Raw genomic sequence first — 62,500 nt, forward strand, 5'->3', positions numbered from 1 at the left:
GAATTTAAAAATGAATGCCTGTCTATTCAGTCTAATTACAACTGCATATTATCTGTCTGGATGTACCAGTCCATATCATTGTTACCAAATACAATATATTGTATTCACCTTTCATTTTTAACTTAAGGCTGATAAACCACAATTTGGGCGTAACTGAATTTAAAAAAAAAAAAACACAACACACACACAGAAGAAGGAAAAAAAAAAATCCGACTGAACACCTGAGGTAGATTGTTTAGTAAATGATGCTGAAGTATTTCATAGATAAGGCAACACACGATCGCTCTCCAACTACGTTATTTTCGGTGTTGTATCAGAACCATGCATATACATACACTCTTACTTGACAATGCAACACTTCAGGCATCTTAATACTTGATCTACTAGCAGCACCTTGTAAATAGGGCTGTATTAAAATTTGACAATCTGTATTTGGATTCGCTAGGAAACGGTCATGACATTGGATTAAAATATGGATTATTACACCGTTAGAACTACCAGTGCCAAGGTTTGTTCAGAAAGATAACATGTAAGGTTACTTTACGTCCTGGCAAATTATTTCTTTTCATTCACTCCCTACCACCATACGTTTCTACATCAGCGTGCACGTAGCACACTTAAAAATTTCCCCCACGCATCACCCTGAAGGTGATCTTTTCTATACACTTTGCACTAATCCTGGAAACAGGGCTGACAAAAAGGACCCGCTCTAATCCTGCTAACTCACCCTAGCTTCACTGCATTTCCCATAACCCTGCAGCAGTCACAATTCATTCTAATCACTTTACAAAACAATCTTTAGTAAAAAGAGGAAAAATGCAGACTTGTAAGCCAATTTAAGAAATAACTGCTGATACATCAGTTATTGACTATTTCACTCCTGCTCATGATAGTGCTCAAGGCAAAACCGAGAACAAAATGACAACATCAACTGCACGCAATAAACTGTGGCCCAGGAGAGCACTGAAGCCCTAATTGACAGCTGTCAAGCTAATGGGAGAAATGGCAGCTGATTCTGGAAAATTCTGTTTTCCAGACGGATATTCAGGGGAATCTATCAGGCCTTTTTATATTTATGCCCCTTTTTCTTTTTTTGCATTGTTCCTCACACTTTGCCGAAAAAAAAAAGCAGAGGACAGCCATAACTAATCATTTTGTCAGCTTGCTGCTAGGAAGAATCTCTGTCCAACAGAGAAATATGTGGCAGGTTTGGAGGCAAATAACATACCAAGGGCTGACACTGCAAGTACCTTTATAGGTAGTCCACTTTATCGCTACATTTACTTTTGGGGTATGTATGTAGTTGCAAGCAATTCCCATAAATTAAAGCAAGCATTCAACTTCCTGAAGTGGGAGCTGCCTGGAAATCCGGCCGCACAACCCGCGTGCCATCTTGCATCTGGAGGCCTGTGGCGCACCCCCGCCTCGCTCCGGAGGGGCTGGTAAGGAGCAAGGGCACCGAAGTCCCCGGGAAGTGGAAGTGCTCCGCACCTCTGAAAAATCTGTTTCGTGTATTTCAGTATTCACTCAGGCCATGTGCACCGTTGGAGTGTCAGCACTGAAGTTGTGAAGAGTCCAAAAAGTATGCAGCTATCTCTAGGGTGTAAACCATACTACAGAGAGGGGGGGAAAAAAAAAAATACCACGGGCCCAAGTTGGTTTGGTTTTTTTCCAGAGGGTTGAAAACTCAGTGTGGTTGTCTGGGTCTAAAAAACAGTAATTGTTTTATTCAAAAAAAAAAAAAAAAGTAAATTAGTTTCCAACAAATCATTGGTTCCCAATCCCTCCTCAGAAGAGCTTTATATGTATACAAAATATGTATTAAGTCGTTTCTGTCAGTAGGAAGTACATTTTCTTGATCTTTTAAATAGGTTTCTAAAAAAGCAGCGAGTGAAAGCTATAATTTAAGGACAGATAATTACTGTTTGCATGAACAAGACTGGCCTCTATTAATACAGTATCTTAGCTTTCCTAGACAGTAGCCTCTAACCAGTAAATACCTTCTTCCTTCTGACTTAAATGACAGAAGTCGTCGGAGCAGCAGTTCTGACCATCTTCTTGCTTTAACAGGTGAGGAATAAAACTGCAATCCCTGACTCTTCCTCCCAAATTTATCTATGATATTCACCTGACTCCCAAAGCAAACAAACCCGAATTATCATTTTTCCAGATTCTTGATTCTCAGAGACAGCTTTAGTCTTCCACAGTGTGGTGTTAACACTTGGGCTAGACATAAAGAATTTGTGCACCTGTCTGTTATGTCTGCGAGCTCTGTGCTGCTGAGAGTTCTTTGTTGTTGTTATTCTACTCCAGACCATTAAAAGGGCCCTAATTCCTATGACATGATTATCCAGGTACCAAAGCCCATTTGTCACCTGCAGCAGAAAATTGAGTTAATGCACAACTAAAGGCAACCAGGACTGTGTAATATCAACTTGATTACATCAAACTAGCTGCAAACCTAATTCTGCTGGATGACACTGCGTGGAGCTTGTCATCTCCAATCATTAAAGCTGTCAGGAATCCATCAGGTTTACAGCTAATTAGGTGAACACTAATGAAGCTGGCAAAACAACTTTTCTTTTTTTATGGCTGAGCGGACCTTTCAGTTTGGAGAAAAAAAATTCTCGAGTATTCTCAAGGTTGCTGGGGACTGGATTTCCTGAGTTACCAATCAGCAGACATCTTTAATTCTCCCCCCACCACCACCTTTTTTTCTCTCTCAGTACCAAGCAATCAATTTGTCATCACTCTCAGTATGCCACAAAAGCAGTCATGAACCTTATAACTCGCAGCTCTGAAGCCAAAAAGAAGGGGAAAAAAAAAGTAAGTTTCTTCTGTCTTAAAATAAAACGCCTCATACAGCTCACTTATTTATCTTCATGCACTTATCAACAGCATAAATGTTCTTGTTTTTTCACTCTTCTCAAATAAGTAGCCCTTCAGTCATTCTACATCCCCCATATCCATTAGGCAGAGGCATTTTGATAAAGTAAAGCCAAAGCTAGTGTATGGGAAAGAATGAAAGCACTCACTCTGCCAACTTCTGATTGACCATTAAGCTATTGATGAATGTGCCTGTCAGGAGAGAGACAATTAAATCAAATATGAAACAAAGTCGTTTTGACGGGTCATTTTGATAGAGCAAAACCATTCTTCCATCTCCTATTAGTCCTGCAGTCAAGTTTTTGTAATGAATATTTCTTAACTAACCTGTTATTTCTTAGCTGTTTTTTAAGGTGTTAAAAAAAAAAGTCTTTGCTTTTACTGCTATTAGAAAAAGTAACATTTCCAATGTGACCAATAAAAGAGCATTTCAGTGGGAAGCAATTATACACAATACTAAATTTTTAATGTGGCTATCAAAAACCTAAAAGTTTAAAGAGATTACACTTCTAAATATGAAAGACAGATCACACATCATGGATGATTCACTCGAGAAAGGAGGGAGAGATGGAGAGTGGTAGAGAGAGAGAGAGAAAGATACCTCAGAATGTATGTTTAGTGCAGAAACATTTTCCTCCAGCCTACGGAAAGCCCAACATACAGCACAGTTGAATATGTCAAATACTTGGAAGAGCTAGATTTTGCAGGACTAAATAAATGTTACAAGACAGAATTTCCCGAGTATTAGGAAAAGTTCACCTTTTTAATTTATTTGAAAAGTGCTATTTGATGGCACGGGCCAGAAATGCAAAATATTATCGTGAAGTATTTGGCTACGGTATTGTTTGCTAGATCGTACCCCTACTGTACTGCAAAACTTTCCAAACTTTCTAGCTGTTAGTATATGGAGTCAGACTGCTAGAAAGTCTGTTTCTCCATTTCAAAAGTACTAGATGAATGCATGTATATGTCAAAGAAGAAAAGAAAGGAAATGTGGACATAGTTATTTACAATTTGTATTACTCCCTGAATCCCTTGCTGTTGACTAAATTCAAACCACGCCACTCCGAGGAGTTGTCAGACAGTGAGAGCGCACTGCCACATTTCTGATCGCCCGTTTTCTAACAACGCCCCACAAGCTGCAGGACTACCTGCTTCAAGTTGTTAGGAGCACAACTACAAACGCACCGCCAACAATGCTGCCGGAGCCTCTGGAAAACTTCTACAGCCGGCCTCCCGGTACAGAGCCTTCCTCTGTGGAAGGCGAACGACGGTGCCACATGCCGGTCCCCCAAATCTGTCCCTGACCGAACCCGATCCTCCTCCTCCACCTAAGCCAGCCCCGAGCCTCGGGAAGCCCTCGTCCATGTGGCTATGTGGCACATCTAGCCAGGAGCCCCTGAAGTTGCGCTGACAGAGAGTTGACAGGCCACGTGTGACGTCACCGAGTCTGGCGTTACCATGGCAAGTGATTTATTGATGTTTATCGGGAATGAATAGATCAAAGGCAGCCAGATGACAGGCGATCAATCAGCCATCAAATCAAGGATGGCAACAGGCCAAGGAAACCTTTTCCAGCCCACATATCCCCAACTAAGGATTACTGTAAAATTATGTGGGGCTTTTTTTTTACTGTTTTCTTTTCAATTTGGCTTTTCAAAAAAATACTGCTTAAGTTTAACAGGAGTTGACGTTTCTGGCATAAGGAAAACAAAACAAACAAACAAAAAACCTCACCAGGACAAAGCCTCGAAAAGTATTTCTAAAAAGAAAAAAAAAATGGAGGAAATTGTAAAGGCACTATCAGAAACATTCGCCAGTCATTTGACAATACACAGACCCTTTTTTTTTTTTTCTTTGGTTTCCTTTGCAGCTTCTCATCTGGACTCATAAATAAGAAATCAATGGGATTAACAGAAGAGGCTGCCAAAGAAAGTGACCAACTAGGTGGGTCTGTCTGTCCGGCAGAGACACCTCCAGTGCGGTACAAGGGGAAGAGAAAAAAAGATAAAAGTTGAGCAAAGGAGCCAGTTCTGGGCTTGGATCTTCAAGTAACACTGCGGACCCTCCAAATCACTGTGTCCCTACCACTTCATTCACAGCGTGCCATGTATTTACAGATATCCTATCTCTTTTTACAGAAAAAATAATTTTAAACCAAGAATATTTTCACTGGCTTTCACAAACCATTTGCACGTGAGGGAAGGGGATGGAGAAGAACGAAGACTACAAGGGAGAGAAGCAAAGTAGGTGCCAAAGTACGGGCTGGAAATGAACAAAATTCGCCTCCTTCCCCCACGCCTGGAGTCACACCGATCATACGTGTCCACGTCGCGTGTGCCTGCACGCACCCGCCTGGCTTTCACAGTGTTGCCCCCAGAACCCAGTCGGGCGACGGCGGAGTTAGGAATAAATCGAAGTGGGTACCAAAGTAGGGAAAGGGCTTTCATGCGCCCCCAGCCCCGGCCACCCCAAGGAAAAAAACCAAAATAAAATAAAATCCCCCCACGCCACAGCGTTGTGCCTCCAGACCAAGAGTTGCTCTGCAAAATCCTCGGCATGCAGCTGGCGGCCGCGGGGAGCGGGGCAGGGAGGGAGCCCGGTGCAGACCGACGGGCTCAGCCCGCTGGAAAGCGGTTATGAAAGAGACGGAGGAAAGCGAGAGGAGAAACAAACGGCCGGGGAAGGCGGCTCTCGTACCTGCTGCGCGCCGGGGCGCTTGCTGCTTCCTCCTCGGCATGCTGAGCTGCTGCGGCCGCCGGCGCCGGCGGGGGGGGGCTGCCTGGGCGCGGGGGTGGGAAGAGTTGCTTTAGCCCCAGAGATCCGGTGAGCTGCTCCAGTCTCGGCTCGAGGGCTGGGTTGGGGATATATTTTTTGTTGCTGTGCATACACGATGCCGAGGAGGAGGAGGAGGCGGCGGCGGCGGAGGAGGCGGCACAGAGGAGAGGACAGCCCTGCTGCTGCTGCTGCTGCTGCTGCTGGCAGAAGAGGGGGGAAGTTTGACAAATCGCCCCGGAGGAAGGAGGAGGGGAAGCCCCCCGAAGAGGTGTGCGGGCGGGAGGGCTGGGGAGAGCCCGCAGTCCCCCCCACCCCACCCTGCGCCCCCGGTGCCTGGCCGGGCTGGGAGATCACGGCATAAAGACGGGGGATTTCTTGGCAGGAGTCGGCGGAGCCTCAGCCTGCGCTCTCCACTCCCCGGCTCCCGGCTCGGCGCTGGAGCGGCGGCGGCGGCGGCAACAGGCGAAGCTTGAAGGGAAACGAGATGATCGCAGTGTCACTCAAACTAGTCCGCAAAGAGGGAGCGGGGCACCGCGCTCCCACCGCCTCCCGCCCCGGACGGCACCTTAACTCTTTGCGCATCGCGCCGCCGGACCGCCCGCCGCCGGCCGGGCACGGCCACGGCGCCGGCGAAGGGTCCGCCCGGGGCGGCCGCGGCGGCGGGGCGCCCCCCCCTCGCCGCGCCCCCTCCGCCGCCCAACTTCGCCCGCCGCCGCCGCCGCCGCTCTCCTAGGCAGCCCGCAGCGGCGGAGGGGCTCGGCCCGCCCGACGCCCCCGGGCAGGGCAGGGCAGGGCAGCCCGCTCCGCTCCGCTCCCCGCCGGCAGCCCTTCCCTTTCCGCCCCCGCGCACACCCGTTCCCCGCCGAGCCCCCCCTCGGCCATCGGCTCCCCGCCGCGCGGGGGCACGGGACCCTCCCGACCCCCCCCCCGGCCCCCGCCCCGCCGCCTCTGCCCCCTCCGCGCCCCCCCTCGGCGAGGAGGGCCCGGCCCCCGCCCCCGGCGCTTGAGCCCCGTCCCCGCGGAGCCCGCCCGCCCCGCGAGGTGACAGCGGCGGCGGCGGCAGCCCGGGCCCCCGCCTCGCCCCGCACCTCGCGCCGCCGCCCGCCCCGGCCCCACTCACCGGCGCGCCGGGCAGCTGGCCGCCCGCCGGCACACATCCAGCCCTCCGGCTCCCACCTGGCTGGCGCCACAGCCGCCCGGGCTCCGCTTCGCGCCGGCGGGCGGGCGGGCGGGCGGGGTGTCGGGGGCCGCGGGGCCGCTCCGGCCGGCGGCCGTTTACGGCGGCGTCTCCGCCGGCTGCGCCGCTGCGCCCTGCCCCGCCGTGCCGCCGGCCGGCCGGGGAGCGGGCAGCGCCCGCGCACTCCCGCGCCCCGCGCGCGCCCGGCTCTTCGGGGAAGATGACTTTTCCCTCGCTTTCCCTCTTTTGGGGCTTTTTTTTTTGTCTCTGGTTTTTTTTTTTTTTTTTTGGTCCAAGTTCACTGGCGAGCCGCCGCGCTCAGTTCAGCGAGCGCCGGCGGATCGATGTGCTGCGGGTTTGATTGTGCATCCCTGGGCGGCGGGGCCGCGCAGCAGCGGGGAGGGCCGGGGCGCGGGGGGCGCGCGGGGGCCCATGCCGGCCTCCCGCCTCCGCCGCGCTGCGCGCCCGGGCACGGCGGCCCCGCACCGCGCCGCACCCGCACCGGCACCGCCGGCGGCCGGCTGTGCCTGGGAGAAGTGAAGGAAAAAAAAAAAAAGACAACAAAAAAAACCGTAGCGATTTTTTTTCTTTTTTTTTTTTTTAAAGTTCACGGGAAGGAATAAAAAAAAAGGATGATCTCACTTTTACGGTAAGATCAAAAAACTCTCCACTCGCCCCCATTCTTCGAGATTTGGGATAATTCCAAATACCTGACTAAGTGCAGATGTTGTTGCGTCTTCACATCTTATAAAGCCGCCGTGCCGCTCTTTTTTGCTCTTGCTTTCCTTTTCAAGTTGCAGGAAATTCAAACACTTTACATGAAGGGTGGAGAAGGTTTGGGATTTTTTTTTTGATTGTTATTGTTATGAGTTGATTATTTTTTTCTAAGCTGCTCTTTAGGATGAAAAAAAAAATCGCAGTCGCCTAAAGTCCCCGGGAAATTTCTACTGTTGGGGGACAACGAAACATTTCTTGCAAACAAGAAAATGGTGAGTTGTCAGTTGCCGCTTCTGCTGCCAAATTCGCTCAGTTCCATCTCACTGATACTCGCTGGTTGCTCCTCGCAGTTACAGTATCTGCTCACAGAAGGAGCGATCAGATCTACTTAAGAGACGACACTGAGACGTTCCCCCCCTCCCCAAAAACCCCTCTGTGTGTGTGTGTGTGAGTGTGCGCTTGCACCAGGACGGGGCGCGGGGCTGCGGCGCGGCTGGCAGCCCTGTGCGGGCGGGCTCCGGCGCTGTGGCGGTGCATGCCGCTAGATCCGCCCTAACATCTGTCCGTCTCACCATTGGCGCATCCATCAGTGTCACCCTGGCTGCACATTGCAACGACAACACATCAGACACAACACAGACCGGGATTCGGTACAAATAACCAACATACTAAACAACTTAACCAGGAAGGAGGGGACCAGCCACAGCATAAGTATTTACAAATGTTAGACAGCCTTGCAAAACAGAGAGGGCTAGGCTGCGATTAATAACTCGTTCTTCCTCGCTCCCTCCTCCCCCTTTAAGCAGGATTAGGAAATAGAACACCTAAATAATTTATGGCCCCCGAAAGATGCGGCCGGCCGGGGGCAGGGGCAGGGGCTCCGGCTCCGCCCGGCTGCGCTCCCGGCTCCGCGGGGCGATGGCTGCATCGGGACCGGATTAAACGGGGAGCCTGGGAGATAGGTGAACTCCGGGTTTAGGAGGCTGCTGGCCGAGCCGGCGGGCGCTGCGCAACATGGAGCGTTTCTCCGAGCTCTGGAGCGGGAGAGGCTGAAACAAACTTTGGGAGACTCCGCTCAGAGTGCGCGGGGCCGGGAGCCCGGCTCGGCTTTGTTCCTGCCCGGCCGCGCAGAGCACGGGAAGGTCAGCCTGCCGCCTGCGCGGATGGAACGCCCGGGGAACTACAGCAAAATAAAAGTGATAAAGCCTGTTTAGTCATTTCAGTCCTGTAAAGGCTACTCTTAAATGTGCGGGAGTCCTCTCCAAAGCCAGGAATTGTTCTGATCTTCCATGCGTTGGCTGCAGAGCATCCTGAGGAAAACGCTGCAGCGGCCGGTCACTAATTTTGGGGGGTTTGCAAGTTGCAAGAACTTCTCTCCTTCCACCTGCCTCCCTCTAAATCCGCTCATCTTTCACCAGCCTTGTGTTACACGCAGCCCGCGGGACGCACTGGAACCCCCGCCCGGCGCCCAGCGCCGCTGGCCGCCGCAGCCCCCCGAGCGGGGCCGGGGCTCTGCACGGCGGCTCGGCGGGGTGCGCTCCCCCCCGCGTTCGTCTGCCAGTCAGACTCGGCTTAGCTTCAGGGTGTGCAGCCCTCCTCTCGCCGTTACATTCAGCTACATGCATGTATTTATGAATTTAGTGGCATGTGTATTTTAACAGATTCTCTAGCAGAGCTCTCCCTCTCGCAGAAGTACAGCCTGCGTGGAAGATGCTGGCAGGTTGCAACCTCAGCAGCTGAGCGGTGTCACTAAAACAAACATTTGTGAGAAAATCACCAGCCCTGCTGTATGGTGAGGTTTCTCTCACAACACTTACCTTGCTTTTCAAAGGGCGGGCCACAAGCCCTGGCAGTGGACGGTCACGGGCTTGTAACAGCGCACCCATTTGGGATTGGGGGGTTGAATGAAAAAAGTTAAACTTTCCGTAAACAGTAACTGGAGGAACTTTCTCAGTTCAATCAGAAATAATAAGTCTCGTGTGTGTGTGAGACAGAAAGAGACGGCAGATATACGTGCACGCAGACACATGCACTGCACTTACACATTCACAACTCCCAATGCCAAAACGCTCAGGAAGTTGAGGAATAATTTGGTTGTTAACTATATCCAGTTTTTTTAAGGAAGAAAAAAAAATCTGTTGAACTTTCTCTCAGACGAATTACAGAGGGAAATGCAGATTCCTTCATGTGCATCAGCTTCTTTGGGGGTCACAGTCTATTTCAGAGAGCCAGAACCCGTAATTTTATTAAGTGTAACATTTACAAACATAATGCATAAAATCGATGACTGTACAGACTCCATCTACAAAGACTCAGCACATGAGACTCAGCTCTAAGCTCGCTCTTCCCGGCAGTTTTAAACCAAGGTAGCAATTATTTATAAGTCCCATAATTAGATAACCATCGCTCCTGAACTTTCCATCAGCTAAGAATGTTTTATATTTCAACAGTGTATACCGTTTACTGCTCTTCTTTGTCGTGTATTTTCGCTGCTCATTTCATTCCCTGCATGGAAACTCCAGCATTTCCCAGGAAACCCCTCTCCCGCCACCCAGGTCCGGGCTGAGCTGCTGGAAGGACCATTGAAATTAACTGTTAGTTATGGGAATAGCCAGAGAGGATCAGTAAGGAAGTTTATTAAACTTGGCACAGCTGCCTCTTAGAAACCGGCGTGTTACGGGCTTTAACCTTTCTCTCTCCCGAGCAGCGTGTGCCTGTTTCGCCACTTGTTCATTGCAAACAAGGAAGGGAGAAGCGTGCGTCGAGGTCCCCATGTGCGTGTGTAGCTGCTCGCCGAGACTCATTTGTTAGCACCGCTTGATTGCTTTTCAGGGGGGTCAAACCCGGTGCGCGAACTGCTCCGTCCCCGGCCGCTCGCCCCGAGCAGCAGCCCGGCTCTGCGGGCCGCTCCACAGCTTCCAGCGGAGCAGAGCAGCCGGCGGGGACCCCGCGGGTCCTCACCGCCCGCGCGTCCCCCGGACACGCGGGAAGGGCTGGGCACCGGCGAGCTGCGGCCTTTCGCGGCGCCGGCTGCGAGGCGGCGGGTGCCCCGCCGACCTGGGAGCCGGCTGCGGAGGGCGGGGGCTGCGCGCCCGGGGCCGGGCGGCGGGGCCGGGCTCCCGGCCGCGGGGGGGGGCCGAGCCCCGCCGAAGGCGCGGGGCAGGGCGGCGGGGGCGCCTCACCTGCCAGCCGTGCCTCCCGGGCAGACCCGGCCCCGCACCGGCGGAGGCGTGGGCTCGGAGCCCCGCGCAGGCACCGCCCGGCACCGGGCGCGGCAGCCCGCAGCCGCGCCGGGCACCCGGTGCCTGGCCGGGCGTCCAGGCAGCCGCTGCCTTCGGTCCCAGGGAAGAACCTCTCCTCCCTCCTCTCGCCTCGGTGGCACTCCATCGAAATGCAGAAAGTGTGCGAGAAGTACTCCGCTTTCTCCCGGCGAAGGACAAAGAAGAAACAGTTTTCATTAGGGCTGGACTAGATGAATATGGATCTGACAAGTTTGTTTAGAAACACCACTGCCCACGACCGAAAACGGTACTCCACTTTTGTAAAATACAAAGTGTTGTCAATAACCATTATAACAGCAATAATAATCTCAGAAGAGAACAAAGACATTTTGTAATATCTACATAACTTTATTAGAGCAAAATTATTTTAAAATGCCTATGAATTCCCAAACCTCCTGCATACAAATGAATAAAAGTTTTTCTTCGGGCTAAAATCTTTGCTTGAATGTAAATTGTTTGGGCAAGTGAATTTACACAGCAGCAAAGTTTGTTTGTCTAAGTCCAGTAGCTTTGCTTTAACGAACCAGATGTTTTGTCTGTAAATTGTCTAGAGGACTTTTACAGTTCTGACATGTAATAAGCCCCAGAAAATCAGAACTGGGATAGCAGTGTCCTTGCGACCAGGACCAGGCATTTCGGAAAGACCACGGGGAAAATAGATAGGAAAGTGTAAGCGCGCCCAGTGTCTTAATATTTTGAAGCATTCCTTTTAAGCTGTAGGTAATCTTGTCCGAACCGATTCGCTTCCGTCTGGAGCTAAAAGTAATTCGCCGCCTAACCCCAGTATCAAAAATGTATCCCCCCCAAAAAAAAAAACCCACGGTGGCGGGGGGAAACTTTGGCTCAGGAAGCCGCGGGGCGCTACGGGGAAACTCCCGGAACGGGTCGGCCCCGTGCGGCCGCCCCCGCCGCTGCAGCCGCCGGGCGGAGCGGGGCAGCGCGACCCGCACCGCACCCGCAGCCCTCCGCGGCCCGCCGCGCAGCTGGCCGCGCCGGGAGGTGCCCGCGGCGGGCGCTCCGTCTGCCCCTCCCCGCGGCGCCGGGCGGCAGCGGCGCTCTGCGGCCGGGGCCGCGGCGGCTCCTCTCCGGCGGGGCCCCTGCGGAGGCGAAGCCCCCCGCCCCACGGCGGCTGGAGAGCAGCCCGCGCCCCCCCGCCCGGTGCCAACAAGTTCGCCAATTAAACTTGGGCGGCGAGAGCGGCTCCCCGGTCGCGGCTCTGCCGGGATGCTGCTGCTGCTGCTGCTCTCCCCGGGGACAGCCGGGGCCCGGCCGCGTCCCCGGGGGGGGGGGAGGGGGGCAGAGGCTCCGTCGCGTTTTGCCGGGGAAGGGCTGCGGCCCCCGAGCTGCCCGGGCTCCCACTCGCCCCCGCCGGGCTTCCTCCGGGCAGAGCCCGGGGGCGGCGAGCCCCGCTCGGCCCAGCCAGCGCCCGCCCTGCCCGCCCCGAGCCTCCCCCGCCCGCTCCCTCGGCACTTGCCGCGCTCCCAGGGGCGGCACTTTTTGGAGGTGATGCGTGCTAAAATAAGATCTATCGTCGCAATTCAGTCCTGCTGCATTATCACTTTTTTTCCCCCCCTTGAAAGGACTTAGGGTCTCTGAAGAAACAATCGGCCGCTGCTTTGAAGGAAATAAGCAGTACCATTCAGAGCTACTGTAGCGTAATGTATTCACTTGGGCAGTAAGAAAATCTTTTATGAAAAATAGTTACAGATCCTGGAACTCCACCATATGTGACAACAAAAGCTATTGTGTTAGCAGAAGGGGTTTAGCTAATTTTACCTATACAAAGTTTTACTAGCTGCAGGCTTTGGGAACGCCTTTGTGGAGACTGGCAGTGATCCTCAGAGCTGGTTAATTTGAAAGGCATTTGGAGGATCTAGGAGAAGGGATTCCCCTCTTATTTCTCGCATCACCTGAAAGTTCTCATTGCACAGCTAACACAGCTGTTCCTCTGCTGACCGCCTGTGATTTAACGCAGTAAAATTTTGTTGTGCACAGACACACTTTTTTGAAAACACAGGAAAAAATGTATGAAGTGGGAAGTTGATAAAGCCGAACCCCGAGCAAAATCCTTCTTTTTTTTTTTCACAGAAACTTATTTCCCAGACGGTTTTTTTTTAGTAATTTGCACATTGTGCTTGCACCGAGATATGCATGTTTCTCTTAAAAAAAAGTTATCCATCTGCCCATCACGCACCTTTATCCGTCTGCGGGCACACTCCAAGCCCCACTGCTTAATTACTCTACCGCCAAGGGAAGAGAAGCGCCACGATCGTCCCGCCCGCCCCACAGAGCGCTGGCTGCGCGGCGAGGAGCTCGGTGCCCCGAGGGGACGCGCACCGGGCCGAGGAGAGCAACCGGCTCCCGGCGGCGCGGCCCGTCCCGCAGCCCCCGCCCCGGCTGCGCCCCGCGGCCCCGGCCCGCCTCGCTGCGCGGCGGTGCGGGCCTCCCGCCCGGCCCGGCCGCCGCCTCCGCGCCTCGACGGGCCTCTTTGATCTCGGGAATGAAACTGTGCAGGCCGGTAGGCCACGGCGTGGCACGCGGCCAACGGGCATTTAAAAAAGACATAGAGGGGCTGCCGGCTCGTAAATCCTCGCTCCCCAGCATGCCCAGCAACTACTGTTTAGAAGGGCTTTATTAAATTTATTACGTACGACGAGCACAGGACCCGGATGACGCAGACCCCGTGCAGGAGTTCGGGCTACGCTCCTCCTGCCGCCCGCCGGGCTCCGCACACGCGGCCCGGCCGCGGGGGGACGCGGCGGCCGGCGCGCACCGCTGGGCTCGGCCTTGCCGCGGCGGGACCCGGCCGGCGCCCAGCATCCTCCCCGCTCCAAGAAAAATTAACAGCAATTAATAAAAACTCGCTGCTGGGGCGCAGCCGCCCCGACAAGGCAGCGAGCAGGCCCCGCGCCCCCCGTGGAGGCCGAGCGCCAGAGGCGGGCGGCCGCTGCGGCGGCCCTCGGCGGGCGGCCGTCGGGGCTGCGCCGGCCTTCCGCGCCCCCGGAGCGGTTTCAGCCGCGCCGCGCACCGGGCGGTCCAGCGGCAGCGCTTGCCCCCGCCCGGGCCGTTGGCTTGCGAGCAGGGGCCGCGGCCCCGCGAGGGCGGGCAGGTCCCTGCCGTAGGCCGGGTCTGTGCCCCCGGGGCGAGCGGGAGCGCGGAGGCGGGAGCCGTAGCTCCTCTCTCTCTCACTAGTGACTGGAGTTTGCACCATCCAGGTCGGATGAAACGTGGAAACTGAGAAAATCTGACACCATCGATTCCCTCTCTTTGTTCTCATGTCATCTGTACACAATGGAGAGAAAGAAATGTGACTTTAAAACTGCAATTAACCAGCTTTAGAGCAGATTTCTTTCATTGGGTATTTATTCCTATCAAATCTCATTTCTTCTCTGAAAAAGCACTTCTAATTTTAAAATAAAACAGACGATGTAAAATACCTTCTATCCTTCTGTAATAAGAGTTGCTTAAATTATGACTGGATGTGCCTAAACAGTCATCTTATGGTTTCCCACTGATTTTGGTCAGGTCTTGAAAGAATGGCAATTTTTTTCTAATGTTTTAAAAGTATTAACTTCCTTTCAAACATTCTTTAACCTTTAATGTTTTGTAACTTGATGAAAAGGTCACTGTTCAGAGTGGATGCATCTGCTCCATAATTGTTCTAATATCAGGCAGAGCTCCATCCTAACGCTAAACTCTTTTATGAGGATTTTTTTTTTCCTTAATATACTATTGTTAAGGTTACCATGAGTAATTGTTTTAAAGGCAAAGAGCTATAGACCAAAGGATGCTCGCACTTTATTTAATTTCACCAACTTCAGATGTTTAGAGCTGTATTCAGCAGATGATATTAGCTGAGCTCTGAGAAGAATAACCTGAATGGTTTCATCTCTTCCCACTTGTAGGGGCCTGAGGTAGAACAGGAACAGAATAAATAGCTGAATTTATAGACTGAGCTGCATAACAAAATAGCACAAAATACTGATTAATACTACTTTGAACTGGCAGCAAGTTTGATCTGACTATCTCAAAGTACTTTACAAAGGGCTGTGTCAGAAAGCTGAGACACGGATGGGTTAAGAACAGAGCGATGCCAGAGATCCAGAGACCTTTGGACATCGGTGTCTCAAGAATCAGACTCGAAAAGCAATATGGTGGTAAAAACGTTACTAATCTAATTATATTTTAGACTACTTGCTGTGAAGGCAGCAGAAGCTTTTCAGCATGTGTAAATCAATATTTATTATTAGGAGCAATAATATTTTGAATCTGTGTATTTAGCCAGTTTTGGTATAGAGAACCTATGTTTGTTCCCATGTGAAAGACTCGGAGAGGAATACACTCAATGCCACCCACGGGCTGAGAAGGCCCCTCCGAGGGGCAGCTGGTGTCCCCAGCTATGTGGGCAAACATCTCATTCACAACTGTAGCTGCTTTGCAAAAGGAGTGGTGATACCTGCCTGCAAATCAGAGATTAGGGCGAGAACCTTAAATTGATGCAATTAATCTCGCTAAAAGACAACAGGATTTTCTAATTCTTACACAATTCAAACATCCAGAGAATATGCTTAATTAAAACTTGGCTATACTTTTTTTTTTTTAAGATTTTCTAAAAAACCAAAGCAATGAGCTAATTATATTGCTTAGTATTCTAATATGGCACCTTTTTTTTTTTTTTTTTTTTAAATAACACACTTTTCTAGCCAGGCCAGTCCCTTGAGGGCCGGTTCTTCATTTATAAGAAGGTCCCCAATGGGAGTTAAAAAGAGGCTATTTTATAAGAAGAAAATATATTCTGAAAGAGGAGCCACACAAAGATAACCCCGCATCACATATATCAGTATGGAGGCTGGAATATGTATTCCAATGATGCAAATCTTCCCCTGCAATAATTTGCTCGTTAGTGTTAACGAAAGCCCAGATACTGATGTCTATGTATTTGTTCTTGTATTTTTCATCACACTAATGCTTCTAACTAAAATTATTTTTTAAAATTTGCTTTATTTAATGAATTTAAAGGTCAATCCTCTTCCTTTCCATATGCAAATCTCATTAATAGTAGAGGTTTGATATTAATGGGAGTTAATAGAGTAGATACCCCTTCACACAGAAACCCCACAAGAGAACAAAATAATCTCAAGATAATTTCAGTAAATTCATTGCTTCTTTTTCCCCTTTGAGTAACCAAATATCAGGGCAACAGTACCTTGGAAATAGGAGTGACAGCCAGAGGAGGGATGAGACGTGGAAGGGCACACGGGGCCTCCCCAGCTTCCAAATGCAAGCCCCTGGGGAAAGGACACAACCCCACAGCAGCTGGACCCCACTGCCTCCTCTTCCTCCTCCTCTTCCTCCTCACCAGCTGCTCACGCCTGCAGAAGCCAGGCAGGACGCAAGGTGCCATCACCAAGGGACCCTTCCCCATCCTCCTACAGAGGGAACAGGCAACGTCTGCTCCCTTCAGAGGCCAATAGTCTCCACCTGGGAGACCACAGCAGCTACTCAGAGAAAAACAGGGGCTGCTGGAGTTGATAAAGGAGTAAGTGAAGTTACTGCCTCTCCATGTTTCTGCTAGTTTTGGAGTTAACTGTTTTGTCACTGTCTTTCTATCTATATTTGCTGTAACAGGACGCGCAGAGTTTTTGATAGGATTTTTTTTTTTAAACTACAGATGTTGGTATTAAAATAACAACACTTACATGCCTATGGACGGGGAGGTGGGGAAAGAGAGGAATAAACTCATTGCTTTCATCTGCAGTCCCTGTAGGAAAATGCTCCCTGTGCTAATGAGGGAGGAACAACCCTGTCTAGTCTAATTTATGCAATAAAACTATCTGCAGTGTTTTTAAGCAGATGAATCCGGATATCAAACAGCAAAGCATCACTAGTCCAGAGCAGCTTCTTCCTTGGTGCGGAATAAAGACTACCTGGTGCAGCCCCGGCAGGGCCAGCCCAAGCACGGCTCCTGCAGATCGGCCTCTACTTCATGAAGGGGAAGCCGAAGTAATGTGATTAAAAGAGGTGGAGAAAGGGATGAGTCACGGACCACAGAGTGATGTTAATTTACCTCTTATCGAAGGGCACTAACCCGCTCCCTCTGAACACCAGGGAATCTTGCAAGGAAACCCATCTTCACTGCAGCCTCGCTCCTGCTTGTCACTCCAAAGCTAAAAAAGTTTTCCCAAGTACCTTTTTTCGGCCTGCATAGAGCAGGTGCCGTCAGTCTGCTATGCTCCCAAACAGTGCAAGGCCTTTCACAGTCACATTTTACAACATCTGAATGCCCCTCCCAAAACTCGTAACGCCTTAGTTTTTTTAGGGAAACCATTTTTTGTTTCCTTAAATTGAATTTACTTTTCCACTGTTTATACCAAAGGGATTTTTTTTTTCCTTAATTCCTGAACCTGGAAGCTGGTTTTATCCTTTGGAAAAGGTTGTGTATAAAAACTATAACTCGTCCCTGGGAGCCGTGGACAGAGCTCTGCAATGCTCTTGGTCTGCCCAACCTCTGAGGTGCAGAGAGAGGAGCGGCAGCCAGGACCGGCAGGCCCGTGCCCCTGACGCACACAGAGTTGCTGCTTCGGTGGGTGGATAGGTTGACCAAATCCTTTTTGCTCTGCTTGGCTGGTGGGATGTTGGAAAGTCCCTCTGAAACAGTGACTGCGGGCAGCGACAGTCCTTGTGGTACACACAGCAGCTTCCATCTCTCAGGATACTGTTTCTGGCTCTTTGCAGACTAAAGCAGACAGTATCGTGTCATACCGTGGCTTACATTAAGGTCACCTTTTCTTTCACAGCCTTGATGTGGCTGTAGATTTGGCAAGGGAAGGGCTGGAGGGTAGGAAGCACGCTGAGATAAAAGGCATCCCGTTTCTGAGGAAGCCAGGGCCCTGTTCACAGGCCTGTAGTTCGGATTATAGCCTGATAGACACTCAAAACTCCCGTTGGCTTCTATGCAAATAGGAAAGCATAGAATTAGGTCTGATATGTGAAGTGCATGACAAAATAAGACTTACACTGCTTATGTTTTGGGGAGGTGAGTGCTGATTGCTACACGCATTCTGTCTCCAGCCAAACAGCAAAGCTCTGTAATTGTCCAGGTACGTCACAGGCTTGAAGAGTTTGCATTTTTACAAAACGTTAGGTATAAATTACTTCCACAAACAGGAGCCTGGACTCAATGGAACAACGCAGTTGTCTGTTACAGCAAATCTGGTGTTCCTGGATTCAAATCTGCTACAGGCATTCTGGATTTTAATTAATATATTGTTTCATATGTATGAGTATTTCATGGTTTTTTTGATTTCACACACTGCATTTTTAGCTTAAACAAAGCGTATTCTCTGTATTATTCTCCAAAGCAATTGAAAAATATCACAGACTTTATAGATCTGGTAGCCTTTCCAGTGAACAACACAGCAGTCATGCTTCACAGAAAAGGGATAACATCCTAGAGTGCAGCTGATAAGAGCAACAATTCACAAAGCAAGAGATCTGTTATGCAGTGAAAGCTTTATTACCATGACTTGATGTTACATCTACAACACATAAGGGTTAATCATTGCAGCAGTTTGCAGCTGGTTTGTGCTCTCAGGGGAGTCATAGCAATAGACTTCTGCGTGTAAGACAAGGTCAGCGTTGCTCTCCCGGGGTCAGCAGGCCACGTGATAACGCAACTCCGAAACTTCGGCTCCGAGGAGACACAGGTGCCAAACCCATTTTGTGGTCTGTTGTAGAGCGCTTCTTGTGGTTTTTATTCTCCTCAATAAAAACACATACATAGCTCTGTGGTATATAATTGGATGGCGAGTTTTCAGAGCTACCCGTCAGTGTGAGTTTTATGTGGCAGCAGCGGGTTCATGAGTTTGCCGGGTACATGTAACATTTCACGGGAGACTTACTCTTAGTGGACTGAGAAAACAGAGCAGTCAACGCTGAGTTTAAGGGCCAAATCCTGCATAATTTGTTCCGTCTCATGGTATAAAATGCTCGCGTGAGTAAAGTGAGCAGAATTGGACTTTAACATTTTATTAATATTTATCTTCTACTGCTACAAGACACAACAATAATCAAATAAGGAAAACTTTAATCCTCAAATGCAGCTTTAATCTTCAAATTGGTTAGCTTATCAGAGGGGTAACATTTATTTTCAAAGACAGGCTGCTCGGAATGATCAGCTGAAATAGAAACCTATAAGCGAAAGGATGTAAGTTTATTGGGCAGTGTTGTCTATATTTATAGTTTCTGCTCAACCCATATTTCTGTTTTTATATGCGTGTGTCAAAAATTAATATACGGCAAACTTCACCAACAGTTTTAAGAGATCCTAAAATATAATAAAATCAATAAATGATGTTCTGGCATAAATGTTTCTGTAGCTGAGGGTGGTCAGGTTCAAAGGGCAACATCTGACCATTTCTCTTTCCCACCCTGCTGCGGAGTAAGACCCTCCCCTCAACTTCAAATCACTGGGGAGAGGGTAATTTAAGCTATACTTGATGTACCCTATACATCACTGTCTTCAGGACCAGGTTTAAAATTAAACTCTGATGTACAAAGTTAAACAAAAATGAGATAAAAATTGGCAGGGGTTGAAGAGGGTCAAAGTAGTCAAAACACAAGGTAGACTATTGCTTCTTTTGATTTATGTTATTCTGTGCACTAAAAAAAATAAAATTATAGCTCTCGTGGAGACTTTTTTCATTGAGAATAACGCATTCCTAATTTGTTTTCTATAGACTTACAGGGCATTTGCTCTGGGAGATGGAAGCATGTATTTATTTATTTATTTATTTAGGGGCAGAATATCACCAGCTGTTGGCAGAATATTCAAATTATCATTAGATGCAACCTTTGTCACTCAACAGTAAGTGAAAGAGAATAGTATTTCACCTTCCGTTAGTGGTTATCTCACAATGCACACATCTATAACCTTATACGCGTTACAGAGTTTTTCTTTCAGGCAACTCTTTTTAAACACAAACAATGTGCTATAGTTACATTTGGTAGCAGAAAGAAAGAGTTCAGTGAATGTTTCCTTTTGCATGTTATACAAGCACATAATGCAGTTACCCTCCAGAAATTCAGTACAGGAAAGATGCCAAACAGCAGATTCTTTTGAAATCAATTCAAGAAAATCCTTGCAAGGAAGTTAATTTTTTATGATGTAGTCAACTTTTCCACATATTGCCATTTACATGGTTAGTGTGTGGACTGCAGGCAAAATAATTTGGAATTGTAATCTTTATTTTCTATAATATGATAATGAAATCAACTACTATCCACTGGAATCAAATGAATTTCTCTGTGCTACTCCAGTGGGAAGAATAAAAGGGTTCTACTGGCTAAACTGCCAGGCTAACGGGAAAATGAAGAAAAACCAAGTCCTTGGATGGCTAGCAAATGAAAAATGCTTATTTTAAACATAATGGTGAACATATAAAGATCTTGAAATCTTTTAAAGACTGATTAAGCAAGCTTCTTCCAAAGGTTTTTAATTTTCGTATGAGAAAGTCCTATTGACTTCATATGGATTACAGCCGGCTGAAGTTGGGCATGTTTTGGGGCTGTACGAGGGCATTAGACAGCAGAGGCATCTAAACTGTGAAAATGTCTGAACTTGATTTTAAATCTAACAGGAGAAAAACTTACGCTGTCCAGACAACTAAAAAAAAAAAGGTTTTATAGCTCTGTTTCATTAATATTGACAATGATGATTCTTTGTTGTTAATTTAGTGAGAACCTGTTTGCCATTTAATATGCAGATTTTAGTCTTTCACCAAAAGTCTTAAGTGATGCATTGTGTAAAATGCACTTTATATGTGTGATTTTACAGGATTGACCTGCATAAATGCCTTTAATATACATAATTTGGCAAAAGATTTATGTACTAATTAATAAATGCAATTCTTCACAAACACCTGGTTGGAAAGCTGGAAGTGCAGTGGGTATATAAACAGCGGGTTGTTTTAACAGATACAGCAAGCAAAGATAAGGATCAGATGTTACCACGGGTCCACTACTTGTGATCTAGTGTGCCACGCCCTCTGGATCTAACAGCTGGGCAATGTTTTTTGTTCCACCGATTAAGACTTTTTCAAATATCTTTTTTTTTAAAAAAACCTTTCGGGGTCGCATAGACGACTACTCATGCACTCTGTAACTATAGCAGATCACATGTAACAAAAAGCAGAACAAAGAGCTAGTTGGTTAGGAAATTAGGATCCAAAATTTTCCTACATCCATTACGCTTTGGGAATCAGGAGAACTATGAATTAAGGAGATGGTCACAAAGGTCACGAGGAATTGCTGCAGTATTCACGAAAGATGTAAACGCTATGAGAGCTGTAGGATCTTAGAATGAAGAGAGAATACAGGAGCCACTGCAAGGCTAGTAGCAGCTCCGAAATCAGGTAAAGAACAAAAAGATATGAAAAATTTAAAAAGAGGGAGAATATCAGCTGTTAGAAATACATGTAACCCTTTAAAATCATGTGCTTAGCATGAGTGATGTCTTTTGCTGATTTATCCGTGCAGCAATTAGGAATTCTTCCTTACGAGAGGTGTGTGGCATAGAAAATGAACTGATTGATTCATTCTTGCACCAAGTGGTTGATTACGGGTAACTGATTCATTTTACAGATGTTATCCTAAGTGCGTTACTGTACACAATCATCCAAGACTAAGATGCATCAAGGGTGTCTACGCGTGCTTGCTCAGTAAGGGCCTAATTCAGAGCTCATCAAGAGCTTTCTACTGACTGCACAGGGTTCTGGATTGGGACTTTTCCATCTACCCGACTGGAAGAGAGATTTCCATTTCAGTGCAGCTGTGAGATGCAGTTTTCTCCACTGTCTTATACTGTCCATTTTTAGTGCATAGTATTCTTCTAGAGTGACATGTACCCATCGACATGTACAAATTCTCAGAACTATTTATTAGCGACATTTCTGCAGTCCCGGTTTTTACCAAGGAAAGCAGTCTTACCAGACCTTTCTTCTGGGTGTGTTCAGATTTACGTTACCTTGTTCAAGCACTTGCGAAGGTACCGAGCAACAGCAAAGAACCAAGTCTATAATTTAATAACCCCCCTCTGAGTAATTAGTATTCACTCAATGAAATTCAGGGTTTGCAAAGGTCCAGTCAAAGGCCTAAGCACCATTTAAGTCCAGCTTATTCCTCAAGGCACCTCTGAACTGAATTGGGCCCGATTTTATTAAATTATAATAGAAAGACTGCCATGTCAAGTATACTGATGCTGAAAGACCCAACCTCACAAGACCTCACACAGATAAGTAATCATCACTTATGCTAATGGCACATTTGACTTCCGTGGGATGACACACGAGGATGGACTACTTGCTTGACTAAGATTAGTAAGAACAGGCATGTTACACAGAACAAATGACTTATAAATATCCAGCTGCAGCAAAGTGCTGACTCCCATCAGTGAGTGTTGTGAGGGTGAATGAAGGGCAGGATATGATCTTTAGAAACCTCGCTGAATACTATTGAATTGGTGACAGTTTTGGAGATTTCTAACCTGTAATAAACCTCAGCTTTGCCTCCTCAGTGACACGCTTCTCTCCAGCGTTTTTCCGTTCTGCTTTCCTTTTCTTTTGCCATAATACAACAATCCATTTTTAAATTTTTTTTTTTTACTGTTTCTTCTTTAATGTTTGCAAATGAATTTTGTGGTTTTGAAAGGTATTTAAGCAACAGCCACAAAGCCACAAGTGCTCCTATTTAACTGCAGAGCAGACTATTTGGTAGCGTCTCTACATTGCCCTGCCAACGTTCCTCCCCTCTGCTCTGCTGGGATCAGTGCAGTCTCTACGCTCATTTAGTCTTTGGCTTCTCCCTTCAAAGCTGACAATAAGGGCATCATACAGCGTATACCATTCCAGCGATTTTGTCTGATAAAATGCCTAACTGTTAGGCCTCTGTTTAATACAATTTTGTTTCATACAGGTCACAGAAACAATCAGATTTTGGCCCTTATGCTCTATAATGCCTTTGAACCAGCACTCTAGAAAGGGAAAAATCTTTATGTCTAACCTGACTCAGTTTCACTTACTTGTTTTTGAATTCCTTGAGGTCCAGTTTTTGTGCCTTATTTTGTTTCCACTAATTTAAGAAGTATTTTATTGCAGTTAAGTAGAATTGCCCTCCCTGGTTTTCCTATCCTGATCAGGCTTTTAAAACTGATTCTTTTTTTTTTTTCTTTTACCACTGGCTGGAGAAGCTTTATCTGAAAGTAATGTCGTAGTGACCATTGATGACTGGCTTCTAGGGATTTTATGAATCCAGAATTAATTTGTTCCTGAGACCTCGAGAAAGCATGAACGGTGAAAAATGTTTCTGGTACATGCATAATAACTGGTATGAATATTGTATCCAACACAAAAATCCCAAATCTCAAATACTATAACCCATTTACAAAGGGACCCTTAAATCCAGTTTTGTTTGACCTGTATTGTAGAGAACTGCATAAACGTCACAAAGTCAAGGAACATAAGTATTATAGCATTAGTAGTAGTCTTAAATGAGTATTTTCCTGTTTCTTGGGGGCTTCTGGCTCAGCTGTAATGATTGCTCTGTGTGTGTGTGAGTGTGTGTCTGTGTGCTTTGCCAATCACATAAGTGAAATAAAAATGCCCTAATTTCTGCAACTTTGCTTTCATTGCACTGTAAAACACTAAAAGCAGAAACAGTTTCCTGAAGAACTCCTCCATAGCAGGCCCTTGAACAAGATGACTGTTTCTAATAAGCAACAGCTGTCGTTGTGGTTTTACTAGTCAAATGATTCATGTCTTTTGCTCAGAAATGATAAGTGGAACAAATGTTTACTTAGATATGTAACAGAGGAACAATTGAAAAATAGTAGACTGTCACATAGAAATATTTTCCTGTTATCTGATCCTTGACAATTAGTCTGAACTGGTTTTTAGTCAAAAGGCAATGTTATAGTGGTGCAGTTAGAATGGTGAAGAGTTTAGCTCTCGGAGTTCTGCAAACTGAATTCAGCAGGCTGGTTTGCAAATGTCTGCGGTAGCCCAGCAGATTTGAGGGGGACACAAGCACCTCTGTGCAAACTGCTACCCCCACCCTCATTCCTGGCAGTCTCCCCTCCTGTCTTTAGTCATCTTTGAAAGGAAGACAGCGAACTTACCATTTCCACTTGTTTCTGTTATGTCTTCAGGGAATACCGAAGTGCTTCTCTGCTGCTTGGTCTTGAGTGAATACCCTCTGTTGGCTACTGCTTCCCCAGGATTTTACAGGGTCTTCTGGGAGGAGCAGATTAAATGAGGAAAAGTATTCTAATGCAGGAGATTCCAGGCTCTGTTCAAGGACAAAAAGATTACATTACCCTTCGGATGTTAGGAAGGCGAACCGAATAGACCCTTGATGTATCTCTGCTGAGCCTGGAAGCTGCTGCAGTCAGAGAGATTTGACACCGCTCTGGCGTCAGAGGGCTAGAGGTAAATTTTTGTTAAGTGCTAGAGGAGGCAGGGGCAGACTAACTCTTACGAGCCTAAGGCAGCATCAGAAAACAGTGTCTTCTGCCTTTGAAGGGGGGCTGGGAGACAAACAAGCATGGAGAAGGCCAAGGGAGCCTTGGGATGCTCAGCGTGCAAATGATACCAGTGTACATCTATAACTTACTTGAACTTACGTGGATGCTTGCCAGTAGAATAGGGTTTAAATCCACCTTTATTTTGCATAGATTCTGGAGTTTGTTGCTTTTTCGGAACTCTCTCTTCAGTATCACTGTATGACACTGCACTGCATTGTGTGGAAAGATTGTCAGAGCTTCAGTTTCCCATCTGTAAAATGGGGGTAATATTTTGTTTCTCCCAGCCTTTATTTAGCTTACAAGGCTCCTGGGACTAGAATTCTTTTATTGCGTGTTTCTGTATTGTCTCGTACAACAAGACCCTGATCTCAGTTGAAGCCTCTAAGTATCACTGACATATAAATAGATAATAATAAAAAGACGATTTTGACACAAAATGGAATTTTATATTCTAGAGAGTGAAATAAAATATGTACTAAAGTCTACTAAAGTGTAACCATGAGATCAAATGATAAAATTCTTCTGGCAACAAAGAGTTGACACAAATTTGTGAGATTAAACTGAACCAACTCAACGGAGGCTTGTTCTGGTGGTTTATTCATATAAAGTATATGAAAAAAGTAAGTGAGATGATCAAATTACCCTCACAGCATGGATTTTGACATGGATGTAGACTAACTGAGTCACCGGAGGACTGAGCAGGTGCGTTGTTCTAATTATACCCTCAGTCTTGTGAGGAAGGAGCAAACTTCCCGGTTGCTTCCCTGGTGGAGATAAGGTGTTACCAGCCATCAGCAAACGAGAGGGGAGAACAAGGACAAGGCACCTGATGGGAGAAAGAGGAGGAAAGGAGGAGGCGAAGAGAGCATATTCATAATGCTACTCATCTTTTAAAAATGTATACACACATCCACTCTGAGCCATTTGGATGCCACTTCTAGTACTCATTTCTTGTGTCTCTGAGTAACCCTTCCTTATGGCGAGGCACATAAAATTCTTTTTTAACATTTTCTCTTTTATGGTCTTGTAGTGAGATATCTGGCTAAATATTACGATTTATTTGTTTATTAATTAATCAACAACAGGCACACTAGGAGTTACAATCCAAACAGTCCCCCACACAGGTTTTTATCGCCATGTACTGTACCCCTAGGGAAATACACATCTTTTTTTCAGGAGCATAAATGGACATTTCTATAAATTGCAACTACTTGGGTGCATGTAATATGCAATATTATTCATCTTTGTATTCCAGGTGAATCCAGACTAGACTACCAGCCTCTAGGGGAGTCTGCTTCATATAATTATCAGTATTCAAAGAATGATTGTAGATGTTGTAGCTTAACAGCAGGTGAATGGTCCTTATCTGAATATTAAATAAAGTGCAACTGGATTTCTAGGTTATCTCTGGCTAAATGTTTGCAAAGTCATTAGTGAAAGCATGCAGCTATAATCCCAACCACTCTTCTTCCTACAAAGGATTTCCACTTTTGTTTTTAATTCCATTACAGGATGAATTGTTCATCTCCCCTTCGTATACACACAATCTTGTCCCTTGGTTGGACTACCACTACCAGAAACATCAAGGAAGCTGCCTTGTAAGTAATAGCCGCGTGGTGTTTTGTTTTTTTTTTTTTTTTAATCCTAAACAACAAAAGAAACCTAGGGAAGAGTGACAAAGAGAAAGATTTATTATTTCCTCTAAGGGCTATCAGACCTCTGAATGTTGGGAAAAGGCTCTTTAGTAAACTGCTGCTTTGTCCTCCCAAGTTCTGGGAACTTTAGCTCTATATTCGGTTTCCTTATTGCATGGTCTGAGAGAAGCTTTATGTATTTATTTAGTAAAAACCTGTTATTACTGTTTTAAAACGGGGGATTTCATATACTTGAACACTGTTTTAGTAGCTTCATAGTGGATGCTATGTGAATATAGTAGACAGTAGTTACGAGAAAATTAATAGCAACAAAGAAAAAGAACAACCCCCCCCCGCTGAGCAGAAGGGAACAGACCAGAACCAGCATAGGGAAATTACTGGAGATAAAGGAAGAAGAATTATCGTGGGACCATATAACAAGATTTTTGAGGCACAACCCATGTTTCAATCCCTAGATGTGAAGAGCACAGTGATCCTGCTAGAGAGCCATTTTGAAGAGGAATTTTCAAGACAGACACATTCTACAACAAGGTAGCTAGGCTAGGGCATCAGCCGCATCCTTTGCCAGGCACCACAAAAGCTTTACACCCACTAAGGTCCGGACCATCAGTAGCAAAGCATGTTATCACAATAACTGCAAATATTTGATTTTAATTGAATATAAAAATAATTGAATGTTAAATTGAATATTATTTAGCTGAATATAAAAAACCCCAAACACAAAAACCCCCAAAATGGAGCCATCACTACAGTAAGCCATATACTATTTGTTTTTACATGGATTCCCATTTATTTTGAGCTGTAACACATGCTGAGTTTTCAGCATGACATAGGCTATCATCTTTAGTTTTCAAGCACTGTACCTCTCATTGCTGCTGTTTCAGGCTTCTGCAGACTCAGGCAGATGTTACTACACTTGTCTACAAGGCTTTCTGCTCATCTTTGCAGCAATGCAGAGTAGAAACATTTATTCAAAAAGGGAGGAGGGAAGAACACTGAGCACAATTTTGTGTTTAGCTGTGAATTATCCAGCAAGCCATGCAGTCTCCGGGACTAAGGAATACAAGGGACTGTGCTTCTACATGCCAAAGTCCTGTTTCTTTCAGTAACAAGAAATAAGGAGAGCTTTTTCTAGCACGTGAGCACTTCTATGTTTTTTTACTTAAAATTATGTAAGAATGTAAAGCTCCTAAGTTTTGGAAGTACACTGATTCACACTCTTCCATCAAGAAATGGGTATTCTGTAGCTCTCTAACTTTTCTAGCTGTGTTCCTTGGGACATCTGCAGTGGATGTTACTGTGGGCTCGTTGTGGGCTTTGTACCTATGCTACCGTTGCCAGCAATTTAGGAAATAGAGCCTAGAGGAGTGTGTTTTTTTCCAGTCCCATATTCCTAAGTATATTTATATGAAAGTGAACTGCACAATAATTATAGTATTGGTTCTGGTATTCCTGTTTTCAAAATGCTAAAAAGAAAAAAAAGAAACGGAATAAGCAGTGCTTTTTGGTTGTGTTTGTAGTTGTGATGATCTTCTGTTAAAGGGAAGGGCTCTCGCACGTTTAGGCAGGAGCCTTTAGTTACCATTTGGGGACTCCCTCTAGGACCAGAAGTACTCTGTTTTGACCAGAACAAACCTTAGAAGTTAACAACTGTTTTCTGTTTGGCATTTTTATATGTATTTAAAAAAAAAGTTTCAGTCAAAACTGTTCTACACAGTTCAGAACCCAAATTTTTATTCTTGCTCAAGTGTGAGTCACCTGCAGTCACTGGGATTAGTTCCAAATTATCCTTAAACATATCCATTTTCTAATGACGCTTTTTAGCAATACCTGACCTCATATTATTTGTATTCATTTCTATTTTTATAATCTCTTGAAGTACTTACACACCTCCTGATTTAAAAATAAGCCCCTTAACAGGCCATCTGCACTTAAAAGCCAATGGCCAAATCCCAATCCATCTGAAGCTGGTGGAAATTTTGACATTTATTTCAATGGTGAAATCATAATTTGGTCGAAGTGTACAGTAAAGGGGAAGATGATTTGCTTAGGGAGTGATGAGGGTTGGCTTTGTCCCTGTCATCAACCACATGCTGGCTGATTTAAGAATGAAACTTGGACCTGCTCACAGAGGCAATCAATCATTAGACCGGATGCCCTTGTTCAGCTAGGCTAAGCAGTGGGACAAACACAGGAATGTAATGGGAGAGCAAAAAAATAGTAAGTTTTAGAGAATCTGAGAATCTCTCATGTTTCTGTATCACATCCTCAAAAAAATTAAAAACCCAGCGAGTTTATGCAGCATATGGCTCTTCTGCAGCTGATTGACTGAGGTTGGACATTGTGGTCTTTATTCATAACTTTCACCCATTTCAGAGACCAGATTTGCATGCAGGAGGGCTGAACAGAACCGCCAGAATACATGCTAGCTGTAATCTGAGGTCAACATATATGCTTTCCATCACAGATACAGACTCCTGACCATCACCCCAGCAGGTGCTGCCAGGCAACAAGAGGACAGCTTTCTGAGACACAGGCAATAGCTTTACCTGGGATGATCTTGTGGTTTTGGTCTCCTAAGCAGATCTGTTATTTGGCAGAGTTTTTAAATATGTACAGACTAAAACACCTCCAGCAACGTAGACCTAGTTTCAAGCACTGTGGTAAATCCCGTAGTACGTATTTTACAGTTGTATATTTATATTAGGAATGTAGTTGTTTCTAAGTCTATAATACATACTTGTCTGTCAAATTTCTGGTGGAAGAAGACTGTGAAGATACAACCTGTGCTATGGCTGCTTGGTTCCAGTCCAGAAGTGAGAAGCAGTAACAATGCCTCTTCATCTCCCCTTGTGCAGAGATCCTGATAGGCATGGACCTGGTCCTCTGCCATCCCTGCCCTCTGCCGGCCTCTCTGCCTGCCGTCTGTGATGTAGGTTTGGGTAGGAAATGCAGTGAGGGTGGACTGACTACCTTCTGGGTTTACAACCCACCAGCCAGCCCAGCAGAGCCACAGTCAATCCCTATAAACTGTAGCAATTTTCATATCACAACGGGGTGAGCCCTGATCCAAAGCCCTGAACCACTGGTGATCCCTTGACTGCTGTTGAGTACGTGCCCAGACGCTTACAGCCCTCAGCCTTTTCAATAAAGTCGGAAAGAGGCCCACAGCAGGTAAATTACTGTTAGCCATAGAAACATTCCAATATAGGAGAGGGTGTGAGTTACGCAAGTACCTACTCTATAAATCTGTTATGTGGCTTGGGAGAAAAACAAAAAAGCCACTTAAAAATTTGCTCCAAATTTGGCCACAGTATAGTTTTGTTAGTTCAAAGAAATGGAGCTAACTTTATTATTTGTGTTTGGATCAAAGAAAATTATGAAAATAAACATTAGACAGAATGATAATCAACACTGGAAATGTTTACTAAAGATTTTCTTCTGTGTTCTCTTACCAGCATTAATAATATTTTCCTTTTCTAAAGTTTTCTTGCTTCCTTCAAAGAGATTGATTTCAGCAGGAAGAACAAACATATGCAAATAAACTGAATGATGTTATACCCCCTGCCCCTATCCCCCCAAACTGCATCAGATAATTCCATATTGTTAGTCTGCATTACATTTTTATCAGTTTTTTTGTCTTAATCAGATATGAAGCTCTTGCAGTACATCTCTAGAACTGGGCTGTGACCCTGATGTGACTGTACAGCACAGAAGCAGCCTTAACCCTGCTGTAATCTAATAGTTCAAATTTAACGGATTTGTTTTTTCAGTGGAAATAATGGCTTCCTGTCACAAAACAGAGCCACAGATTACATATCTGATAAATGGCTTTGGCATGATTTTTTCATGTAACACACAATTAACAGTGCTTTTCATAAGATTCACGGTTTAAGGATTTGGTGAAAGCACTAATAAGTTCATTACTATGCATTTTCTTAAAAAAAAATTTCTCCATTTCTGGTAGTGCTTTAAAAACAAATAATACTTTGCTTAGAAGGAGCTCACCTATGCTTTCCAGTGTTAATTTAGCCTCAAAACACTATACTGAAATTATTACCACTGAGTGCTGATGTATTTTTTCATGAGGCATATAATTATAATTGATAACCCAAAATGTAAATAGGGTAATTTTGATTTTATAAGCTACCACCCATACAGATACTGAAAATTTCCACATTATAGCTATAATTGTTTTTTGTCATGCCATAATCCCCTAAACATTATCAACTAATTAATAGCTGAACAATACATAAGGAGATATACAGTTCTTCTATGGATTGTATTACATATTTTGAAGCAGTTTATTATCTTCAGTTTGGTTTTGAAATCACGGTTCAGAATTGCTTATGCTGCCTTCGTTGGGTATCTTCAGCCCACCCAACCGCCAGCCTTACACTGCTGCATGTTGCTAACTCCTAGCGTTTACAATGAGGTAATCATCACCTTGTAGTTCATTGGTGTGAATGCTGGTCAGATGGCCTGTATTTTATTAACAGAAATAGGGTCACAAGTCAAATACATGCTTGGGGTCAGTGAGCAAATACAAAAGAAGATTAGAGGAACAAAAAAATGTGACTGGAGGGGTAAAAATCCCACTGGGGGTTAATCGAGCAGAAATGTATCAAAGAATGTAAACTACCCTTCCTTTTGTTATTCATCGTACAGGACGTAGTTCCTATGTCCTGCTGATTCCAGTTAGATAGAGCCTCATCTCCAGAATGCTATCTTTTAATGATCTCTTTGTACAGAGCCTTACAGAGGGACTTCCAATAATACTACTACTTACTGCTATTACTACTGCTACTACTACTAAAACAATAACAACAAAATTAAGAATTAAAAACACCTAGCTTAAATATATAAATTACAAAGACTTACTTCACCTAGTATTGTACTATGCAAAGACTGCCTATAAAAAATAAAAAGAAAAATAGCATTCAGTGTCACTTTTCTGGGATTCTCTTCTGCCTTCAAGATGGAAAGACTGGACCAAGAATTAACTTCACAATTATGCTGATGTAGCGCCCGCTTGCAAAGCAAATTAATTAATAAAAATATTTCTGAAGAGGTGGTATTGGATTGCTATAGTTTTGGTTTTTCTAAGAAAGACTGTCCTTTCAAAAGACAGAAAAACAAAAAAGGAGCTAACATCCCTGATCTGCACAGTAAGTACTGGACTTGGTAGGGCCCAAATGGCAGCAGTCAAGAAAAATCATAGGGTACTTACCAAGCGGCAGCTGATTTTCTCTTCTGATACATGTTCATCGCTCTTTCTATGACAAGAAGCAGAATATTCTGCCTTATTTGAACTACACACATTTGTCTAATTCTTTAAAATCCCAGCAGTAGAAAGATTCCCTTTTCATCAATTTCCATTTATTATGCTTGTAGCTACATATTGTAATATGAATTCTTCTATCCATGTATACTGCACATCTATAGATTTTATGTTTGCACACATCACATGAAAAGCATATTTCAATCCTATTGCATTATCATGTGCCAGAATAATATTGCTGTGGGAATTCAGACACATTATCAAAAGTACAGTATAAAGCAAGGAAGTGAGTCAGGAAGGAAGGAATCCTTAGTTCTATGACTACGTGCCACTGACTTACTGTGCAATGTTCATGAAGTCTCTTAATCTTATTTTGGCATACTTTATATATAAAATAAGCAGTATGTCCTTCTGCAAGGCTGAAATAAATGTTAACTGGTCCAATCATGCCCTTTGAAAGCAAAATTGGGATTTCTGTCATCAACGTCAAGATGAGCCAAACCAGGCTCAGAGATTGTAAATCTTTACGTTCCAAAGAAAGACACTACATAGATTTCATGGTTAGATACAAACTGTGGTAGACTACTGAAGGATTAATGTGAAACAAAATACTGTAAGTGTAAGTATTCCTTGAACTGACATTGAAGGTTTCCTTAATTACGCATCTAGCTATCTATAAATGTTTTCCCATACAATTTATTTTCACACATTATATACCTCCTTCAGGAATATATGTATTTGATCCTGCCTCTTTTAGCAAAGTATATGTCTAACTTATATACTGTCCCTTAAGTTTAAAATTAAGTATGCGCTTAAGTGTTTTGCTGGATCATATTGCACAGCATTTTGCAGGATTGAACCTTCATAGGGCCGCATGCAGGACTGTCTTCCTCTGAACAAAGGGTGCTATGACAGTGTGTACACACTGTGCCTGACCTAAGATCAGCAGCCAAGTTGTGGACACCCACATAAGGATTTTCTTTACAGAACTGATCTTAAAAATGGAAATGTCTATCTCCTCCAGCTATACTGGCAGACAGTATTTACCCAATGATCCAGATGTACAAGACCTTGTTATCAACTGTAGCTTTTACACAACTTACTTGTAAGTCAGTGGGTTGGAAATCACACATTTTAGAAATATTTTCTGAAGGATATGATCATATTTTCTGCCCGTAAAAGTGTTTAATGTTGCATGTTCATTACGTATTTTAGTGTTACTTAATTTAAAAGGTTTTTAGAAAATACAAATTATGACAGAGTAGATTTAGACATGCTTATAAAATAATAATAGGTATTTAATACACAAGAAAGCCTATACAAAAAAGAAAAACTCTTATAGAATCATAGAATCATTAAGGTTGGAAAAGACCTCTAAGATCATCGAGTCCAACCATCAACCCAACACCACCATACCCACTACACCATGTCCCTAAAATAACTACATTGACATGCAATTAATATATTTCTAAAAAGCCATGAGTTTCCAAGGTTTACATTTCAGTCATTTGAGTCCTTTCTATGGAATACAGTCCACTAAAACACAACATGCTGAAGTCTTTCTGCTAACTTAGTGTAAAAGCACTACTTAGAAGAGTTAACTTTTTAATAATGTGGTAAAAATATTTTAAGAAATATCACTTATGAAATATAATTAATTACCTTTGCATCTGTATTATGTGGAGGAGACATACTATATACTTTGGACAGCAGTGCTGAGATGTATTGAGGTTTGCATAATGCCAACATGCTGTATTACTACTTAAAGGCTTGTGAATAAGAATTTTACTACAGTCACAACATATACATTGGGCTTTTCTGGTAAATTGATCACTCAAATAAAAAGAAAGGAATGTTTTTAATCTGCAAAGAAGATGGGCAAAAAGTAAGCCTGCTCATCTTAACTTTGCATTAGGGAAAAAAAATGAACTTTGATCTATCATATTGCAGAGCTGCTTGTATTTCAATGGCAATTTATCAATTCTTTAATAGTCAAAGCTCCCAAGTAGTAAAAGCTTCTTAGGCTTCCTAATCTAATAGTCATTATTTAAAATTTTTATTCTGTATAATTTACTGTTCAGAAGCAAGAAAGCAACATAATTTCTTAAGAATCCTCTCTTTTATAAAAACTGATGAAATGGAGTCCAATACTACTAATGTTGTTCTTCCTCATGCTGGTGTAAAAACAATGCAGAGTCCCACCTTAATAAATCTTAACATTTCTTACCTAATCTAATAGATAACACTGTGTATCGGCAACAGGATTGTCTTAAGGTCAGGATATAGCAGCACCACCCCTTAAGGGAACACTTTCTCCTTTCGGAATCAGAGCACTGTACATGCTTCTGCCATTAGTACCATCACCCTGCCCACTGCTGACCATGCTGGGTTGGAGGCATGGCTCTGCCTGCGGTGCCCCTCTAGCCCCAGCTCGGGTGTCTTCCACCCTGTGGGGAGCAATTAGGAAGCTTTCTCTGTGCTCCAGCCACCGCGACTGCTGCAATTTGTCTTTATAGGGGGTATAAAAGGTCTCTCTGCTTCCTCCCCCAACACCAGATGGGTGGGAGAATCTATCCCAAGGTGGTGGACCCAGCTCCACGGTGAGTCCCAAGTTTTCTGCGTAAGATGTGCCCTGTATTCCTAAGACAACGGAGACGTGAGGATATTTAGCACCCTGTGGGCCTATCACAGAAGTGAGTCTGAAATAAGCTTAAGACTGGCTTGTTTTAAAAAGTTTACCTTGGCAAGTCCAATGCACAGGGAGGAGCATTTAAGACTGCAGATCTAAACTTGCATGTTGTTATTGCTAAACATTAAACCCTAAGGTCAGAATTCAGAATTCAGAATTCTCATAGTCAACCACTCCCACTCAAAAACACATCAATGTATTTGCTAAATGGAAACCATACTCACATCACATCTTATCATAATGTCACAAGACGCATAAAATTACAAATCAGTTTTAAGGCAAAATACATGACAGCAAAATATAAGTACACAAGAACTACATTAAATATCAGTCTTCATTTGTCCCTACCACTTCAACTTACCTCTCAGTTCAAAACTACTCACTGCAGTGCACAGCTTGAGATAGTCTAAGATCCATTTTAGAGTGGACTGAAATATAAATGACAGTTCGCACTACACATGAACATAGACAACTGTATAAAATATTTAAATAAAGACAGAAAAGAACAGAGGAAACCAACAGAGCCTTTGGCAGACCCAGCCTTTGGGAATTTAGCAGCTTGAGATTCATTGCAAATTTCATCTTTAATGTTATTTTTAGTTCAATATTTTGTAGCACTCAGAAGTAAATCTTTGTGTGCTGTCTCTCCTCCTGCTTGTGCTGCTTCCTTTTCCAATCTTTTTTTTTTTTTAAAGAAACCTAATATATTTTCAATACAATTGATTTGTGGCATGTTTTGTGATATTTGTTAAAGTTATCCTGTTTCTTCATACAATTCAGTGAAAACCATTACACTGTTGTTTCTTTTTAAGTGCTGGATATTGATTGTCATAACTAAATATAAATGAGAGCCCCCAATAGTCTTTGTTCCACCGCACCTTGTGTTGCATTAAATTCTCTTACACTAATTTTGATTCTTGGGTTAGGGTCAAACTCTTTTTTTAACTTCTCACCGCTGCTCCAAATACTGCCACACAGAGTGCATTTTCAGAGCAGTTTTGATTTTATCCTGGAATCTGTTCTTTGTCTCTCTGTAAAGCAATCTGACCGGAATGATACAAAATAACACAGAACTGCACGAGTCTGCAAAGAGGACGTGTGGATAACTACCGTCTGCAGGAAGATGGAAACACTGGTTCTGCCTCACGCTGTCTCTCTTACCTGCTCCTGGCCTGCGTAGGTTGAAATACGGTAAACAGAAAAGATCTTCGCGGAAAAGAACAGATCCTTCCACACGGCTTTCTGCACGCAGGACTGGTCCACCATCTCCCTCGGGGCCACCTATCCTCTTGCTGTACTATACAAGCCAATACAGTTATTGGCTCCTTCTCTACCTGGACAGAGACCAAAATGCCAAGAATCTAAAAGTGTAGGCGTACAAGCAGATTACCATAGGTCAACGCAGGGTGCGAAGTAGCAGCATGTCAGCTGCCCCACAGCCCCCATCCATATACATGCTTTCACTCAGAACCAAATGCAGGGCAGCTCAGATGCAAGAGGAAAAGAAACAATAATATTTACATCGGGTACTGGGGAGTTGGCATGTGAACATGGCAATTACCAAAGTGTGCTGGTTTTGGCTGGGATAGAGTTCATTTTCTTCACAGTAGCTGGTATGGGGCTGTGTTTTGGATTTGTGCTAAAACCAGTGTTGATAACACAGGGATGTTTTCGTTACTGCTGAGCAGTGCTTACGCACAGTCAAGGCCCTCTCTGCTCCTCACCCCACCCCACCAGCGAGGAGGCTGGGGGTGCACAAGAAGCTGGGAGGGGACACAGCCGGGACAGCTGACCCCAACTGACCAAAGGGATATTCCATACAATATGACGTCATGCTCAGCATATAAAGCTGGGGGAAGAAGAAGGAAGGGGAGGACGTTCGGAGTGATGGTGTTTGTCTTCCCAAGTAACCGTTACGCGTGATGGTGCCCTGCTTTCCTGGAGATGGCTGAACACCTGCCTGCCAATGGGAAGGAGTGAATGAATCCCTTGTTTTGCTTTGCTTGCGTGCGCGGCTTTTGCTTTACCTATTAAACGGTCTTTATCTCAACCCACGAGTTTTCTCACTTTTACTCTTCTGATTCTCTCCCCCATCCCACCGGGGGGGAGTGAGCGAGCGGCTGCGTGGGGCTGAGTTGCCGGCTGGGGTTAAACCACAACACAAAGTTTCTGAGAAACTCTAAGTTCACACCCTAGTCTACCCCATTGTATATTGCTGTCTGTCCATGCTCAGGTATCTTGTTCAAAGTCAAGTCCTTTTTTTTTTAATTGACTTGCCAGACATTTCCTCTTCCTCCTGTTGCAGAGAACTCGATGAACATACTCTGCCATTATTATGGTGATGATTTAATAGTTGTGCCACAGATCATGGCATTACAAATAGACTGTTTCACATCCCATGGAACTGACAATAGCACTGTGATGTGACATGAGAAGGGAACCATACAGGAGATATAAAATAAGACTAAGGCTACTCATCTGTGCAGTATGAACACCATAAAACTACTTTTGCTTTAATAATTCTAATTTCATCAGACTGCAGTTGGACTTGGGAATTTTTCCTTTTTTTCATGGAAGGATTCGCAAGAGGAGAAGGAGGAGCTTGCCTGATCATAAGGCTTTAAAATTGCAAGAGAGCTTTTTTATTTCAGAAGCCTTATTTCTGACATATAGAGCCATTATTCAACAGTTCCCACAAATGCAAGGTCTAGGAGCCCCAATTAAATGATCAGGCATCAGTCTTAAAACAAACAAAAGAAATACTTTATCCTCACAATGCATAATGAAATTACGGAACTCATGGCCACAGGATGGTGTGGAGGTCAAAAGTGTAAATGGACCATAAAAGGGATTACATGAAATCATGCAAACGAAATCCATCACTAGCTACTAAACATGGTGATCAAGATCCAGCCTCCAAATCAAAACGTCTAAGATACCGATCCTCAGAGGGCAGAAGAACACAGGGGAAGAAGGATTGCTCTATATGAGCAATATGTCAGATTTCATACACTTTTTCCCTAGGCATTTGCTCCTTCTCACTCTCAGAGAGAAGACTCTGGTCAACATGGACATTTTGTCTGACTCAGGATGGCAGCTGTTGCATATGTTCTAAAGTTTTCAAAAATCCTAACTCATTTTATTTGACACTGTACGTTTTAGAAATTTTTCCATTTTAAATTCAAGATAATTAGAAAAAAGCCTATAAAGAGTCAAACAGAGGGCAAAAAGAAACAAAGGTACCCAGAAAAGATGGAGACTCAGAGTTCGGAACATTTTCCATGAAAGTCATGTTTTGCCATATAGTTGTGCTTCAGGATTTCATTTTGCACTAAAAAAAATTATTTCCATTCAATGGTTACAAAAAAGGAAGTTAACAATTCAGAAACGTATGCAGTGTCCACCTTCCTAAGGCTGCTAAGAGACTGAAGCATACTTGACAGTTGAGAACCATCTTGTAAATCTGAAATAGGTCCCTGTGGCCCCTGCAGTGCTGAAACCACTGCTTACCATCGCTTTCACTGCATTGAATCATTTGGGCCTCTCACTTTCTGTGTGAGTCAGGTTTTGGAAACTGAGCCTCCTCTAGCCTGTAGGATTCATAAACACCTGCCCCATTAACCCAGTTTCACTATTTGTCTAATGACAACCACAAGTAACGACCTGACTCAAGTCATGTCAATATTCTGCCAAAAACTACCATTTTGCCCTCTTAACCACCTCCTCCCACCCACCCATAGGTTATGGAACTGTGGGATAGTTGCCAGAGAAATGCAATAAAAAGTAGGAAATGACATATACAAATAAAATTCACTTACCTAAAAGCCCTGTACGTCAGAGCTCTTTGTGCTGCCTCCTCCCCCACCATCCACTCCTTTACATCCAGCACTTGTTTCTCCTCTCTCTTAATTTCCTCTTCCTTTGCTGCCCTTTTTCTTCACATGTTCTACTTTCTGTTCCTTTTTTTTTTCTGCCTCTTTTTATGCTCTAGTTTTTTTCTTTGGTTGAAAATGAATAAACGAATGCTTTCATAATTTTTCCTTGCTGTAGAGCCAGTAAAGCATTATGGTGTCACTTTACCATTTTTACTTCCTCTTCCCAGTTTTTCTGCCGCTACTTTTGTTGTTGTTTTCTACCTTTTTTCTGGCCTTCCTCCATAGCAATCACTCCCTCCTTGCAAGTGCTTCCTCCTCAGTGACTTCATATGCTCCTTCTCTCTGCGAAGCTCCTGTTACGTTCTAGTGCCGTCTGAAATGATCCAAATTTCCAGGTGGATTTGTTGGGCTTCTGAGGTTTTGATGGGGTGTAAAGGTCATCCTAAACATGTAAGGCAATACTGAGCACTTCTGATGGAAAGTTTCTGGATGCACGGACATGGCTTCAGGGAGAAGCAGGGACATGAAATGGAGTGGAGCAGAGTCCTACTCCAGTTGCCGGGGGGAGATATCCCCTCTTGCTTAACTCTGTCTAAGCCACTTATTTCACTCATTTCTTTGGCCTTCCAAATGTTATAAGTCATTGCCTACTGAGTGTACTTACAGGATCCACCCCTAAAATCTGGAATCTTTATCCTCATGGATGTCCCTCCTGCCAAGAGTACACAACATTAGCAATAGCACTCTCTGGTTTAACTTGTAGTTGCTCACATTTTCCTGATACTTAAAACCACTCTGAAGAAATGTCAGTTGATCCAAGTAGCTAAGTGTGCTGCTCTAATTGCTGCATGACGTGATTGGACTGCACTTGCTGCAGGAGAGCCGTAAGGCTGTGCAGGCTGCACGCGAGGCTGGCCCGTGCTAAGCTGCGGTCCCTTGCAGCTTTGCAGGGTCATGTTTAAACGTATATTCACTATACCCACACGTTCTTCAAGATCTAAATATGCTATAAGCCATCCAACGCATTTTAATTTATCCCTATGCTGCTTCATTCCTGTTAGGCACAAGTACATTAAAGACTTAAGGGGAAAAATAATACTTCAGGTTTGTGAGATAAGATCGTGAAAAAATGGAAGCAGCACTAGCTTTAGTATATATTTTCTATGCTAAGAATTGAGAGAATGAGAGATTAGGTCTAAAGTAACGTCCAGAGAATGGGAAAGAGCCTGACTAGCTGAGAATTTCATGCTGTAAACATTATTCTAGAAATAATCTTTTTGCGTTTCTGTTCTTTACCTTTTTAACAGCACAATTACCCACGACAATATCATTTGAACAGGATTTTTTAAAAAAATGCGCAAGCCACCTTAATGAAATACCATCCACAGTTCAAACAACAAAAAATATTCCCATTTTGGGGGCTTCTCTCCGTTTATATTAATTATCAGTTTTTCTATGGAAGAATTGTACAATATGGGTTTTTCCTGCTTGTTCATAATAGGTCATTCATTAAAGAAAATACGGGGAAATTATTTTCTGTGTCAGTGGATACAGGATGCCATCTGGGAGCTGAAAAAATGAACTGAAATCAGACTGAAAAAAAATGATTAAAAACATGAAATTAGTTGCACTGATGGAAACCAGATAAATACTTTAAAAATCCCAGGCTCATCAGATAGGCTATAATAATTGGCACGTTGTCCATTTATACGAGCGATTCACTTACTCACAGGAGCGGTCGGTGGCTTCCTCCGTCAGGCCCTCGGTGATTCAGTCTCACCATTTCCCCTGGGTCTTCTACCTGCTCTCCTGCTTCTCCAGAGCCGTCCACACCCCCTCTGGCCCCAGGCTCACCAGCACCGCGTGGATGCTCTTTGCCATTTCCTCCTGCAGCTTTTCCCAGCTGTCTGCTTACTGGCAGTTCTCCATTGCTCTTGCTTCTGTTTCCAGTTTTCTGCTTCCTTTATTCCAAAGTGCCTTCTAACCAACTCTATAATATAAGGCTGTTGCGATATATTAGTCGGTCTCCTCCCTGGGTCCAAAAACAACAGGTAGATCAGAAAACCTCTCTTGAAATGTGAGATTATGCACTCTGACTCCAGTTCTAGGGTAATCTAAAATTCAGTGTTCATCTTTCCGGGGAAAGGTGGATGGGTTAAGTTAGAAGGGGGATGCCTACATCAGCACATAAGGAAATCACAACAATATAGTGATAAATATATTAAGATGAATATGGCCATATGCCAATTTTTTCCCTTCATAAGTAAGACTCTTGTTTACCAAATGTTCAATTTTGGTTATGTCACTATAAAAATCAAGCAGCTGGTAATTCAGGCTTGATTAGCAGGTCTCCAGTTTTGATTAGTAAATTACTGTAGTAATCAAGGTTAATTCTCATTTCAGAGCTATGCCACAGATTTTATTTCTTCCAGAGAACTGGATTTACCACTCTGGAGAAGGAATATTTTAATAAATATTACAAAAATATCCAGAAATTGAAATCAAAAGCAGATCCAAACATTTTTTGAAATATGGGGAACCAGAGCAGCAACACTGTTCAAACATGAAACGGTTAATGTTCTAGGAAAAAAATTCCAAGCTGCAATTTTGCAGAAGATTTCCACATAATATATGCAGAGATTGCATTGCTAATTCCTTTTACCTAGTGTTTCTATTTCTATCTTTAAAAATTGTTTTCTTTGGATCTTCATCTTTCATTTTAAAAGAAAAAAAAGTATACAGAGAGGCTTAAAAAGAAGCCCAAGAGACCATTATTAGTGTAAAGATGAACAGTAGAATGGATTCTAACTGAGCCAGAAAACATCACTGTAGAATTTACATAAAATTTAGTTTTCAACCAAACATATTGCACATCCAGTTCCAGCTCATCTCATAATGAATATTCAAGCTTTCGAATGACCCACATGTCCCATAAGTGAGCAAGAGTCCCCAAAAGCCATCATCATTGTAGGAGAGGCACAATATTAAAAAACACTGAGAATTCATTAGGGATCTTTTTTTCCATGAAACTTTTACTAGATCTTTAGCCTGCAAATCCTGTGATTATTTGAGCCATACAAGTCTGTCAGGGATTTGAGGCTGGATAACAAACTCTTATATGGTTTTTAATTAGGATAATATCATTATTTTTTAGTCACAATTCTGGGTCAGATTCTGTGTATCTCTCTCCCATCACTTTTGTATAATTACAGACTAAATTATCCAAAATAAATATGAAGTTTTGCTTTATCTACTCAGTACTGCATGCTTTCCTCAGATAGGAAAGCATAAGCAGTTTTCAGATCTACCTTAGTATTCCATTCAAAATGTTTAGATAACTTTCTCCCCAATAACACAGAAATAATTGACTGAAGAAGCCCCAAAATACATGGGTATAGAGGCACATTACTGAGAATAAAGTAAACACTGAATTCAGTATAAAGTTATACATTTCCTATGTCCTTTGAGGGAAAACAAATAAACAAACAAACCCCTGTTTCTAGATAAACATGCTATGTCCTTTTGTAAAAGGCTAGGAAGGAACCTGGACTTTACTTCTGTTTCCATATGTACGCTTTATTTCACTGGAGCAATTTTGCTACACAGCTACGAGCAGTTTCATTATGCCAATGGAAACATAGGGGGTTTTGAATCAGACCAGGATCGACTGTGCTTCTAATTCAGCTTCTTCTTTCAGATGATGGCAAACAGAAAATGCTTCAGAAGGTTTCTTCCTAGTGCTAGAAAGTCAATAGCTGTCTTATGGTCTGAAGCAAGGAGATTCTTATCCTTCCTGCATTATTCCCTATATAAGGAAGTCCTAGATATTTAACATTAGGTCTTATCTGCATGGTTCATTTACAGACCAGCATCTAATGACCTAAACAGAAAGTGGAAAGCAACCTGATCTATGAACATTTATTTTAAGATTAACCCTTAGCTAAAATAATAATCAATCTGAGTAGAAAGTAAGCATATACAGACTGGATTCACTGAGTATATTAAGGACTTGTCTCACTTTCACACATCAACAACTTAACAAGCCCCACACTTTGCAAGAGACGAGGAAAAAAATATACTTTCAGGCAGAAAGCCTGTAAAACAAACATTATAACTCTGGAAAAACTGTGGATGCTTTTTCTAGTCTGTCTTATACGTGCAAGACAAGATTCACCTGGGGAAGGAAGGGGTGGGGTGTGGGGGAAGCAATTATAACCAAGCCATTACATTAATAGGGGACTTCCACAGATTTTTGGCTCATCTCCAATAGTACAACAGCTCCTTGAATCTGGCAGATTTTACTCACTGCTTTTGCGCATGTTTTTATTTTTGGCTTTGGCTTTCCTCTCCTTTGCAGTTCTTCCAAGTTACATGGGAGGAAGCACACAGCTGTCGTTCCTCAAGAACAGTACAGGAGACAGTGGCCTCCGTAACCACCTCTCCCACCAACAGTTATGATGCAGGCATGTACAAATAGCTTGAGATTCTTCCCAAGCTGCATTCTTGGCCAAACTGATTGTTTCCTCAGGACTTTGGTGAATCATAACTAGCAGCTTAGGGCTATGGTTGCAATATGGATAAAGCTATATTTGAGGATATTAACAAAATTCAGAATAAAATTCAAAACTACAGTCCCCAGAACACTGCCTTGTGTTGCTCTAGTGAGAGATAAAAGCTCTGAATGGAAAGTAACAGCTACCTCTAGACCTCTTGGGCAAAGACAGGGTGGCATACAACTGACTCCAGTGGTTATTCACCAGCCTTTTGCCAACCTCCAAGCAATCAACGTGAAGGAAATATGACCAGGGAGTCACTGCAATCTTGTTATCCCTGGCAGAACAATAGTTTTCTTAAAAGCAACCTGGTCTAGTGAAAATGAGAGAAGTCATAAGGTTTCTGGAAAGGTATTTATTTTATCCATAGGTAGGATTGCATCACTGAGTGTGATAGTCTCTATTTAAGGTGATTAATAATATGTTATGTTGCTTGTTTTGAATAAAGACTATAGGCCAACTCCTGCCCTGGCTTAACTCCCATTGAAGTCAATTGTTTAGCCTGAAAAATGGATTACAGGATGTGGCTGTAATTTATGCATACAAAAATGCAGAGGGTTTTACTTTAGAAACAGTAATTCTTATTTATGTGCACTGCAACAGTGCCTAGAACCCAAGATTCTTCGTGCAGGACAGTATCCAAATGCATAGGAAATACAGGCATGATCCCTACCCCAAAGAATCTTTAATCTAAGCAAAAGACAAGAGACAGCAAACAGATGGGGAGAGGGGCAGAAATGACAAGGTAACTGGGAGATAATTATGATCACTATGCAGTCACAGCACATCAGCTGCTTAACCACTATCATTTTTTTAAGGTGTCACAGCAGAGGAGAGTTTTAAGGGAGGATGTGAAGAAGGGCAAGTGTAGTAGCTTCGCAGATTTTTATACGCATGCACCCTCCCAGGAGAAAACAAAACGAGTATGGTACAAAATTTAAGACGTTGGTGATGAAATTTGTTGTGAACGGTGGTTACACATCGATCTGCCAGTAACTCATGGATGTGATATGGACAAACAGTCTGGGGAGAGTCTATGTGGGCCTTAAAGCATCCGTAGGACATTTTAAGCTGCAGGGAAAAAGAAGGAGCCGATGAAAGGGTGCATAGTGGAAGAGGGAGATGATACAATATTAAATCTGAAAACGCACCCCTGCAGCAGTGTCAGAGTGAATGGGCAAGGTATCCGTCTGCCAAGGCCAAAGTAACTGAGACTCAGTGCTGGGGTTTGAATGAATGTTTGAGTTGTGCTGGTCAAAAGGTTGGACTGTAGAGCTGAAGTACAAGAATCAGAAGGTTTGTCCTAGCAAGCACAAATCTAGAAAGGAAGATGTAGAAAGATAAAATGTCTAGAAAGAACTGGGCCTAGAACCTGAGATGATGGTGCTAATACAGTGGTCACACCTTTAGTTTTTGTTTTGCAAGATGCTGCTAGCATGAAAGAGAGTCCCTGTACTTGAAAAGGGAACACTTCGGAAACTGCTTCTATCTAACAAAGCAGAAAACTCTTTTGGTGCATAAGCAAAGTATATGGAAAAATGAGAAAAACGGATGACAAAAAGAACAAGAACTCCTCTTCAAAGGTTTTAAGGCTTTTTTTTGGCTTCTTTTTTTTCCCCCACAAAGTTAGTCATTTGTATTACTACTCTCCCAAGCTCATATTTCAATAAACCAGTGAAAACAAACCATTTTTGTTTGCCATACGTGTATGCTCCATTTTTGTGTGCCATTGTGGGAACTGAATAAGGGAAACTTAGGTATGGAGCTGCTTACACATACTTGTGGGAGTAACTTTGTGAGAGCCTGAGCATTTGCAACTCCAATCTTACTGTGAACAAAAATAGAAAGGACAGTATGCATGCTACTGCAAAGCAATTTATATATTATAAATATGTTTAGGTGGTATCTAAATTACTGCCAGAGCTCTGACCTTGATTACAAATGATCATAAAGTAAAGAATACTTTGAAGTGCCCCAAATTGTAGATCAAAATGCTTGTATATTCATCACTTTGACTAAGATCCAGCCAAGATTTTGTTGGCTAATAAAGACTGTAAATTAAATAGAAAACAGGCCTAGTAAAGAGAGGTCATGGCTGCTTTTTTAAATACTTACAGTCCTTAAGGGCAGGATGTCTGTGCTGCTTTAATTGTTCAGAGTTTCACTTTCTGCCATGGGAGCTGCAAATGTGCAAGCCTCTGTCTCATAATGCCGCAATATAAACCTCCATTTAAACTTGATGGGTCCCTTCTCATTGGAGTTTTATTTTCCAGGCACTTTTGTGATGTGCTTTTTTATGAGCAGTGTGAATAAATACGATAGTGATATTACCTATGCAAATGGGCAGAACTCAAATGTCTAGGGTTAAGAAAAAACAACAAAATTCTGCTTTAAAAAAACCCAAGCACCCAAAACATTAGCTACATTTTTCTTATTCTAATAATGAATTTCTTCTAATCTTCCTGCCAGTCAGCATTTCTCTGAGGCATGTACTAAATATCCATGATCTGATTGGCAAAATGTGAAAGTGAGCTAAATTTCAGTCTTATTACTATTTTGATTCTTCTCCAATTTGTAAATCAGTGAGCGCTTAATGAGCAGTCCTAACTTTTGGGAGGATCGGATGCTTTCCCGATCTACCTTCTTCCAGTCCACATGGAGATGTATGGCAGACAACCTGTGAACAAGCTGTCTAGCTGTGCTTGATAGTGTGCAAACAAATATACGGTTGTATTAGTGCCCTATTGATTTATCATACCATCGCTAGTAGTGATGTTACGAGCAGTGCTCTACGTTCTCTAATGAGCAGCCTTTAGTTGTTTGAGGATTGTTTCCAATGAATGAAGTTTATAGAAAACCTAGGATACCACTCAAAAGAAACACCTTTGGGGATCACAGCCTTAAAACATAGGACAAATTTCTACTTTTAGTCCTGCTGGAAAGTTGTAATCTACCCAGACTCTAAATGGTTTCTATATTTAAGTGAGAAAATTATTGTGACTCACCACAGAGCAGAACATTGGATGATCTCCGATTCTGTCACTTTGTTTGCCTGAAAAGGAGCCAAGAATTAAGATTTACAAAGCAGATTATGAGTTTTGTACATCTCAGTGAAAAAAGGTGATTATTAAAGAACAGTGAGCTGTTAGCTTTGCATGATGGTCATGCAAAGGGTGTAAATGAAAGGGTAGAAAATGGGAAAGCTTGAGTGGGTTGTGTGCTAGCTGGGAAAATACCCCATCATTATTTATACTAAATTAAACTTTCAATTGTGCAGGAATCACTCTACACTAAAGTGCAGATTTCTCAGGACTAGCCCAGAGATTAATTAAGCCTTTAATAATTAGGGAGTCATGATATTATTTGGTAATTCTTTTGGGGAATGATAGTGCAGCAGAAAATGGACAATAACCAGTACTTCACATTATAGCACAGGTCCTCTGTAAAATTCACATTGTTCCTAATGATTTTTTTCCTATTCTTTAAGCTGAGGGTTGGCCAGATTCTGTCCATTGAGTTGATAAGGATTTTATAATTTTGTAAAAAAAAAGCTGAAGTCACAAATGAGACATTCCTATGTTCCCTGTGTTTTGCACTGTGCTGTTTCTTTGTCTCCATCCTTGTCACTTATTCTTGCTCAACGTCTCTACTTACTTTATTCCATCCTCTCCTACCCATTCCTATTGTTATTTTTTATGGTTTTGGGTGGGTGGTTAACTGGCATTACGAAGAAAAGCCACACAGGAATATATCTGCATATAGTATTATCCAGAGCACCATGCCTCCTTCTCTTGGTTACCTCAATGTCATTATGAAACATGCTATATATTTATTGTTTAAACAATATTAAACAGTAGAAAAAAGAACACTGTGTTTTTTCTGAGGTTGTCATCTATTACAAAATCCTACCAATAGAAAAAAGGAGCAGTTAAATGAGTACCTTAATTCGCTTGCTATTGAGAAGCTGTTACTATAACAAACATCAGCAAGACTTTTAAGTCAGGCCTGTGGAACAAAGCATTCCAGTGTCATTTTTACATTAGTGATTGCAGTTGATGTCATTTTCACAAAACAAAATTATAACCAAAATGGATATTTCAGGTCAAAGTGCCACAAAGAGTATATAGATACATTTCCATCAATAAATCTGCCCTCTTCCTGCCCTGACATAAGTGTTCAACCCCTTATGATTGACGTTTTTACCACTAAATTATACTATGTCTGTTTCTAGAAGAAATGTCTCCATTACAAAATTAGCTAACCATCAACATAACATAAAATAACTTCAACATGGTGTCATTTCACAAGAATATTGATTCTCACAGACTTACTGGATTAAATCCTGGTTTCCCATAAAAGGAGCAGCCATTATGTCTTTGGTAGACAGAAAAATATATATTGTGGAAAGATGTATATTGAGGTGATTAAAACTTCATTGCTGAGCTCAGAAGCATAGGATTTTGTCCTGTGGCAATATAAAATAAAGAAAATGGACAGGATATTAATTTGAAATATACATAAGAATAAGGTTAAAAACCAGCTACTAGACTGTCATTTTATTTTCCTCTGCTGGAAGATACTTTTGACTATTGGTTGCAGTAGGAAAAGTCATCAATTCTTCTAGATTGACTACTGAGTCTGCCAAATTCTTTTCAAGACCTTGTGCATGTAACTTTTCCTTGCTTCATTTTCCTCATCTTTAGTGCTAATAGAATTCCTCATACCTCACAGGATGCTGTGAGCTTATAATTGACTAATACCTGAAAAGTCTTTGAAGTTCTTAGATGAGCAATGATATTTAAGAGCAAATAATCACAATATGCAGTTGTAGTTTCTTCCCATATCAAAACTGTAGAAAGGAAAACTAATTAGAGAACATTTTTTTTTTATCACCACCTCTACTTCATTTTTATAGAGTTGCCCTATATTTAGCATTGAAATAATAACGGGCTAAACTCATTCTGGGCACAACTTCTGAGATTTTAATGAAATTACATCGGGTATAAATTTGGCCCAGTTCTTTGTGACCACTTGCACATCAGAGAATTTCCTAAAGGAGAAAATACCACCTCTATGACCACAATTCACTCCTGGTACATGCAATATTTTGTGTTTCAGGCCGATTCCTTCAAATACAGATGAAAAACAGTGTCTTCATTAAACAAGGCCAATGTAAATTGTTGTATACACTGTGCTATCCTGAAGACTCTGACCTGTTCAGGGCTAGTGGTATGCTCAGAGAGCAGGGGTAAGGTGAACAGCTGCCAGATTTCTCACTTTTTATGAAGTACTTTTCATCTCTGTTCATCTTAAAATAAGAGCCTTTATAATCAAATGGTTCTGCACTCCCTCGTAGAGAAGAACTAGGTAACATGCCAGTTCCAGGAAGACTAGCAGTAATGAGGTGTAAAAGACATGGGGGAAGCATGAAGTTGCTGGGGAAGTACCCACAGAGTTTTGCAATTACAATGTCTGTGCATAGTAGGCTTGTATTCCGTGAAAAACAGCTACGGTGGAAAAGCACCATCCCTCGACCATAGCTTGTATGTGTTTGTGGAGGCAGGGGGACAAGTGGGATTCTGCTCAGCAGCTCCCTCTTATTCTGACTCTGTGTGGCATGTGTATGAAAAAAGAACATTTTCACCTTGGGAGAATCATAGTATATAGCTGCCTGTAAGTGAAGGATAGTCTGTCGCCATTCATCCCTGCCCATTAAGGCTTGAAGAGGACAATGTTACTAGTCTCTGCCCATTCAATCCTTTTTTGTTGGCACATTACTATTTTATCATTTTGATCTTCTCCTTACTGAAGATAAAAGACGCCATGGGCGGGATTCATGAATGACTACTGTTATTTATCGACCCAGGACTTTTTGAACATTTTTTCCCCTCTGATTCATGAACCACTTTTCCATATTCGAAAAGCAGTTCATAAATCGTTCAGCACCAGCAGAAATTAATAATAATGAGTTCATTTACATAAAAGGACTCATCCTGCCAGTTGCTAATAATGTTTGAAGCCAGAACCTTGTCGGCAAAGAGGATTTTTGCTGGCAGTGCAGGAAATAATCTTTTGTTTATAAATTAATTAAAACATACTTTTCCCTCTACTTTTAGAGCTGCTATAAGGATATTTTGTTGGGCAAAACTTTATGCATTTTCTCTTTATTTAACAAATGGCATTGCCCAGAATGGAAAGAGAGACTTTTAGTAGCGTTAAGAGTCAGACTTTTTAAGAGAGAGGAATATGTTTTGATTTGTTTTCATTTTTTGAATGAGGATTTCTTCTAAAGCCTTTGGCAGCTGCATTTCATGAGGGTTTGTCTGAACATATTCTTTCCTGTGGATCTGTGTGTGTGTTCACTCTCTCCCTCCCCAAGTTTCATTCTGAGTTTCAAATTCAAGTGAACTTAAAATCTCAACAAGAAACTCCCACGTTTCCTCTGGACTCATAACAAACCCACGAGTTTCACATGATTTCGATGCAAAACTATAATCAGTCCCAGGTTTATTTTTGGAAAGGAGGGATGAACCTGAATGAACATTTCCATATAGCCAGTCAAGGGGTAGAATCTGTGAATGGATGTTTAATGCCAGCACAGACATGTGGTCTATGTGTGTGCTTCATTATTTTTGAATGCCAGGAACTAGTGTCCCTTCCACAAGACCAGATTTACATAATTTACTCTAATGGAGCTCCATCGGACCTACATTGCTATAAAAGAATGAGGTTTTTAAAGCATAAGAGTAGGGTTTTACAACACACTAAAGCCTAATCTAAGTTGTAGGCTGTTGCTGTGAAGAGAGGCTTGCTCTCCCCCACCCAAAGCCTCGTGGTCCTGTTATGCAGTGGGACAAATCTGACAGAAAAATAACACATACAACCCCACCCCATGCATTTTCCTTTGGATCAGCAGCCTGGCAGGGGGCATTGCTGCACATCCCTCACCTCAGCGCTTTCCTGGCTGGCCTCAGACTCCTCCAGGTGACTCCATGCAGCCAGGGAGTTTCTGTGGGTCCTATAAAGCATCTTCTCTCCCCATGCGCTGTTTGTGGAGACTACATGTCTACAACAAAGTTCACTTCCCACTCCAGAGCCCAAGTCTACAGATTATGCACAGCAATAGCCGACATTGCCACATTTTAAGTTGCTTTTTGCATTCAGGCCCATTTCTTTCCAGATAAAGCTATGTAGCTAAAAAGCCCCATGCATACTGCTTTTCTAAGTTATACAGTAGAGCACTCAGATTTGCGAGGAGGTAAATGAAATAGCCATATGAACATTTCACACAAAAATTGGCCTAATTCTCTCTTAGTATTTTGAAAACAGTAAAACACTTGAGTGTCAAGTATCATTGGAAAAGAGTGGAAATTCCTCTTAGCTTGTTTATTCTTTATGTACAGCAGCATTATTGGAAATTATGATATGGGATATGATTTGCTGGTTTATTCAATTTCTTAGTGCTGGAATTTGTCATTTGGTATTCTGATTTTTATTTGCGTTTAAGATTTTGTTTGGCAAACACAGAACAGAGTGTTATCACAAAGAAAGACTAGAAGTTGGAAATGTGTATTATTAGTCTGATCTGCGTAATATGTATGTATATGGCTTCAATAGAAAAGCTACTTTAAAAAACAACAACAAAAGGCCTGAATTGTCTGTTCCTACTTTTGCTCTTAATTGGTGACATCTGGGTTTGTTGGGATTGAATGAAACTTTTATTTTGTGTTTTTGAGAAGGAAGAGTTGGCTGACTAGTTATCTTTATACGGTTTAATTTCCTCTCATGTCCCCTTCTCTTTCATTTTACTGTTTGAAGACTTCTAAGGTAAATATAAGGGAGCCAAAAGAGTTCTCCAGACAGTTCACCAGACTATTCTGAGCTGTACCACTTACCTGCAGCATGAACCTGACCGGCTCTCTTCAACTTTATGTCTTCATCTGTAAAAGAGTTAATGATACAACCTAGAAAACTTTGAGATATGTTCACCAAATTCACTACATAAAGCCAATATATTGTATTATTATTCAGATCACCTTTACTTTTGCATTAGTAAGACCTGATTTTTCAGAAACAAGCTTTTATTGGAAATTTGGTATTTTTGTAAACTTCCTGAATTGCAGTTACTGATGTCTGCCTACACACACACACGCACATGCACACACATATTATATGCATGTGTAGGCTATGTAAGCTTCTTTGTAACGAGTGGCATGTTATTTCTCCAATCTGCTTTATGTAAGTTTGGGTAATTACTGATATCACCAGTTATTGCCAGCTTATACCAGTGTGTGACCAAAACCAGATATCACAGGTTTGTCATGGCTGTATGGGTTACAACATTTTATCCTTCCCTTTGGCAGCCTTTTATAGATTTCACGAAAAGATGAGGATATAAAATGGAGAATATCTGGATGCGGAACAGAAAACAGAAACTGGAATCAAGCTTCTCAGCAGAAAATATCTGAGGGAGAGGGGAAAGTTCTGTCTGTGGCAGCAAAATGACATGCCAAGCAGACTGAAAGCAACATTCATAATGTTAGGAGCCCACTTTCCTCAGTGCATAAATTCAAGACAATGAAAATGTAATGAATAAAGCATTTAGAGAGGTGGTTGTGACAAGGACAGGAGAGGGGGAGGAGTGCCGGATTATACAGTCGACCACTTCAAATGAAACTGTTTACTGCTGGAGAGGAGACATCAAACTGGGAAATAATTTAGGCTTAAGGTTCCCCAAAATACATTCCTTCCCAAGCAAGCAAACTGGCAAGTTGAGACTGCAAACAGAATCAGAGTGCTTTAACTGACTGCGTAAGACCCTGATTCTTCATAACATTTAGCTATATGTAAAGGATCTTTAGCAATATGTAAAGGATCTTAGCTATTGCACACCAGTCTGTCTTTTGAAAGACTACTGCAAGTGAAACTTAAGTATAAAAATGCATCACCTCTGAAGAAATGCCTGTTGGGACTTGCAAAAAGCCACCAAGTCTTGATCCCTGTAGGAGCTGCAGATGTTGCTGGAAGCCACTACTAAGCAGGAGCCAAATCTGGAGCTGGAGCTGCTCAGCACCTCTGAGGATCTGGTCTTCGATTTGAGCAGCCTGCAGACCCCAAAGCCCAATCCTAGGAGGCTTCTGTATCATTCTGAATAAACTTTAGGGGGGGACAAAAAATCTGAGCCAAGATTTCAACCTTCGCAATTAGTTTTAGTAAGGATTTTCAAAGTTATCTTCATGAGGAAAAGGGCTAGAAAAATAACTCGCTTAAAGGAAATCTGAAAATCTGTGTTCTGTTCCTGCCCTCTCCAAACACAGGAACAGGGTTTTCAGTCATGGGCCTCGTCACAAAGGCAAGTTGGGGAAGACAGATATAATAAAGGCCAATGATTTATTATCAAAATCAGTATGGAAATGCAGTCAGGGAAGATGATTCTGTTACTCGTTTTCACACTTCTGCAAAAATCTGCATGTTTTCCGTTTATCAAATAAGCCAAAGATTTTAAAACATCAAACAAACTTTTTGTAAAGTTTCTACCAAACACAGGAGATTCTGCCAAGTGGTCTAAGTGAAAAATACTCTACGCATCTAAAGCAAATGGCAAGTTTTAAGAAGTAATTGCTCTATGGCTTTTAGTTTCTTTTCTGTTTTTTCTTTGCTTGATATACTGGAGAGCATTAGCCAGGAGATGCCAGATGTCTTACCACTGGTTTCCAGGGAGAAGTCCCTATCCTCTTTTTTCACTAGGGTTTGAAGCTGTAGTAGAAATATTATAATCTTCATTCACTATATGCACTGCTCCAAATTTTGACAGATCATCAGGTAGATTTCTCAAAATCCTGAGAACAGGCATAATAACCATGAGATTAGAAAAAATCCAAGAAACAAGAAATAGAAATCCCCAGCACACTTGAATTCTTTATATTCACATGATGACTTCTGAATGTTGAGGGATTAAGTCTTACGGTATATTTTTGGGATCATACTTTCAAGCTTCCTACATAATCATGAGACCTAGAAAGTTTTGTTTTACCTTTAAAAAAATTCTTTTTGCATTAGCAGGAGCTGAGGGTTTAAATAAAGCATCAAATATCTCAAAGTTCGTGATAAAATTGTAAGAACTGGCAACACTGCCTGTAATAAGCAAGCAAAACTCTGTTCAGAAGCTAGTAGAAGAGGAAAAGGAATGAAGTACTGTACAAGACAGGAGAAGGTTTTGAAATGCTACCGGTTTGGAAAGGCTGCATTTTTACATTAAGTTTGCACTGTTGTAGTGACTATCTCAGCTTTCAGGTGCCAAGGCATGAGTTTTTTTGTGGGACTCTCTGAGACTAAACTACTCACTAGCAATTTCAGTCCATTCCCATTCTTTCAGATTGTATTTCTCTTTCTCTTTTGCATCTGATTTTTTTTCCCTGTCAGGCTTTTACAGTGAGTTTCCTTTCAAATAGCTTATTCCCTCCTTTCCTCCCTCTGTCAGGTGTGTTACTGAGCTACCAAGGGGTCCCAGCACACGTCCTTCGACCGCAGAGCACAGACATTCCCAACTGGCAGGCAGAGACGGGCAGCCAGAGGATCCCGGCAGGGGGAACCCTGCAGGCCTGCCCTAGGCGCTTGCTGTTGCTGTGATTCACCTCTCCCCAAGGCATGGAAAGTCCCCCGAAGAGGGAGCCTTCCTCAGGAGCCAGTCAGGTGTTGCGGTGTTTCCCAGTGAGCTGGAAGGCTCCTCTTTTTCCCACCCATCTTTTATCTGAGAAAGCAAACCAACCCCTGCTTCCACCAAGCAAATAAGTCTGGTGTCTAAGAGTAAAGGAAAGAAAAGGAGCAAAGATCTTTGTATGAGCATGGCTGGTGTCTTGCACTAGTGCCACTGTGAATTAGCTGTATTTGAAGCAGGCCAGGCAGGTATTAAAATGTGGCTGAAATGGTGAGTTGGAAGGACCATCTAGAGCAAGGCTTCCCAAATATTTTTTAACTGACAGAGCAACAGCAACTCTCAAAATTTCTCATGTATTACCAGACATCAAATTTCTCACTGTGTCAAAAGGACCATTATTTCTAAGGACCTCCTCTCTACTCAACCATCTGCACTGTGGGAGGATCTCACCTCTACCCTTACTAAGACAGACGTTATTGAACCTGTTCTTAAAATCTCTTTCGGACGAGACAACGCAAATACTTTCTAGGGAGCTTCTTCCTTTGCTTCACCATATTAACAGAAGGAAACTCTGCCTGATAGCCTTCACAAGAGATCATCTCATTTTTTCCCTAGCAGACATGAAAGAAAATGGAAGGCAGTTCTGTCCTCTAAGACCTCCTTCCTCCCCTTTGCTCCTCCATTCAGCTCCAAGCACTCCCTTGCAATGGACATGGGGTGGTGTTCTGTAGAACAGAAAGTTTCTCTCAAGCATTAGGAAACAACCCCAAATGGCATAAGAAATAGAAATAGCGATATAAACCAACTAGAACGTTTAATTCCACTGTCAGAAGGGATGCACCTGTGGATTTAACAAATTGTTTTATACGCTTTTTCAAATACAAAAAGGGTTGCATAATAAATGATGGATATATTTGTCTTAAATAAATGCAGGTAGTTATATATTTGGTATTTTCAATAGGTGTTTTGGATTTGTGATTATATGATAACTGGCTTTAAGATTTCACATATTTACTTAATATTTACTTAATTTAGGAATCTAGAAAAGACATGGAAGTTGCTTTCTAACTTTTAAAGATCACAAGCATTACACTTTTAAAACACTGGTACAAAGGTAGAAAGCATATGGTATATGTTTTAATGGGATGCTTTTAAGAACTTGAGATAACACAGAAAATATATAGCAAGGCATTTGATGTCTCATTTGTTTACAGCCAGATTACAGCTGTGTCATAGAATTGAGAAATGGAAATGGACACAAATTTTAAGAAGAGATGTGGCTGATGAGGTCATTGGTGACCTCAGTTTCACTACTGGGTATAGCTCAAGATAGCTACTAGACCAAATATAGAGATACTTCCACTTGTGCTCAAAATCCAGTCCTACCTCAGGCAACCACAGTTCTATCCCACAGTTTATTAGATTACCGAAGACATATGAACACTGATCAAAGCACTGACTATATATACCAAATTATAATATCACAATCATTGTCATTAGACAAAGAAAGTCAGAATTGCTTAGTTAGGTAGCAAAAGCTTTAATTGTAAGGTTATGAAAATCTTGAATGCAATAAAATATAGTATAAACTGCAATAAAATATAGTAAAAACTGTAACTACTTAAATTCATATAATACTAGATTGCTCAAGAAATGCTGAGGGACTGCTACCTCCTAGTCTTTCTGTTTTCATTTACAGCAAGTTCACTTTGGAAATGTTGAGGAATCTGCATCTATCAGAAAATTGCTCACTTACTGAAACCAGCTATTTTTAAGGTTTTATTTAAATGCAATAATGAATAAGACTAAATTGATGTCAGGCATGAAGTAATTTTAACCAATACATTCAAAGTCTATAATACAAAATATTGGAAAATTATATGTAGAGTAATCTAAAGTAATGAGATGTTAAAATTCCTTGGAACCTAGAAACTCTTCTATTCATTCTGTTCTTCTTTTTCTTTCAAGCTCACTGTGGGAGGCTCCATCTCTGACATCTTTATATATGATGTTCTCATTTCAAAATGCCACTGAACCTTCAAATGAACACTTGCCTATGATCTTTGAATACAAAAATACTTAAATCAAGGTTTTTATATTTTAGTGCACTCAGCCATAATATGCAGTGAAAGAATTTTGGTATTTAGTCTAGGTCTTATTTCAAAAGAAAGGAAAAGATGACTCTCAAAATGAAAACAATAGTTCAGTAGAATGAAATATCAGCAGTACCGGATAATTTCTAGACAGGATATTTTAAACATATATTGAAAAGAAAGGGAAATGAAAAACCCTTTAGAAAGTTAAATCTGGAGTAAAATACAGTATCTTCCTATAAGAATTGCTTATAAATTGCCATTAAAGAATAAAAATAAAATGAAGTAGGGCAAGCAGTGTTTGTACAGTACTTGCACTTTGGCACCTATTCCCAGTGTTAGCGTGGATAGGACTTGAATGAAGAACTTTGAAGACCTACTCTATTGGTGGACATTAGAAGACAGCAAGCAAGGACAGCTTGCTGTTCTATGGTGGACACAGAATTATCACAAACATACTTCTCTTACATGCTTTAAAACAGTCCCTTTTTTTCTCATTGGGCTATAGAGATTTTATAACTATAAACAAGTTCTGAGGCCATTTGCTAGAACAGACTACCTTCTATACTGTCCTCTGTTAATCAGCTATACATACACAATTTAATACGACATAAACAAACTAAACCAACTGTATTAGTAACTTGATGGAATAATGCAGATCTGCTACTGAAGTCTCAAGTCAACCTTGTATTTTCTTTTTTAAGATTACTTCTCAAAAGTGTTGATTCCACACGTAATTGTCTCTCACTGTTTTCTTTTATTTTTGCTATCCAGATTAAGATGCAGGGAAATGTGAATCCTTATTCCTCCAATGGATAGTTAAGCTTAGTACCAAGCCTTTGTTTCATTTCATTGATTGTAGAATTACCCACCAAATCTCAAATTGTACTTTTAACAGATTTGTCATACACAATCAGTTTTCAGCTTTCTAATGCATGTCAGAATTTACTGTTTTCTAGGAGGTCAATGCATCAGATGTGGAATTGTGAGTTTTCTGTTTCAGTAACCATTCACAGGCTAAGTGTTGCAAGCAGGCAGCATTGGTGAGCGTCACAGTTCTTTTCTATGCTTGGGATAGGTGTCCACCATGCATTTCCTCTTGAAGCTTTTACTGGCTTTGAGTGTCATCTTGGTTGAAGCAAGAAGCTGCCTACATCACTGCTTAAAAGCTATGATGACTCAAAAGCTATGATTGTTTCTGCCTTTTGGATTTCTGCCTGAATTGTAGTAGTATGAAACCAAGCTTACTATACTAAATAGACTTCAAAAACACAAAGAAGTTAAAGCTTATCTACACAAAAATGTTAAAGCTTAACTGGAGGCAGAAACAACAAAAAGACAGATATCTCCTTCTGACAAATCCTAAGCTCTGTTCTTTAGCATCACTGTAACTGATAAGAACAATATTAAGATTTTTTTCATCTTAACTAGGTGAGTGTAAATTACTCACATGGGAGCTGTGCAGCTATGGGAAACAGAAGAATGCACACCCTTAACATTTTATATGTATGCATTAAACTTGCAGATGTTAGAAGTGCCAAGAAAGCTGGAGGAAGAATACTTACTGGCTGCAGTTACTGGTTGCACAGCTAGGACTGAGTGCTCCATCCAGTACAGCTGCTGCCCTGCGTGTGGCAGGATGCACTGCTCAGTTCCCTTCCCTCTGGTGCCGAATATTGCTGGCAACGCTCAGCAAGCTCCCTTAAACTGCACAGGCTGCACGAACAGCTTGTATAGGAGTGGTCTGGAGAAAAGCGAACACCTGAAACATTGATAACAAAAACCCCCAAACAGTAAGACCGGTTTTAGTGGAAAGTGTATCATATGGTTGCATGTGAGATACTGCTAAAAGCATACTTTATTTCTTGGTCTTCAGTTTCACTACTAGCTCCACTGATAAAAATAAGAAAAAAAAAAGAATAAGAACACAAGAGCAGTATAATACTCAGAACAGCACTACTACAGACTTTTTTCATATTTAGTATTTAAGTCCAGCCTGTAGCATGGTCTTACATCATGACAGTTGAACAAGTTAGTATTTGAGGACCACTAGACTAAGGACAGGATAAGTCACTGTCCTTGATTTGGAATTATTCAAATGCTCTGACTTCAGCAGATGTAATCTGAATGTTATTGCATTCGTATTCTGATATTTCAAGAACAGATGGAATAGATGAGGAAAGACATCAGAAAGGGATGAAACAAGGCTCACGTTTAGACCACCAAAATTTTTTCAGGTGGTAATAACTTTTTGCCATTTCCAAATTAGTCTGAGAGGAAAACTACTAAAGTTAAGAGAGTTACCGGTTTCCACAGTTATTCCTTTCCGCCTAAAGAGGATATCACCGTCATGTCATCCAGGTATATACACAGATGTAAAAACTCTTACGAGATTTTTACGGAATGTGAAGATACAGAAGAAAAGTATAGCTGTGCAAAACAAATAAATGAATCTTTCATGATCATTCGGAGCCACTAAATAATATGGATTATTATGAAAAGAAAATGGTAAGGCATTTTCAAGGAATAAAACTAAAAATGCTTGGAAACGTGTGTAAGCACCTATTAGTTTAGATACAACTCATCTGAATTTCATTTAAATATGCAGACCTGAAAGTAAAAATTGTACACAAATGGTCTTTGTTAAAGAGATTTTAATGCTTCCTGATTTTAGATACTTGGCTAAAATGCTGCAAAAGATGCTATACTTATTAAATGGCTTTAGGATTTTTTGCAGTATTTCTTCCACCTAGAAATATGTAACATCACACACAAAGATGTTCTACAGCAACAACTGTACAAAACTTTTTCTAACCTCAATATTTACTATTCAGGTTAAGAGTGATTTTTTGTCTGTTTCAGCAAAGGTTCAATCAGTTCAGACCAGCGGTCCATATTTTAAAACTGTACATATTTTAAAGGCATTGTAATTACTGCTCTTGCTAACCAAATTTTTCAGAAAGACATTAAAGACTGAACTAAGTGCATGAAACAGTAAGAAAACCAATTAAATATATAGCTATTGAAAATACCTATTCCAGCTGCAGAGTACACAACTTACTTTCTAGGAGTATAAATGAACATATGGTGGGTTGGGAGGTGTAAGTATTGGTTTGGCATTTGTTTGTGATGGTGACTGCCCAGCAGTGCATATGGCAATGATGAGGTTAAAAATCTTCCCTGGAGTAATAGAGGAAGCCTTTTCTTCCCCAAAGGTATTGCCTCAGCAGCTAGGAAAAGAGACAAGTTCCTCCAGGTGAGGATGTAGGTGGGTTGATTGAGGTAGTCCAGCAATGAGGAAGTCTGCTGGGATCAATTAAGATGACCCAGATACAAAAAGTAAGGAGAATGCTTTTGCTCCTTTATTGCTCCTGGTTTCCCACTCTTGACTCTAAGCTATGGGTTGCAGAACTGAGTCTTGGGGAGCACTGTAAGGCTGATCTGTTGTTATCAGTTTGTGAGTTGAGTACCTTGAGAAATTAATTTCTCTGTAAGCAATAAAAACTCCTTCCTTTTAGAGCTGCACAATAAACCTCAATATCTAAATGTAGTTCCCCTTCCTCCCTACTATACCACTTTCTATTTTAATTTTTAGACCCAGACCTTACAATGGGATAACCAACCATGCATCACAGGATGCAGAGCTAGAATTGTTTTCTCTGAAAACATTGGCTTCTGGAACAGTTCTACCAAGAAAAAATCTAGCATGTTTCCTAAGTTACAGTATCATTTTCATTATTTTTAGAAAAACTATCAAAAAACCCAAAAGATATGATCTATGTTCACAACAGAAAAATAATTACCATGCTGAGTTTAAAACTTTGTATGTAAGTGTCAGCTTTTCAACACTGCTTTGACAGAAGGAAACCTCAAGACTCTAAGTCTAGAACTAAATATCTGAAGAAAGCTATAAAGTGAAAAATAGGATCAAAAAAAACAGGCTTGTGTCAATATAGTATTAAGTGGGTTTGTTTGTTTTTTGTTTTTTGTTTTTTTTTTTATTTAACCAGTTTTTCAGTTTAGGCCACTCCTACCCTCCCCTCTGTTTCGTCTGATTAAATTCCCATCGCAGACCATTTGCTGTATCATTCACATCATTCAAGCAGTATTTGAAGTACCAAAAGCAATACTCTTAATTATTGCCAGAGCCTGAAAAGATAGAAGGTCCAGTCTGATCCAAACCTCCTCCACTTCCACATATCACTAAACTCAGTAGACAGCTGTTTGCTTGACCTTGACATTTCCCAGCTTCCAGGACGCCTGGGTCTGTGCACTGGGAGTACTGTGCCAGTCCGAGCAGTACTTGCTGCTGGAACTGACAGCCTTCACCCCAGAGCTGCACACCATGTGTTGGATGCTTCCTCGACGTATTACAGCTTTCTGAATAAAGGAGTGCTACCATTTAAAACACACCGTCTTTTTGTCCAATGTCATACCCCAAAATATTTTAAAAAGGGAAAATAGAGGGGGAGCTCAGTGTCCCACCCAGCAGAACTTCTCAGCGTAGAATGTTTCCTTTAGTAGTACCACATTCACATTTCTTCCTTTCAATCAATCTCTTTGCACCTTTTATTTGAATGAAAGATAGTCAGGGATTAAAATTACTATTGCCTGCTTCTCCTATCCTCCATTATATAATCAGGTACAAGTAAAATCCCTGAGGCAGAACAAAGCTTTATTGACTGAAAGCAGACACAAACCTGTCCTATTATAATTAGGGAGAGTTTTGAATTGGTTTCAAGGGACTGTCAGAAATAGACCTCAGAAAGGAATGCATGAAATATCTTGTCTTTTGCAGATCTTGTCTTTTGTCTTAAGCTATGTGCTTTTAACAGCACTCAAGAACATGTTCCAGTTCAGAAGAGCAGAAAACCATGAAACATATGAAGCTGCTTTGCCAAGGATGAAACCCACTGTACACGAGAAGATACAAGCATTCCAGAGAAAGCAGGGTAGGGGCGAAACCCCCAAGAAAAAAAAAAAAAGAAAAAAACTTAGTTCTGGTAAAAAAACAGAAAAGAACAGAAAAAGACTCTCTTCTTTCTGAAAAAAAACCCAACAGAATAAAATTCTCTTATTTCTAAAAAATGAAATCTAACAATGGATTTAGTTCTAACAATATGCCTACCCATAATTTTATAGCTACCTCACAGCTCATAAATTAAGCAAGTTCTAACCTGAGCATACTTAATGCTGAAAGAGGTAGAATGTTTGATTCTGTAGACTCTATCCTATGCTCTACAGAGGTGTTAAAATACCTTATGTTTGAGGAAAATCAACCAAAGAAGAATGGAACAAGACTCATGCCTTTGAGGTCCCTCTGGCATTACTTCTAACAGGACATGTGTAAACACTGCTGTTCTGGACAAATTTCAAATGGAAAGCAGAGGTACTAAAGAAAACCAAAGCTTACTAGTATAGTAAAGAAATACTATAGAAAAATTATTGTTTCCATCCCCTTTTAAAGATTTTAGACTACTACTGGTGCAACTGACTTCCATCAAAAATGTTGCCTCTAAACAGACCAGGTGTATAGCTCTCTAGCTACATACATGGCGCTTTCAATGCAATTTTCACTAGTTGGTCTTTTTTGGAGAATCCATTTTAGTACTGCATTTCAGTGTGTTTGTTTTAGTTTACATCCATTTTGACTGAGGTCCTTTTAAGTAGCTAACAGGACTGCTTTACAGAATTCTTATTTCACAATGCTTAACATTCCTCTACAGACAAAAAGCACTTAATAACTCCTCAAGCAAAGTAGTGAATTGATAAAAAAGGACTATTCTAATCACCACTTCCACAGTAGCCATTACAATGGCATATTTATAATGTAAGACATGGTGGTATACGGTTTCCTGTACATTCAGCTCTGCAAAGCAGTAAGGAAAGGTGGTCTGGAAAGTGGCAACACAACAACACTGAACATGTGAAACGTCTCTTTATGCATTTCTGTGGTAATGTGCCCGTCTGAGACAACATCGCTGCCATTGTACAACATGAAAAAATTATGTCGATTTCCGTCAAAGAACAGCAAAAAAGAGAGATTTTTATTGTGGTTAGCCTGAGTTCAAAGCTTGGGGTAACACACTTATGGATGAACAGAATAAACAGTTACACGTAGGCTTACTGTATATAGCTTAACAAACACATATGAAGATCATATAAATAATTCACTTTACTCAAGAGGTGGTGAGTTGAACAAGTCCCTTCTCGTTAAACTTATTTAAAGATAAGGTGAAGTTAAGTGAGTGATGGCACAGTTACAGAGGCCACAGTCCAAGGGGAATTTGGACAGTCTAAGTTACACTACCAGAGTGATTTGTGCAGAATTATGTCAACTTACAGATCTTTAGACGATATAGGAAAAGGAAATGTCTGATCTCTAAAAGAAGTGATACAAGATGAGTATTTTACAAAGTACAATTATGCTTTGCTCAATAAGCTAGTTCTATGAAGTAAAACTGGACATCAGCAAAGCATAAAAGGAAACATTGCAGTAGATCTGAAAAGCAAGTTCAATGACAACAAGGAAACTCTAAAATACTAAATACTTGAAACAAAATGCCACACACTTTAAAAATAATTCAATCCTTTTCAGTCAAGTGCTATCAAATCTCTCTTCTGCAGTACCTCAGAAGTATGTAATGGATCTATCCCGTATCTGTCTAGTATTATATTTTAAGCATTTTGTTGAAATTGCAAATGTAGAAGGCATTTCTAGAGTAATTACTATATGACTGAACACTAATGCATTATTATTTTTGGCTGACTATTAACCATCAAATTCATGAATTAATCTATAATGGAGATTTTTGTTCTGGTAAAGAAATGACATCAACAAACTAGGTAGCATTTCATCTGTTAATATTACAGTAAGTCTGCAGTATTCTTCGTGTTGCCAGGGTAAGATTATAATGACAATCTGTCTCTCTTCTATTACATAAATATATTACACATACTTATGCTTGATAATTATAAGCATTATCCAGAGTCCCAAATTCATTGTTATAATATTACTGAAAATTCTATAATTTAGAAGTAATAAAATTCTACCAGCTTCTCACAATAAAATTTACAAAGCAAAAGAATCTCCCTTTTCAATGCCTTCTGAACATCTTTGTTCTGAATGGTCAAAATGCTAAGATCATTCCAGTTCGGTGGCTCTGGTTCAGAAACATGTACAACAGTTAACAGTAATGACAAACAGATATAGAAAATAAGCAACAATCCTCACTGCACTGAACTTTGCAATTTAACACTTATTTTATATTTAATTAATTCA

At 42.0% G+C, this 62,500-nt stretch overlaps 2 long non-coding RNA genes across 6 annotated transcripts; both read right to left on the reverse strand.

Annotated features, from left to right (window-relative positions):
• Positions 1 to 18,334: 18,334 nt before the first annotated feature.
• On the reverse strand, positions 18,335 to 24,655 carry LOC142087018 (uncharacterized). Of its 2 annotated transcripts, none has more exons than XR_012675293.1 (3): positions 24,515 to 24,655; positions 24,011 to 24,180; positions 18,335 to 19,029 (listed from the first exon to the last, which is right to left on the reverse strand). It is a non-coding gene; the product is annotated as an uncharacterized LOC142087018 (long non-coding RNA). The 2 variants fall into 2 exon arrangements; XR_012675294.1 differs by having other exon boundaries at positions 24,505 to 24,602.
• Positions 24,656 to 34,588: 9,933 nt separating this feature from the next.
• Positions 34,589 to 52,307, reverse strand: LOC142087258 (uncharacterized). 4 transcript variants are annotated; one of them, XR_012675398.1, is made up of 9 exons: positions 52,173 to 52,307; positions 50,364 to 50,408; positions 46,800 to 46,933; positions 46,409 to 46,473; positions 45,474 to 45,520; positions 44,584 to 44,826; positions 39,646 to 39,947; positions 37,859 to 38,627; positions 34,589 to 35,374 (listed from the first exon to the last, which is right to left on the reverse strand). It is a non-coding gene; the product is annotated as an uncharacterized LOC142087258 (long non-coding RNA). The 4 variants fall into 4 exon arrangements; XR_012675397.1 differs by lacking the exons at positions 44,584 to 44,826; positions 50,364 to 50,408; positions 52,173 to 52,307 and having other exon boundaries at positions 34,590 to 35,374; positions 46,800 to 46,833; XR_012675399.1 differs by lacking the exons at positions 44,584 to 44,826; positions 50,364 to 50,408; positions 52,173 to 52,307 and having other exon boundaries at positions 34,591 to 35,374; positions 37,859 to 38,357; positions 46,800 to 46,829.
• Positions 52,308 to 62,500: the final 10,193 nt, after the last annotated feature.

This window comes from Calonectris borealis, chromosome 12 (assembly GCF_964195595.1).
Source record: "Calonectris borealis chromosome 12, bCalBor7.hap1.2, whole genome shotgun sequence".
NCBI classification, from domain to species: domain Eukaryota; kingdom Metazoa; phylum Chordata; class Aves; order Procellariiformes; family Procellariidae; genus Calonectris; species Calonectris borealis.